This window comes from Hemiscyllium ocellatum, chromosome 47 (genome assembly GCF_020745735.1).
Source record: "Hemiscyllium ocellatum isolate sHemOce1 chromosome 47, sHemOce1.pat.X.cur, whole genome shotgun sequence".
NCBI classification, from domain to species: Eukaryota; Metazoa; Chordata; class Chondrichthyes; order Orectolobiformes; family Hemiscylliidae; genus Hemiscyllium; species Hemiscyllium ocellatum.
The window spans coordinates 21,800,896-21,872,984 of NC_083447.1; the positions used below are offsets into that span (position 1 = coordinate 21,800,896).

General features: G+C 42.5%; 1 protein-coding gene across 1 annotated transcript; it reads right to left on the reverse strand.

Moving 5' to 3' along the window:
- Nucleotides 1-5,898: 5,898 nt before the first annotated feature.
- LOC132836653 (complement C1s subcomponent-like) lies at nucleotides 5,899-47,989 on the reverse strand. The gene is made up of 11 exons (XM_060856038.1): nucleotides 47,979-47,989; nucleotides 46,660-46,876; nucleotides 39,909-40,083; nucleotides 33,484-33,603; nucleotides 30,956-31,152; nucleotides 23,330-23,477; nucleotides 21,198-21,310; nucleotides 16,211-16,298; nucleotides 14,563-14,682; nucleotides 7,753-7,830; nucleotides 5,899-6,677 (listed from the first exon to the last, which is right to left on the reverse strand). The coding sequence occupies exons 1-11, from the start codon at nucleotides 47,987-47,989 to the stop codon at nucleotides 5,899-5,901; spliced, it is 2,046 nt and encodes a 681-aa protein (XP_060712021.1).
- Between the last annotated feature and the right edge of the window lie 24,100 nt (nucleotides 47,990-72,089).

Here is a 72,089-nt window from a genome sequence, read left to right on the forward strand (position 1 = left end):
GCATTGTTAGCCACAAACAGTCTCCACTAACAGCAATTCATCCTCCTAGCCAGGATTGTTATCCACTCCTTTGTCTGTCCAACAGTTTTTCTCTCTCTTTGGGCACTATCCCCATGTATTGTTTACTCCTTATCCCTCTACCCACCCTACCTCCTGCATAAAAACCAACATTTTCCAAGCTACCATCAGTTCTGAGGAAGGGTCATTGGATTCAAAACATTAACTGTGATTTCTCTTCAAATAAGTTGCCAGACGTGCTGAGCTTTTCCAGCAATTTCTATTTTTATTTACAGGTCCCACCTGTCCTGGAAGTAATCCCAATCATCTAGATATCTGAAGCCACCCTTCCTACACAAGCTCTTTAGCCCCTGCATTCAATTATGTTATCTTCCTACTTTTGGCCTCACTCGCACTGGCACAGGAAGTATATGGTCAGCACGGTGGCACAGTGGTTAGCACTGCAGCCTCACAATGCCAGAGACCCGGATTCATTTCCCACCTCAGGTGACTCTCTGTGTGGAATTTGCACATTCTTTCTGTGTCTGCGTGGGTTTCCTTCGGGTACTCCAGTTTCCTCCCACAATCCAAAAATGTGCAGGTTAGGTGAATTGGCTATGGTAAATTGCCCGTAGTGTTAGGTGAAGGGGTAAATGTGGGGGAATGGGTCTGAGTGGGTTGCGCTTCGGCGGGTCGGTGTGGATTTGTTGGGCCGAAGGGTCTGTTTCCACACTGTAATAAAACCTAAATCTAAAAGTAATCCTGAGATTACAACCCTGGAGGTCTACTTTTCAACTTCTTACTCAACTCCCTAAATTCCATTTGCAGGACATCATCTCTGTTTCTGCCATGTTGTTAGTATCAATATGGACAACGATCTCTGGCTTCCTACCATCTCCTTTCAGAATATTACGTGCCCACTCTGAAACATCTATGACCCTGGAATCAGGAAGGGAGAAGGTTGTGGGAAGAAACTATTTGTGTCTCTGGGTGCTTCTGTCCCGTGGCATACCACAGCGATTAGTACTGGATCTCTTATTGTTTGTGATATAGATATTGAAGAAAATAGGGCAGCAGAGTAAGCAATGCAGTGTTCTGGCTCCTGAGCCCTGGAGCTTGAACACTCCATCCATTCTTCCCTCTTATTACCTTCTTTCTCATTTTTAAAAAAACTTTTAACTGATGGTGGAGTAATGCTCTTGAGCCCAAGGCTCATTCGGTCTGTCTGCTTTTCTTTTTGTTTCCTTTTTTTTCTCTTTACTTATGTGTCTTTTTTAATCTTTCACTCACCTCTTGGAGGTGGCAAGTGATCTCCACATGAGTCCAGTGTGGAATCGAGTGAGGCGCTTACTTTTCTGGGGCAAGCGCAGGAACTGGCATTGGAATCAGCAGCTGTTTTATTGGTGGAGACAACATCAGTGAGGTGGGCCCAGTGGCGAGAGATGGCGCCTGAGGATTGGCAACATTTTTATTGGTTGGGTCTGGTGCTGATGGTGGGAAAGCAGTTGCAGATTGGCCATCATGTTTACATTGATGAGGTGGGCCCAGTAGCAAGACATGAGATTCCAACATTTGTGGGTCCGTGCATGTAACAGTAAGGCGGTGGTGCAGGAGAATTGGCCCAGCAGTGAAAGATGGTGCCTGGAGAGTGGCAACCTCAACATCGGTTGGGTCCGGTGAGGGTAGCTGTGAGGTGGTGGGGTAACGATAGCGATGCAGGCGTTATTGACAATGAGCAGACTGAGGATAGATGCAAGCTCAGAGCAACAGAAGGACCATGGGATGCTTGTTTACAGATCCCTGAAGGCATCAGGTCATGTTAATAGGGTCATTAAGAAGACAGAGCGGCACGGTGGCACAGTGGTTAGCGCTGCTGCTTCACAGCGCCAGGGACCCGGGTTCATTTCCCGCCTCAGGCGACTGACTGTGTGGAGTTTGCACATTCTCCCCGTGTCTGCGTGGGTTTCCTCCGGGTGCTCCGGTTTCCTCCCACAGTCCAAAGATGTGCAGGGCAGGTGAATTGGCCATGCTAAATTGCCCGTAGTGTTAGGTAAGGGGCAAATGTAGGGGTATGGGTGGGTTTCGCTTCGGTGGGTCAGTGTGGACTTGTTGGGCCGAAGGGCCTGTTTCCACACTGTAAGTAATCTAATCTAATCTAATAATCCAACAGAGGTTGGTTGTGGAAGGTTGCCTTTCGGACCGAACATCTGTGACCAGTGGGCTTCCACATGGATTGGTGCTGTCATTTATAGAAATGTTTGAATGAAAACATAGGAAATATAGTTAGTAAGTTTGCAAATGACACCAAAATTGGAGGTGTAGTGAATGGCAAAGAAGATTACCTCAAAGTACAACGGGATCTTGCTCAGATGGGCCAATAGGCTGAGGAGTGGCAGATGGGGTTTAATTTAGAAAAATGTGAGGTGCTGCATTGTGGAAAAGCAAATCTTAGCAGGGCTTAGACACTTAATGGTAAGGTCCTAGGAAATATTGCTGAACAAAAAGACCTTCAAGTGCAGGTTTATAGTTCCTTGAAAGTAGAGTCACAGGTATATAGTACCATGAAGAAGGCGTTTGGTATGCTTTCCTTTTATTGGTCAGAACATTGAGTATAGGTGTTCGGAGGTCATGTTGTAGCTGTACAGGATGTTGGTTAGGCTACTTTTAGAATATTGCATGCAGTTCTGGTCTCCTTCTTATTGGAAGGATGTTGTGAAACTTGAAAGCGTTCAGAAAACATTTACAAGGATGTTGCCAGGGTTGGAGGATTTGAGCTATAGGGAGAGGCTGAATAGGCTGGGCTGTTTTCCCTGGAGCATCAGAGGCCGAGGGTTGACCTTCTAGAGGTTTATAAAATCATGAGGCTCATGGATAGGATAAATAGACCAAGTCTTTGCCCTGGACTGTGGGAGTCCAGAACCAGAGGACATACATTTAGGGTGAGAGGGGAAAGATATAAAAGGGACCTAAGGGGCAACTTTTTCATGCAGAGGGCAGAATGATCTTCAAGAGGCACTGACGGAGGTTGATACAATTGCAGCATTTAAAAGGCATCCAGATGGGTGTATGAATAGGAAGGATTTAGAAGGTTGTGGGCCAAGTGCTGGCAAATGGGACAAGATTGGGTTGGGATATCTGGTCAGCATGGATGCATTGGACCAAAGGTTCTGTTACCATGCACTATCTCTCTATGATTCTATATGGGAAACTTGCCTTTCAGTCAGGGCATAGATTATCAGAGGAAGGAGGTTACGTTGGAGTTGTATAAAACTTACCCTCAGACACAGCTGGAATGCTCTATGCAGTTCTAGTCACGATAGGAAGGAAGTAATTGCACTTGGGGCTGCAGAAGAGATTCACCAGGTTGTGGCCTGGAAAGGAGCAGTTCAATTAGTTAAAATGGGTTGTTTTATTTGGAGCAGAGAAGGCTGAGAGAGAACCTGACTCAGTTGAATCAAACTATGAGCGACATGGACAGGGTGGATAGTTAGCAGCTGTTCCCCTTTGTTGAAGGGTGAGTAACAAGGAGACATAGCTTTAAGGTAAAGGACAAGAAGTTTGGAGAGGATTTGAAGAAAAGATTTACCATCTGGTGTGGAAATGTGGAATGTACTATCTCGGAGGATAGTTGAGGAAGAAAACCTCACAATCTTTAAAGAATATTTGGATAACCACTTAAATTATCAGAATATTCAAGATTATGGACTAGCTGCAGAAAAATGGGACTCACATAAATTTAGAGTAGTTTTTGTTGGTGAGTCTTAATAGACTGAAGGACCTCTTCTGTCCTATATGATTCTATGATCACACCTTGGCCTAACTGTCTAATCCTCTTGCACTTTATGCTCCTTTCAGCATCTTGCCTTGTTCCACTCTCCTCCACTCTTTTTCTCACTCTTCGTTCTCTGCTGCTCTTACAGATACCTTTTACTATAAAGGTCCCTATTCTCTAATCTTCCCTAAATCTCTCACTCCATGTAAACCTCCCAATCCGTGTTGGTTCTCTTTGTCATCTCACACTACTCTCTGTGTTTCAATCACAGATAAAGGCATCTGTGCTCAAATATTCACGCCTTTCTCCATTCACAATTCCCTTCTGCACCTCAATAGTACTTTGTATATCTGTAACTGGAAACAAATATATAATTCATTTTCAACTGGTAGTACAGAACATGGATATTACTGAAAAAATATGTTTTGTTGAAAGTTTGCACCTTGCACCCATGAGGACAATTTGCAAGAAATAAAAAAAAATGGAAAACAGAATTTATACTCTACGCTGATTGTTTGGGAATAGGACTCGGGTGTAGAAGCATTGCCATGGAGAATGCAACAATTGATGTCATCTCTGCCACACCCATCCTGCCACTAACCTCAACGGCCTAGTATTTTATTTTTCTTCCTTGTCCTATTTCCAAACTCACATTTTCGTTGTGTCCTCATGCTCTGTTTGTTCAAATGAATTATTCTTATCCTCTTGCTCCTCTTCCCACTAAGTTGCTGATCAACCATCTTTTCCTCCTAGGTCACCAATTTTAGCTGTTGTAATAAATGGATTTCTCTCTTCCAGTGTTGCCAGTCTCTCCTTTAAATCTACCATCATCGTCTCTTTTCTTCAAAAAATCAATCCTTGAGCTCTCTGTTCATGCACATCCAATCTCACATTCTTCTCCAATGTTCTTCAGCATATTATGTCTTCCAAATCCATTACTGTATTTCTTGGAGCTCTGTTATTGAATTCATCCAATCGGGTTTGGTATGACACAGAAATTCTTCTTATCAAAGTCATAACTGACATCCTATGGTAAATATCCTATGGGGGGGTAAATTTTCCCTCCTGTGTTTCTCAATCATCTGCAGCTTTTGCTCCAGTCAATGACACTATCCCCCTCCAGTACCTCTCCTCTGTTGTCCAGTTGGGTGGGACTACTGTCACTTGGCTCCATTCTAAACTACTACTCATAGTTACCTACAACCTAAAAATCTTTCAGTCTCACTGGAACCAATGTCATCTGAGGCACAGTGTTAGTTTTCTCATGTATGCAGATACTCTCACCAACATCTCTCTTGACTGCTCCAATTTTGTAATTTTAAGACTACTTATCAAACATTCAGTTCTGGATGAGCAGAAATTTCATCACTTAGATGTTAATAAGATTCAATTTATTGTTTTTACTCACTTCTCTGTTCCTTGGGTACTGAATCTATCCCTGATAACAGTCCGAGATTGAGCTAGCCTTTTTACCTTTGATTCTGAGAAAAGTTTCTGACCTCAAATTCAGGACATTGCTAAGACACTCTTTTTCATTTTGAAAACCCATATTTTTCTCCCTAAATTTCTATTTCTCTCCACTTGCCTGCATGTGCATCTTTCTCTTTCTGTCTGTATATAACTGTGTATCTCTCATTCTCTGTTTTGCCTTCCAAATATATCTCTAGCTAGATGTGTTTGTATATCTTTGTGTGAATTTGTTTATCCATTTGTTCCACTATATCCTCCTCTCTATATATCTCTATCCCTCTCTTTATATCTCTACCCATTTCTCTGTCTTATTCTTTATGTCCCTCTCCCTATCTCATTTACTCTCTGTCTCTTAAACTTAAACAAATAAAACATGCACACACAAGAATGGGGTGTCATCATTTTAAATGGGAAGCAGAACTATTTCAATTCAATTAACTTCACATATGGAAAGTGAAAGAGAGAGAGATTTGAAGACAGAGATTGTGTGAGAAAGAGACTGAGAAATAGGAAGAAGGGTATGACCTCCACAAAACAACTTGTTTCACAGAAGGAGAAAAAGAGGAACACAAAGAGACAGAAAGGGAAATGGCGAGAAAGAGGGAAATATGCAAATTCACCATTACACTTTATTGTGATTGATGGCACAATGGATTAATTCAGTTCTCCTCACTGCTTTCATATTTCTTTATGGTTGTGTCAATCCAGTCCAGGTACTTCTCCACATGAGTATACACCCCATTAATGCCACAATTCTTGGGTCCAAAAGACACAATGCCCCTGGTCACATAACGATTCAGGTCCCGGGCCTCCTTGAACACAAAGGGTCCCCCACTGTCACCCTGGCAGGAGTCCACACCACTTTTTCCAGCACAGATCATGTTGGAGGTGAAATTTGGCTTTGGTTCCTCATAGTTTGAATCCGTGCAGTGGTCCATGCTGGCAATAGGTATCTCAGCATACTGCAGGAAGACAGTCTTCTGATGTCTTTCTGTTCTTCCCCACCCTGAAATGTAGCCCAGTTTGCCATGCTGCAGTGATGAAGCCTTTTTTGGGTTAGGCAGGCACACAGGGGACAATTTTCCTCCAAGTTTGACCTTCTGCTTGAGTTTAATCAGGGCAATGTCATGATTAAAGTTGGGTTGTGCTCCTTTGACTTGTTTCTTATAGTCTGGGTGCATAATGACCTCTTCCACAGGGAGTTGGTTTTCTCGTGACCTATGTCTCATGTCAACAATCCCACCATGAATATTCACCTGATGCGAATTGTCAAAGAGATGAGCAGCCGTCAGCACCCAACCATCGGATATCAGGGCTCCACCCCCATATGTAGATCCACCAATGATCAAACGCAGCTGCCAGGGAAAATCGCCCAACTCAGCTGGTCTGCCACCGAAGATGCGCCCAGCTTTAGAGGAGAGTCGGCTCATTCCACAGACTGGGAAGAGATGAAAATCAGAACAGTTAATAAGTTCTCATAATCCTCTCAAATGTAAGACTTGCAAATATTAATTACCCAAAACCAAAGCCCTGACAGATGTTTGATTTGGGGACAGCAAACAGTCAGATGGTGTCAAATTAAGAGCTGCGCTACAATCCTCTCTATGTGTTGAATTAAAATGGAACCAAAGAATATCTACTGTAAAATAAAACAAAGAAACTGCAGTTGCAAGAGATTTGAAACAATGTCTACAGTTTTGCCCATTTTAAAAAGCCATCCCCATTTAATGGGATCTAATGACCAGGCAAAATCTCTGTTGAACTCTCTGGGAAGGAAGGAGCCCCGAAAGACTTGATAACCTGTTCTGAACTTATTGTTAAGATCCTAGCTGGAGAATGATGTCTCATCCTGGGTGCTATGTTCAAAAGGGTAGGAAACTGTCCGAGATGGTATGGAAACAGATTGAGCAGATTGGTGTCGAGTGTGGTGCTGGAAATGCATAGCAGGCCAAGCAGCATCCGAGGAGCAGGAAAATCGACGTTTTGTGAAAAATCCCTTCTTGATGAAGGGCTTTTGCCTGAAACATCAATTTTCCTGCTCCTCAGATGCTGCCTGACCTGCTGTGCTTTTCCAGCATCACACTCTTGACTCTAATCTCCAGCATCTGTAGTCCTCACTTTCACCTGGGCAGATTGGTGTCAAGGACAATAAACTTATAGTTACTGCTGAGAGATTGGATAAGCCAGAATTGTTCTCCCTCGAGCTGAGAAGGTAAAGGGGAGATTTCACTCTAGTGTTCAAGATTGTTGGATTTTGAAATCAAGAAAGTAATGTCTCTGTAGCAGGAGGCTTGGTAAATAGATGAGTAGATATATGATGTTGGCAAAAGAAGCTGTAGCAGGAAGAAATACTTTGTTGGGCAATGGGGAAAGGGCAGAAGGGAGTGCTTTTAATTTAAAATTTCTACATACAAACCAGTAGAGGCACGACAGGCTGACTGGTCTCCTTGTAGGTGGTATTACTTAATGATTTCATGTTGTCTTTCTCTTAATGTATTTTGTTAAATATTTACCTGGTTTACACTTGGGTATGGTCGTCTGATGACTCGTAACGTCCACCCATTCAGCATCAGCCGAGCATTCAAAGACAGCTGGTGGAGAGAAGAATGTAAAGGGAGAGGGCTATCTATTAGAGAGAAGGCTGCATAAAGTTACATCCTTTTTCCCAAAAGGGCTCATGGGGTCATTGCCCCTGGTCATTGTGAATGTTCTTGATTTTAATGCACATCATTCATATTCTGTAACTATCTTCTACTTATCCTATAGCAAGTTGCTGAAGAGGCAATGCTGTAGTTTTGACTGAGTTCTGTTGCTGCAGTTTGTGGGGACTCTCCAATTTTCTTAAATTGGCCTCATGAGCACTCACTGCCTTTAAGGGTGGCAGAGGTAGAAATTTTCATAACATTTAAGAAGTATTTAGATGTACATTTGCACACATACAACGCTATGGACCAATTGCTGGAAAATGGGATTAGAGTAGAATCATAGAACCCCAGCAGTGTGGAAGCCGGCCATTTAGCCCATTGAGTTCACACTGACTATCTGAAGAGCATCCCAACAAGACCCACACTATCGCTGTAACCCTGCATTTCCCATGGCTAATTCAGCTAGCCTGCACATCCCTGGACACAATGGACAATTTAGCATAGCCAATCCATCAAATAGATTGGTGGTTGTTTTTGACTGGTGTGGACACAACAGGTTGAAGGGCCATTTTCCATGCTGTAGATTTTTTTGGCTCTGTGATCCTGCATGTAGTGCGCTGTGGTGCTTAGCATAACTGATTTTTGCCAGCTCTTTCTGACAATTGCTCCTTTTTCAGACAATTTCATATGCCCCATCTTTGGAACTAATACTATCCCCAGTGTATTATGTTCTCTCCTCTTCTGTTCAGGTTTCCAACCCTTCCATTCTCATCTGAACTCTAACAACAACATGAGCAAACAGTTCCTTCAAACATTTAGGTCCCATTTGTGTTCCGGTGCACCTGGTCCCGTTTGTATTGGTTCCACCTTTCAGAGAGCCTATCCCAATGTCCAAAAAATCTGAATCCTTCCTCACTACAACATTTATTCAGTCCATTTATTCATCTGATCAATTTTCTGTAGTCAGCTTGTACAACCTCACACCTTTTCCTTACTAATGTCATTGGTACCAATATATATGATGACCATTGGTTGCTCACCCTTGCCCTTTAGAGTGCCCTGCAGCCTCTCCATGACATCTTTGACCTAGGTACCACACACCAACTTTGAATCTTTTTAACTGCCTCAGAATTGCCTGTTTTTCCCCTTACTAATCATCTATCACCATCACAAAATACTTATCAATACAACCCTGCCAAAAAAAATTTTTTTTGAGGATGTAACACTGAAGATGGAGAGGGAGATTCAGTAGATGTAGTGTACCTCAACTTTCAGAAAGCTTTTGATAAAGTCCCACATGGGAGGTTAGTGAGTAAAATTAGGGTGCATGGTATTGGGGGCAAAGTACTAGATTGGATTGAAAATTGGTTGGCTGATAGGAAACAAAGGGTAATGAGAAACGGCTCCATTTCGGAATGGCAGGCAGTGACCAGTGGGGTACTGCAGGGGTCTCTGCTGGGACCACAGCTTTTTACAATGTATGTTAATGATATAGAAGATGGTATCAGCAATAACATTAGCAAATTTGCTGATGATCCAAAGCTGGGTGGCAGGGTGAAATGTGATGAGGATGTTAGGAGATTACAGGGTGACCTGGACAAGTTAGGTGAGTGGGCAGATGCATGGCAGATGCAGTTTAATGTGGATAAATGTATGGTTATCCACTTTGGTGGCAAGAACAGGAAAGCAGATTACTACCTCAATGGAATCAATTTAGGTAAAGGGGCAGTACAGAGAGATCTGGCTGTCCTTGTACACCAGTCAATGAAGGCCAGCATGCAGGTACAGCAGATAGTGAAGAAGGCTAATAGCATGCTGGCCTTCATAACAAGGGGAATTGAATATAGAAGCAAAGAGGTTCTTCTGCAGCTGTACAGGGCCCTGGTGAAACCACACCTGGAGTACTGTGTGCAGTTCTGTTCTCCAAATTTGAGGAAAGACATTCTGGTTATTGAGGGAGTGCAGCGTAGGTTCACAAAGTCAATTCCTGGAATGGCGGGATTACCTTACACTGAAAGACTGAAGCAACTGGGCTTGTATACCCTTGAGTTTAGAAGACTGAGAGGGGATCTGATTGAGACATATAAGATTATGAAAGGATTGGACACTCTGGCAGCAGGAAACATGTTTCCGCTGATGGGTGAGTGCCGAACCAGAGGACACAGCTTAAAAATATGGGGTAGACCATTTAGGACAGAGATGTGGAGAAACTTCTTCACCCAGAGAGTGATGGCTGTGTGGAATGCTCTTCCCCAGAGGGCAGTGGAGGCCCAGTCTCTGGATTCATTTAAGAAAGAGTTGGATAGAGCCCTCAAAGATAGTGGAATCAAGGATTATGGAGATAAGGCAGGAAGAGGATACTAATTAGGAATGATCAGCCATGAGCATATTGAATGGCGGTGCAGGCTCGAAGGGCTGAATGGCCTACTCCTGCACCTAATTGTCTATTGTCAATTGTCTATTGTCTATTGTCTTCTTCCTCCTGTCTTACACAGCAATGCTACCTGTGGTTCCATGGAACTGGCTCTCACTGGTATCCCCTGAGATGACTGTGCTCCCATCCTCAACAGTATACAAAATGGTATAAATCTTAGAGAGGGAATTGGCCACAGGGTATCCTGCACTAGCTGCCTTCTTTTACTCTGCCTGGTTGTCACTTATCCTCCTTCTGCAGTCTTTACCTGATGTGATTTGAGTACTCACTGAGCGCACTGGAAAGATAATCTCAGTATTGTGAAAGCCCCACAATGAGCCCACCCATAGCTCCAGTTCTGAAATGGGGGTAATCAGCAGCTTCAAAGCGATCCTTCCCTCACACCTCAGTCACTTACCCTACTTTATTTTCCAAAAAAGTCGACTATTCTCCAGCAGGTCCATTTACATATTGGTTGAGAAAGCTTTCTTGAACACACTTAACAAATTCCAACACATTGAAGCCCTCAACACTATGGCAGTCTCAGTTTATGTTTGGAAAATCAGAATCCTCTACTATTGCAACTCTTCAAGGTTAATGGAAAGATTTGTAGCTCGGATGCTGGTTATTATGGTTGTGTGTATGTTTGTCAAGCTGGGAAGTTGATTTACAGATGTTTCATCCCCTGTCTAGGTGACACCTTCAGTGCTTTGGAGCCTCCTGAGAAGTGCTGCTGTACTGCATCTTCTGGAATTTATTTGGCTTTGTTCCCGCTGCATCCGGTTGCCGGTTCTAGTTGTTCATTATAGTGGCCGGTATATTGGGTCCAGGTCAATGTGCTTGTTGACGGACTCCATGGCTGAGTGCCGTGCTTCTAGAAATTCTCTGGCTGTCCTATGTTTAGCTTGTCCTGTGATTGTTGTGTTGTCCCAGTCGAATTTGTGGTCCCTGTCATCTGTGTGTGGGGCTAATAGGGACAGCTGGTCGTGACGTTTAATGGCTAGTTGGTGTTCGTGGATGCGGATTGTTAGTTGTCTGCCTGTTTGTCCTATATATGTTTTGTGTGGTCTTTGTATGGAATCTTGTAAATTACATTTGTCTTGCACATGATGGGTACAGGATCCTTTGTCCTGATCCTTTGTCTGAGCATGGGCTGTCAGTTTATGGGCTGTCATGAATCTGATGGTTGGAGAGGTCTGGCTGTCAGTTCCAAGACATTTTTTATGTAAGGTAGTGTGATTAGTGAGTTAGGTCATGGTACGTTCTTGTGATGTTGTTTGTTTGTTAGGCATCTGCCGATGAAGTTGCGGGGAGATCCGTTCGTGGCAAATAATCCATAGAAGTGTTCTTCACCTTCCCTTTGTAGGTCAGGAGTGCTACAGTGTGTTGCCGTCCATTTGAACAGGATGCTAATACAGCTTTTCTTGTGTGTGTTTGGCTGTTTGCTGTTGTAGTTCAGCACCTGGTCGATGTATGCAGCTTTCCTATACACTTTTGTGGTGCATTCACCATTCTGTGTTCTTTGGAACATCACATCCAGGACAGAGAGTTGGTTGTTGGTTTCCTCCTCTCTTGTAAATCTGATCCCTGTGAATATGGTGTCCACAATCTGGTGTGTGTTCTCGATTGCTGTTCTCTTAATGATGACAAATGTGTTATCTACATACCTGATCCTGAGTTTGGGTTGGATTTGTGGTAGGGCTGTTTGTTCCAATCTTTGCACCACTGCTTCTGCTATGAGTCCAGAAACGGGTGAGCCCACAGATAATACAACTCTATTATTCTTACAGCTATCTGTGATCTCCCTACAAAATTGCTTCTCAATTTCTTGCTGACCATTGGGGATCTTATAGTATAATCCCAGCAAAGTGATCACCTTTTTTTTTTCTCAGCTCCCTCTGTGTATCTTCACTGGAAGACCCTTCAGGGAATATCATCTCTAAATACTGCTGTGACATTTTCCGTAATCAAAAATGCCACTCCCCCTCCTCTCTTGCCGCCCCTTCTATCTTTCCTATATCATCGATACCCCTAAACTTTGAGCTTCTAGTCTTGTCCCTCCCTCAGTCATGTTTCTGCAATAGTATGATGTCCCAGTCCCACATTCCCATCCTCTTCACAGCAATGCTGACTCTGTGACTGTTGCTGACTGATGTCGGGCTTTTAGTGAGGGAGTTCTAGGACATGGATCCAGTGACAGTGAAGGACAAGTGATGGATTTCCAAGTCAGGATGATGAGTGTCTTGGAGGGGAATTGTAGGTGGTGACGTTTTCATGCAGTTGCTGTCCTTGTCCTTCCTGGTGGTTATGGGTTTGAAAGTTGCTGTTGAAAGATGATTATGAGCTGTTGTGGTTAATCCTGTAGATTGTACACACTGCTACCATGTGCAGTAGTGGTGGAGGAAGTTGATCTTTAAATTGATGGATGGGATGCATGTTTTCTCTGGGATGATGTTAAGCTTCTCTAGACAAGTGGAGTGTATTGTAACACACTTTGACTGGAACCTTTAGATAATGGATTCAATTTGTTCTCATCTTTGTGGGCAGGACAGACAGAGGCAACTTTCTACATTATTTGGTGTTGTAGTTCTAAGAGGACAGCACATCTTGAGGTGTGGCTAGGTCTGGAGAACAAATATTCAGTATTATTCGTGGAATGTTGTCAATGCTCGTGACCTTTGCAAGATCCAGTGCCTTCAGCCAGTTCTTGATATTATATGAGATGAAGCAATTTGTCTGAAGATTGGCACCTGTGATGACAGGCAGCTCAGGAGGGAGGCAATATGGATCACCTACTTGACACTTCTGGCTGAAGGTTGCTTAAATGCTTCAGTCTTGCCTTTTGCTCTAATGTACTGGGCTCCCCCACTATTGAATGTGGCAATATTGGAAGAATCTCTTTCCCTTCCAGTGAGTTATTTAATTGCCCACCACCATGCAAGGACTGCAGAGCTTTGATCCGTTCTGTTGAATGTGGGATTGCTTAACTCTGGCTATCACTGTATAGCATGAAAATAGGCCTGGCTTTAGCTTCACATTATTTTAGCTCACTTTCAGGTCTGCCTCATTCTGCTCCTGGCATGCCCTATTACATTCTTCATTGCAGCTGGGTCATTCGCCTGACCCTACGGTAATGGTAGAGAAGGAAATATGCTTCACTGTGAAATTATCAATTGTAGTTGGATACAATTCTACTGCTACTAAAGGCCCACTATCCATAAGGGACACCCAGTTCTGAGTTGCGAAATGTATTTGATTCTATCTTCGACTTGAATGTACCTTAATGACTCGACCTCAACAGCCTTCTGCAGTAAAGAGTTGTATAGATTCACTACCCTAGGAGAGGAAAAATTCCTCCTCATCTCGATCTTAAAAAGGCCTCCTACTCTAACTTTACTGGGGATCTGGAGCTTGTTGCTTGTAAAAAGGGTCATTCCAGAAATCCTGACATCAATATTAACTGCTCCACATAAGTCCATGAAAAATAGGACAGGAGTAGGCCATTTGGCCCCGAGATCCTGCTTAGCCATTCAATGAGATCTTTGCTAATCAGATACACCTCACATCCATTTTCCTGTTCATTCCCTGTAACCCTTGATTCCCCTGCTGATTAAGAATTTATCTTTCTCAGCCTTAAATATACACAAGGACTCTGTTCCCCACTGCTCTGTATGGCAAGAAGTTCAAAGACTCAATACTCTGTGAGAGAAAAAAAAATCCTCCTCACCTCAACCTTAAATTGATGCGTCTTAAATCTGAGACCATACCCTCTGGTCCTAGACCCTCCTGTGACTCTTCTCATCCTCTCAACATTTACTCTGTCAAGTCCCTTAAGAATCAGACATGTTTCAATGAGATCACCTCTCCTCCTTCTAAATTCCAATGAGCAGAGTCCCAAGTTGTTTAACCTTTGCTCACCAGGCATCACCTTCCTGAAACTTCTCTGAACTGCCTCCAATGAAATGATATCTTCCCTCAAATAAAGGAACAAAAACTGCTCTCTGTACTCCAGCTGTGATTTCACAAACGCGTTGTACACCTTGGAGTAAGACATTCCTACTCTTAAACTCTCAACCCTGTGAAATAAGGACCAACATTCATGAACCTTCCTGATTACCTGCTGCACCTGTATACTAGCTTTCTGTGTTTTGTGCACAAGCATTGATGTTTCATAAACTACAAGTAATGGAGTAAGTTCCAAGTCTGAAAATATGATTTAGACTGCGTGGGTGCTTGTTGGCTGCCATGAACATAATGGGTCTCACCGTTTCCTTCAAGTTTATAGTATGGTTCTTCACAGCTGTACGTATTCCAGTGTCTGTAAACTGTGGATGTGAAGTTCTCATGTCCATTTGTCAGTTTACTGGGAGGTCCGCAGTTCACAGCTGTGAATGGGAAACAGTCGAGCAATAAGCTGCAATCAATCATGAGACATCTATCAAGGTTCTTAATTTCAATAATAATATTTACATATTTATTTGTTTGTTCAATTTATCGTTTCACCATTTTTCCAGTCTATTTTAACCAACTCTGTGTTTGTACCTTTCTAACTGCCTTTACTTAAGTTTAAGAGACTTGTTTTAATAGGCATTTGGATGGGTATATGAATAGGAAGGGTTTGGAGGGATATGGGCCAGTTGCTGGCAGATGAGATTAGATTGGGTTGGGATGTCTGGTCAGCATGGACGGGTTGGACCAAAGGGTCTGTTTCCATGCTGTACATCTCTATGACTCTAAGGCACCAGGTTTCACAACCTCAAATGTAACATGAAATTCTAGCTCATCATGATCACTCTTTTTTTAGAAGGTCCTTCATTAGAAGATCATGAATTAATGCTGCTAATTCATTATTACTAACAGCCTGTTTCCTGGATTGTTCCACAACATATCATCAAATCTACCTTTGTCAATTTGTTCATGCCAAGCAGTGTAAAGGCTACCATATGCTGATGGTACTTTCCTTAAAAGCTGTCACTATTTCTTGATTTGTACAAGTCCAACAATGTAGCTACAGCTGGGATATCTATATGTGAAAAAGGAGGCACAGTGGTCATGCCATTGAATCTGGAGGCCAGGCTCTTGGGACGTGGATTCAAATCCCACCATGGTGGCTCATGTAAATAAAACTCAGTAAATGAATTTTGAATTGAAAGCTAGTCCCAATATTGGATAGTAGTAATAACAATTAAATTATAGTCAATTATGATTAAAACTTCTCCAGTTCACTCATGGCCTTTAGGGAAAGAAATCTCTTTACCTACCTGGTCTGGCCTGCATGTCTGTCCAGACCCACAGCAATGTGATTGACTCTTATCTGCCCTCTGAACTGGCTGAGAAGCTCCTCAGTTCATGAATTGGCAACAGATACTGGCTTTTTCAGCAACATTTGCATTCAACCTCACCTTTTCTTTCTCTTGTCTCTAAGCAAACTGATTCTCTGCTTTGATGTTTGGAACCACGGCCCACATTCTGCCATTCTCAAACAAAGAGCTAGTCCACCTCCTGTTCTGTTCTGACAAAACATCAAGTGCCCTTGTATTCAAGATACTTCATTAGTGCATAAATCAGAACAGCCTGCCACATAAGGAGATACTGTGACAAGCAGGCCATAACATCATTGAACATGGGAACATGTTTGAAATGCAGAATGACTGACTCCTGTTGTTATGTCTCTTCCTAAACAATTATTTGATCAAAAGGTTGATATTTTCTAACCAACTTGTTCAGATTACATATCTCTGGAACAGGTTGGGCCCTGAACTTGTGCCTCTTTGTCTTGAGGTAAGGATATTACAATGTACCAGAAGAGATCCACTTGGTCAACAAGATAAGATTGAAAGAAGCAATTAATGGAAGAACGATGATCAGAGAGACTCCCCAGCCGTTTAGGATACATTACATTACTTCACTTACGTCTGCAGGAATATGGGTCACTATTCCATGTCCCATCCTTCTGGCAATGCAGCATGGCGGAACTGATGTGCTCTTTTTGCTTTGAATCCTACAGGGAGCACAGTTAATGGAACAGAATTAAAGGAGTACCAAGGAATCCTTCTGCAAGTTCTCAGGAGTCAGCTAGCAGCTGTGGCTCCACCAGAGGGAGTCAGAGAGCAGGGTGACTGAACGACAGAGACAGACAAGCCTTAATAATGTGTGTAGAATCATGGGATCAACACAGCAGGGAATGGCGGAAAACTTTGAAATATTGTGAACTGTGAAGAGGATATCACAAGTATCAAGAGGATTTCGACAGGTTTATGGAAAAGGGGGACATGTGGCTGCAGAAATTTAATGCAGAGAATTGTGAAATGATTTAATGCAGACTAATGTTTGGTAGTTAAAATTGGGAGGGACTGCATAAGTTAAAGAGCAAGTCCAAACGTGAGGGTAGGAGCACAGGAACTTTAGAGTATATGTGCTCAAGTCAATGAATCTGGCAGCGCAGGTTGAGACAATGGTTAATTATGTATCCAGAACCCTGGGATTCATAAACAGGGGTCTAGAGTAAGAAAAACAACAAAGTGATGAGAAAAACCTCTATAAATCAATTATTCAACCTTAACTGGAGTGTTGTGACCACTTCTGGACACCGCACTTTAGGAAGGACGTGAAGGTATTCAAGATGAGTAGAAAATATATGTCCTCTTGTTCTTGGAATGAAGATTAAGAGACAATTAGATTGAGCTGTTCAAGATGTTGAGAGGTCCATACAGAGCCGATTGGGAGAAGCTATTGGCATTGTAGAAGGAGCAGGAACTAGAGGAATCTGGTTTTAAGGTGACTGGCAAAAGAATAACAGCAGCATGAGAAAAAACATTTTTCACACAGTGAGTGGTTTGATCTGGCAGTACTTCCTGACAGAATGGTAAAAACAGATTCAACTGAGGCTTTTAAAAGAGAATTAGATCATTATATAATGAGTAAAAGAAACTCTGGGCTACACAGGAAAAAGTGGCAATTGTAACTACCTGCTTTGCTCTTGTAGAGATTCAGATTGGACATGATAGACCAATTGCCCGCCTTCTGTTACACAAACCAATCTATGATTCAGTTAGATTATTAAGACCATCATGCAATGCTTTGGCTGTTTGATAGAAGTGTCCAATTAACTCCACTTCCCTGCTCATTTCACATAGCCTTGCACTTAGGTTAAATTCAATTATTTACCCAAGTTAGTTTGAAATACACAAATGTATCTGTTCCAACAGTTGACCTTGAATTCCAGATGAAAACCACTCACTGTTTAAAAGCATTAGTTATTCATATCACCCCTTGTTCTGTTGCCAATTAGCTTTAGTCTGTGTCTTCAGCCACTAGAAATAGTTTCTCCTTGATACACTCTCGTTAAACCCTTCATGATTTGGAAGACCTCTGTAATACTTCCCTGCTGCAAAAAGAACAGTTCTAGGTTTACCAGCCTATACATATTATTGAGGCCCTTCATCCCTGATGCAATTCTGGTAAATGTGGGTGGCACGGTGGCACAGCAGTTAGCACTGCTGCCTCACAGCACCTGAGACCCGGGTTCAATTCCCGCCTCAGTCGACTGACTGCGTGGAGTTTGCACGTTCTCCCCGTGTCTGCGTGGGTTTCCTCCGGGTGCTCCGGTTTCCTCCCACAGTCCAAAGATGTGCGGGTCAGGTGAATTGGTCATTCTAAATTGCCCGTAGTGTTAGGTAAGGGGTAAATGTAGGAGTATGGGTGGGTTGCGCTTCGGCGGGTCGGTACGGACTTGTTGGGCCGATTACTGTAAGTAATCTAATCTAAGAACCATGACTCCTTCCTAAAGTATGGAACCCAAAATTAAATACAACTCACACCTGTGAAGGCCCAAATGGCACCTTATAAAGGTTTATCATATTATCCTTGCTTTAGTACACAATCCTTCCTGAAGCAGGGCTCATGCCCGAAATGTTGATTCTCCTGCTCTTTGGATGCTGCCTGACCTGCTGCACTTTTCCAGCAACACATTTTCAGCTCTGATCTCCAGCACCTGCAGTCCTCACTTTCTCCTCCTTTGTACACAATCTCTGAGTTAATAAAGTCAAAGATCAGTCTAACTTTTTGACAATGTTTTCAACTTGACCACAACGTTTTGTGTGCATATATATCCCAAGTCTTTTGGTTCAAGTTCAGGAGACTGAGAAGCAGATTTAGATTATTTACAGTATAGAAACAGGCCCTTCGGCCCAACAAGTCCATACCGACCCACTGAAGCGCAACCTACCCTGTTCCCCTACATTTACCCTTCACCTAACACTATGGGCAATTTAGCATGGCCAATTCACCTAACCTGTATATTTTTGGACTGTGGGAGGAAACCGGAGCACCCGGAGGAAACCCACGCAGACATGTGGAAAATTAGCAAACTCCACACAGACAGTCGCCTGAGGCGGGAATTGAACCCAGGTCTCTGGTGCTTTGAAGCAGCAGTGCTAACCACTGTGCTGCCCACATATTTTGATTCTAATATGACTTGTGTTTAAAACTCATCTTATCCTCAAAATGTTAACTCAATGCCTCTCACCACAGATGCTGCCAGACCTGCTGAGTTTCTCAAGTACTTTAAAATGAAATAAAGACTGGAATTAAATGTCACCCTTCACCCTCTTTGGACAATCCAAAGTACTTTGGAATCATTGAATTGCATGCACTGTTCTATTGTTGGAAAGCAGCAGCTAAATTGCAAAGAGAATGCTCCCACAAAGAGAAATGAGATAATGGCCACTTCTTTTTTGTGAACTGAACTGGAGAATAAGCGGAACTGAGGGGAAAGAATCCCAGCTGTTCCCTAAAATACTGATCATGGCATCTTTGCGTCCTCTGAGAGAACTATTGGACCTCCATTTCATGTCTGAAATACAGTGCAGCACTCAATCAATATTACAGTGATGCTTTGGGTGAAATTCTTTCATTCAAATCCCTTATTTATGGTCCCATGTAATAGTAATATTAAACAAGTCACATCCCAGAGTGAACCCCACCTTGATAGTTCATAGGTTAAACTTTTGTGGTAGGTCACCATGGTGGACAGTAATTGAAATATTTTATGTAAGGTGTTCATTATGCAAAAGAAAGAGAACCAAATAAAATTGTATGTATACCAAGACAGTTAAAAACTTTTTTTTTCAGTTCTAACAATTTGAAGAGTTCTATACAAATGCTCCCAAATGAAACTTCACAAAGTAAAACTTGGGCAGCACAATGGCTCAGTGGTTATCACTGCTACCTCATAGTACTAGGGACCTTGGTTTGATTCTAGCCTCGCGCAACTGTCTATGTGGAGTTTGCATGTTCTCCCCATATCTGTGTGGGTTTCCTCCTACATTCCAAAGATATTCAGGTGAAGTAGATTGGCTATGTAAAATCACCCAGGGATATTGTTGTAAAGTTGGTATGGTAAAATGAGGGAAAGCATTGTCCCTTTAGACAATGGTGTTTTTTCAGTGCTTAGAAGTTAAGATGGATGTTTGAACAGCAATTAAAGTCCAGGTTTACAGATTGAAACATTTTGTATCAAATAGCCATGCAGCATTTTTACCAAGACGACAAGTCTTTTCAAATTTATCCAAATAATTTAAACTAAGCACTTTGATGTTGAAAGCCAATTAAATTTAAATCTGATGGTGTTGACAACCTTGAACCAATTTGGTTGTACAGAAATCAATACGTCCGCATGGGTATAAAGACAGGGACAATTGGACATACTGGAGAGAACCAACTGAAGAGATAAGAAATCTCCACACTCTTAGAAAAAGGCACCATTCTATTCATAAAGGTATCATGTCACGGTTCGATAATATTCCAGGCAAAAATATCAGAGAAAATGCCTAAGAAGCATTTCAGCCAGAGGAAGACAATGAAAGACGATACAGAAAGTTGAGAAGGATCTATTCTGTGTGAACTTTGAGAGACTAAGTTTTAATTTATTGTTTTCTTATTACTTGGATTTAGATAAGTGGGACCTAAGTTATTGGAACAGCATACAGTCTTATTTTATTCAGGAATAGGTAGTTAGAGAGGAACTGCTCAGTTTGTTAATTGTTCTGTTAGTTTGTTCAGTGTTGAAATTGTATACATAATTTATGTGTTAATTATAGAGTGGGTAAAGGATTCCATTTCATTTAATCACACTTTTATGAGGGTTGGGAATAAGAGGTAGGTTATACCATTTTCACACTTATTTTTAATGTGACTATGAAACAAGGTGAGTTCCTCTGGATGTTTTGGGTTTAATTATCAGAGGGGTGTTGATCTCCACTTTGTCACAAAGTGCAAGTGGGTTGACCATGGCAAATGCAGGATTATAGGATAGGGGGTTGGGTCTGGGTAGTATGTGCTTTGGAGATGTGGTCTTTATGGGCTAAATAGCCAATCCACAATGTAGGGATTATGTTATTCTTCCCTGATGCTATGAAAACACTTCAGGTAGGGTGATTGTTCCCTGACCATGATTCTCCTGCTAAGAGGAAACAGCTCTCTTTTCCAAACTAAACTCCTGATTCTTTGGAACTGAAGTCAAAAGCTAAACTAATGGCTTCAGGTTTGTATAAACACAACAGCATAAACAAATCATCCATTGACTAGCAGGTGTCTTGTCACACAATTGACAGAAGCCTGTTTGGGTATATTGTATTCAGGTCACTATTCCCAAATCTGATCTTCTAAAAAATAACCTGAACAGAACTGAAACCACACATCTGCCTCTATTTTAAATCAAAATCCCAAAGGGTGATAATTTGTGTAGTATATAACTTTAATAACACTCCAGAGTGGGAATTGTGCTCATAATTTTCTGAATCAGCATGAAAAGTTTATGCATTAAATTTCAAAACAGGGTTGACCAGAGTTAACAGAGTCCTCAATGTTCATTACTTGGTTTAAAGAGAATGCAACTTACGTAGAGCTCAAACCCAACATCACAGCTCAGTTGTACAATGTCCTTATAATCATACTCTGATTTATTCGGCTGAATAACATTATGCTCCAAGATGTAAGTGGGACATTGTTTGGCTGCAGACAAAACAAACAGGAAACCATATTAGATTTTAAACAAGCAATATTGTCTCAGAGAAATATCGCACAGAAATATGACATTCAACCTACCATGTCTTTGGTAACAATTTGAAAGAGCAATCTAGTTATTCCCTTTTCCTATAGGCTTGAAAATAATTTTCTATTTGAAGTATTTATCACTTCCCCTCTTGAAATTTCCTACTAAATCTTTCTCAACTGCCTTTTGAGGCAGCACATTCCAGATTATAACAACTCACTTCGTAAAAATGAGGCATTCTCAACTAATGCTCTGGGTCGTTCATTAATTATCTTGAATTAGTCTCTCATCACGGACCTACATTCTTTGAAACAAGCAGTTACTACTTTATCAAAGTGTGATATTACATCTTCTCTTTATATTTTAATGAACGTACAAGGTCACCAACAATATAGAAATTGATTTCACAACTGTACTCTGCTAACTACTGGGTCTTCTTCCTGCAGCAGCCATGGGACAGTGGCTATTACTCTCATTCAGAATTCATGATACTGAGGGTTCAAGTCCCATTCTAGAGACTGGAGCTTGGAATACAAGCTCACATTCCCAGTGTGGAAATACTGCATCATTGGAGGGTCAGGACAGAGGGAGTATTGCACTGTCAGAAGATCATAAGCTCCTTATTAAAGGAATACTGCACTGAGAGAGAATCAACACTGCGGGAGTTGTGAAAAAAAAAATCATTTGCAGGATGTGGGCTTTGCTGGCTAGGCCAGCATTTATTGCCCATACCTAATTGGCCAGGGAGGTAATAAAGAGTCAACAACAGTACTGCAGATGATGTAGGACTGCAGTTTCCTTCCTTAAAGGACATGAACAAATCAGACGTTTTTTTAGTCAACAATCAACAATGGTTTCATAATGATCATTAGAGGCTTAAATTGAATTCAAATTCCACCATCTTCCTTTGCTGGATTTGAACCCAGGTCTCCAGAAAATCACTTGAGTCTCTGAATCAAAAGTCTAGCACTACTCTGATTCAAACGTCAAAGCTATCACCTTCCACAGTACTACACTAGTAGAAAAATCAGTGTAAAAGGAATGCTGCCTTTCCAAAGGATAGGGAATGCTGTACAGTCACAGAATCACCACTGAAGGAATGACAGTCAGACAGTCAGTATTGAATGTCAGAGAGTCAATGCTGAGTGAATGACGCATTGTCAGAGAGTCAGTATTGTGAGAGTGCTGCATGATTGGAGGATCAGTACTGAGGGAAAGCTGCACTGTCAGAGGGACAGTATGGAGAGAGTGCTGCACTGTTGTAGAATCAGTACTAATTGAGTTCTGTGTCATTGAACAGTTAGTGTTGATGAATGCTGCACTGTAGGACAGTCAGTACTGAGGCAGCACTGCACTGAGGGAACATAGTATTGTTGAAAGGTCAGTATTTTGGGTGCATTGAACTGTTAGATATACCATATTTCAGAATCAAATTTAAAATGAGTCTCTACAGAGAAAGTAAAGAATTGTATAAAGGTACTGAAGAAAACTTTGAAAATGATTAGTTGGGATGCTATCTGAACTAAAGGATAAATAACGATTAGAAAAGTAAAAAGAAAAACAGGTTGGAATATTCTTCTCAAAAAGTTTGGGCATGGGGGCTGTGATCAGAATTAAACTTTAAAATTATAAGTTTCAATAGAGTAGACTTGGGAAAGATGTTTCCATTTTTGGGGGAAACTAAAATTAGGGGAAGTTAGTGTTAGACAGTCACACATAAATATATTCAGAAACATCTTCATCCCGAGAGTGGTGAGAATGCAGAACTCACTACCAGTGGGAGTAAGTTAAGGTGATTATAAGAAATGGTTTGAATGAACAAATTGGATACAGACTTGAAGGAGAAGGGGAGAGATTGACATGCTGATGGGGTGAGACATAGAGAGGGTGGGGGAATGTGTGTAGTGATGCACAACCACAGGCTACATGGCCTCCTGTACAGTAAAGTTTATGTTACTTTGGCAAATTCTACATTTTACCGGTTGATTTGTACATTATTTTCCACCCTTTCTTCTCTCCTTGATCATCGGTGCGGAAAGTTATCTCCACTTCATTTGACAGAAGTTCATGAATAACCGGAGCACTATCTCCACAGAAGGGGCCATATTCTTTTTCTCCAGATGTGATCTGGAATCAGGAAAATCTATATTAGTTGCAGAATCATGGATCAGTCTAATACTGAAGGAGGCCAGACAGCCAATCAAGATTGAACCGGCTCTCTCAGAGAGCATTCCTATTAATTTCACAAAAACTGTCCTCTCACCTTGCAATGTTTTTTTTCTCAGAATCTATCCAATTCAGTTTTAAACACCACAATTAATTCTGCTTCCACCACCTGTACAGAGAGTGCATTCCAAATCCCAGTCAGTTATTGCATAGAGAGAAGATTTTTCTTCCTTGGCCTTGTCCCTCAGGCTTCTTTATTTGAATTGAGTTATTGACCATTCATGTCATCCCTACTACCTGATGTGCAAGTTCATCACTGCCATCCTGACAGCAGTCTACTTACCACCAAGGTAGAAGTGAAGAAATTTATACCAGTACAAACCCACTCGAGATGAAATTCCCAGAAGCCTTATTCATTATAACTGGTAACTCAAGAGGGCGCTATCAAAATATCCTCAACATGTTTCCTGTCCCATGTAGGGGCCAGACATCCTACACAGCCATCAAAGATGCCTGCCACTCCATACCCTCTCCGTACTTCGAAAAATCAGATCACAATGCTGTGTTCTTTCACCCAGTTTAATAGCAGAAGTGGAAATGTGAGGTCCCAGCACAGAATTAGGACAGTGCTGCTCTGAGACAGCAGAAGACCTTCTGTGGGACTGCTTGGAATCAGTGGACTGATCCATATGCAAGAATTCTGCAGCCAACCAGACGAGTATGCCACCACCATCACAGACTTCATTAGCAAGTGCATAAAGCTGCATGCCAAAGAACACAATCTGTATGTTCTCCAACTGAAGACATGGATGAACCAGGAAATCCATTGCCAACTGGAGATCAGGTGTGCGGTGTTCAAGTCAGACAACTCAAACCTTTACAGGAAATCCAGATACAATCTCCACAAGGCCATTAGCGATGCGAAGAGGTAATACTGTACTACGTTAGAGACTCAAGCCCGCTGACTGCGGCAATGCCTACACGAAATGGAGTTACAGAGACGTACAGCACGGAAACAGACCTCTCTGTCCAATTCGTCCATGCCGATCAGATATCCCAACCTAATCTATTCCCACCTGCCAGCACTTGGCTCGTATCCTGCTAAACCCTTTCTTTTCATATACCCACGCCTTTTAAATGTTGCAATTCTACCAACGTCCAGCACTTCTTCTGGCAGCTCATTTCAGACATGCACTACCCTCTACATGAAAAAAATTGCCCCTTAGATCCCTTTTTATATCTTTCCCCTCTCACCCTAAACCTATGCCCTCTAGTTTTGGACTCCATTACCCCAGGGAAAATACTTTGTCTATTTATCCTATTCATGTCCCTCATGATTTTATAAACATCTATGAGGTCATCCCTCAGCCTCTGACTCTCCAGGGAAAACAGCCCCCATCTATTCAGCCCCTCCCTATTGCTCAAATCATCCAACTCTGGCAACATCCTTGTTAACCTTTTCTGAACCCTTTCAAGTTTCATAACATCTTTCTGAAAGGAAGGAGAGCAGAATTGCATGCAATATTCCAAAAGTGGCCTAACCAATGCCTTGTACAGCTGCAACATGACCTCCTAACTCCTGTACTCAATACTCTGACCAATAAAGGAAATCATACCAAATGCCTTCTTCACTATCCTATCTACCTGCGACTTTACTTTCCAAGAGCTATGAACCTGCACTCCAAGGTCTCTTTGTTCAGCAACGTTCCCTAGGGCCTGAGCATTAAGTGTATAAGTTCTGCTAAGATTTGCTTTCCCAAAATGCAGCACCTTGCATTTATTTTAGTTAAACTCCATCTGCCACTCCTCAGCCTATTGGCCCAACTGATCAAGATCCTATTGTAATCTGAGGTAATCTTCTTCGCTGTCCACTATACCTCCAATTTTGGTGTCATCTGGAAACTTACTAATTATACCTCCTACGTTCATATAAATGACAAAAAGTAGTGGATCCAGCACCGATCCTTGTGGCTCCATTGGTCATAGGCCTCCCGTCTGAAAAACAACACTCTATCACCACCCTCTGTCTTCTACCTTTGAGCCAGTTCTATATCCAAATGGCTAGTTCTCTTTGTATTCCATGAGGTCTAAACTTGTGCACCACTCTACCCTCATCAATCCTCTATGTTACTTTTTCAAAAAACTCAATCAAGTTCATGAGACATAATTTACCACGCACAAAGACCATCCCTAATCAGTCTTTGCTTTTCCACAGTCCTTGCCTGTAAATCTTATCTGTCAGGATTCCCTCCAACAACTTGCCCTCCACCGACGTCAGGCTCACCGCTCTATAGTTCCCTAACTTGTCCTTACCACTTTCTTAAATAATGGTACCACGTTAGCCAACCTCCAGTCTTCTGACACCTGACCTGTGACTATTGATGATACAAATATCTCAGCAAGAGGCCCAGCAATCACTTCCTTCGCTTCCCACAGAGTTCCAGGGTACACCTGATCAGCTCCTGTGGATTTATCTACCTTTCTGTGTTTCCAGACATCCAGTACTTCCTTCTCTGTAATATAGACATTTTTCAAGATGACACCATCTATTTCCCCACATTCTACAGATTACATGTCCTTCTCCACAATAAACACTGATGCAAAATACCTGTTTAGCGTGTCCCCCATTTCCTGTGGCTCCACACAAAGGCTGCCTTGCTGATCTTTGAGGGGCCGTATTCTCTCCCTAGTTACCCCTTTGTCCTTAATGTATTTACAAAATCCCTTTGGATTCTCCTTCACCCTACTTGCCAAAGCTATCTTATGTCCCCTTTTTGCCTTCCTGATTTCCCTCTTAAGTATACTCCTACTGCCTTTATACTCTTCTAAGGATTCACTCAATCTCTCCTGTCTTTACCTGACATATGCTTCTTTCTTTTTCTGAACCAAACCCTTAATTTCTTTAGTCATCCAGCATTCCTTGCACCTACCAGCCTTTCCTTTCAGCCTAACAGGAATATACTGTCTCTGAACTCTTGTTATCTCATTTCTGAACGCTTCCCATTTTCCAGCTGTCCCTTTACTTATGAACATTTGCACCCAACCAGCTTTTGAAAGTTCTTACCTAATACCATCAAAATTAGTCTTCCTCCAGTTTAGAACTTCAACTGTTAGATCTGGTCTATCCTTTTCCATCACTATTTTTAAACTAGTAGAATTATGATCATAGAGTCATAGAGATGTACAGCACAGAAACAGACCCGTTGGTTCAACTTGTCCATGCCGACCAGATATCCTAACCCAATCGAGTCCAACCTGCCAGCACCTGGCCCATATCCCTCCAAACCCTTCCTGTTCATATATCCAACCGGATGCCTTTTAAATGTTGCAATTGTACCAGCCTCCACCACTTCCTCTGGCAGCTCACTCCATACACATACTACCCTCTGCATGAAAAAGTTGCCCCTTAGAACTCTCTTATATTTTTCCCCTTTCACCCTAAAACTACACCCTCTAGTTCTGGACTCCCCCACCTCAGGTAAAAAAACCTGTCTATTTACTCTATACATTCCCCTCATGATTGGAGAGTTCCTCTGCACCAATCAACTTTACCACACCATGGCCAAGCACTTCAACTCTCACTCACACTCTGCCAAAGACATGCAGGTCCTGGATCTCCTCCATCACAATGCCCTGACCACCCGACACCAGGAGGAAGAACACTTTATCTTCCGCCTTTGGACCCTCAAACTGCACGGCATCAATGTGGATTTCACCAGTTTCCTCATTTCCCCTCTTCCCACATTATCCCAGTTCGAACCTTCCAACTTGGTAATGCTCTCATGACCTGTGTCACCTGTCCATCTTCCTTCCCACCTATCAGCTTCACCCTCCTCTCTGACCTATCAGCATTATCTTCCCCTGCCTCCCCCCTCCCAACCTCCATCTAACTATCATGCTCTCAGCTACCTTCTCCCCAACCCCACCCCCCACCCAACTTTCTCTCTACCCCCTCAGCTCATAAGCCTCATTCCTGACAAAAACCTTTTGCCCACAATGTTGATTCTCCTGCTCCTCGGATGCTGCCTGACCTTCTTGAGGGTGAATCCATGGAGAGTGACTGGCCCGGGTGGAGTCCCTATCCATGCACTCAGATCCTTTGCAGACCAGCTGGCAGAAGTACTCACTGACATCTTTAACCTCTCCTTGCTACAATCTGAAGTCCCAATTGCTTCAGGAAGACCACCATCCTCCCAGTACCAAGGAAAATATATGCAATGTGGCTCAATGACGATGGCCTGGTGGTTCTGACTTCCATAATATGGAGTGCTTTGAGAGGTTAGTCATGGCTCATATCAATGCTAGCCTCCCAGCCTGCCTTGATCGCTTGAAATGCTGACTGGCACAACAGGTCCACATCAGGCATCATTTCTTGAGCCCTACACTTATCCCTGGAACATGTGGATGATAAGGATACCTGTGGCAGGCTTCTATTTATCAACTACACCTTCACCTTAATCCCAATCAAACTGATCTCCAAACTCTGTGACCTAGGTCTCTGCATCACCTTCTGCAACCGGATCTTCAACTTCCTGACCCATAGACCACAATCATTGAAGGTAGACAACAGCACCTCTTCCATGATAATCCTTACCATCAACTCTCCACAAGGATGCAAATGTAGCCCCCTGCAGCACTCCCTGTTCACTCACAACAGTGTTGCCAAATTTTGTCTGAGCTCCATCTAAATGTTCACTGATGACAGCACTGTTGTAGGCCAGATATCAAAGATTAATGACTCAGAATACAGGAAGAATGCTTGGTGCAAAGATAACAATCTCTCCCTCAATGTTGATGAAACTAAAGAGCTTACTTCAGGAAGAAAGGAGGAGGACACACCCCTATCTACATCAAAGTAGTTGAGGTGGAGAAATTTGAGAACATTAAGTTCTTAGGAGTGGCAGTACCTAACAATCTGTCCTGGACCTGCCACGTAGAAATGACGGACAAGAAGGGACAATGCCTCTTCTTCCTCAGGAGACTAAGGAAATTCAGCATGTCCATAAGGACTCTCACCAACTTTCACAGATGCACCATAGAAATCTGGATGCATCCCGACTCGGTACAGTAACTGCTCTGTCCAGTATTGTAAGAAACGACAGAAAGTTGTGAACACAGCGCAGACCATCATGCAAGCCAACCTTCCATCTATGGAAACCGAAAGAACTGCAGATGCTGTAAATCACAAACCAAAACAGATGTTGGCGGAAACATTCAGCAGGTCTGGCAGCACCTGTGAAGATAAATCAGATTTACTGTTTCAGGTCCAGTGACCCTTCTGCAGAACTGAGGAAGGATCATTGGACCTGAAATGTTTACTCTGATTTATTTTCAGAAACTGCCAGACCTGCTGAGTTTTTCCAACATTTTCAGATTTTTCTCCCATTTATGGACTCCATTTACACATCTCGTTGCCACAGAAAGTTAGTTAACATTATCAAAGGCCCTTCCTAACCTGGTAATGCTTTCTTCTAAGCTCTTTCATCAGGCAGAAGCTTGAACATATGCACTAACAGGTTCAAGTACAACTTCTTCCCTGCCATTATTAGACCACTGAATGGACTCTCTAACTGCAAATAATGTTGATCTTGGTTTGCAGACCTCCTGTGCCGTTGTAACCTGAATGCTTTGCTCTGTGATCTGTATTACCTTGTTTGCTATGATATTCCTGTACTGCTTGCAAAACAAAGCTTTTCACTGTAATTAGGTACAAATGAATACAATAAATCAAATCAAATCAGATAAATCAAATTGAATCAAATCAAAGCCATTACGAACTATTTCTTCCTTTGTCTTCTATCTAAACCATTAATGAGGTTGAACATCTACATCACATCCCTTCTTGGTTTTCTTTACTTTAAAGGGAACCAACAACAGTTTCTTTAGGTCTTTCCTCAGAACTGTCATTCCAAATCCTGGACCTGCTGAAAAAGTTAGACTTTATATTAATTTGCCTTCAAACTCTGTCTGTTAGAGATAGAGTGATTGAAGGGCTGCTTCATGCCATGTTCTGTGATTCAAGAGAGAGCCAGTTAAGTAGGTGGCTTTAAAGGGGCTTAATTGTCTCCTCCTGTTCCTGTGTAGAAGGCTCAAGAGGAAATGAATGACCTTTCTCTTGCTCTATGATAGGTACAAGGAGCTTAATGTCACCCCCCCCCCTTCCATTTCAGTTCAACACATTTCAGATCGGGCTGGATGAGTCTCTTGTTTTTGTGAAAATTGGTGTTAAGAAGATATAGGGGTATTGTAACTTTAAGAGAGTTGAAAAGCTATCAAGGACTTAGAGAAGCACAGAGAGTCCAGAACATGGTAACAATAGAACATTTAGTCAAAATTGCCCAGAGAAGTGTTGCCAGGGTACACAAACAAATTCAAATTTGACCAATCAGTGTAAATTATGCCGCAAGTTACCAAAATCCAATCAAATTTGAAAAAAAAATGTTTTGACAACATTAAACCAATGAAATGATCCAATGTTTTGGGGTAGAAATATCAAAGATTTTGAACAGTCACCTAGAGCAGCAAAGAGCAGCTAGCACCAACAACTAGAGAGAGACTGTTTGCAGAAAGATCTGCTCTCTTAAAGTAACCTTTATCTACTAAAGACCTGGGAAGCAGATTCCTTAAGAAGAAGAAAAGAAGACAAAGGAAAATCTACAGAGGACACTCAGCAAAGCTGACTGGTTTTGAAATGTGATTTTTTTTTTGTAAATTGTAATTCTGATTTTTTATCTGACCAGTATTGTAGAGGGGTATGTAAAAGTTTAGAGAAAGGAGTTGTAAATAGTTGTTAGTTAATTATTCTCCATTAGACTTTAAAAATAAAGTTGTTAATTTTTACTATAAATAGTGACTTTTGAGATAGTTCTTTGCCTCTCAAATTTTAATAGATTACAGCACAGTGTGAATATTTTCCTTGTTGCTGGTATAAATTAGTAGAGGGGTTTATGCCGTGTTGTAACAGCCTCCTCATTATTCCAATATTGTGTATACATGTTATTGGTGATATGGAACCAAATACTATTAGAGAATATAGAATGCTCCTCTTGTACTACCCTAAGGGTGTGCTTCATTAATAGTGTTAATGAATTAACTGTGATGAGTCTCATCAAGAAGATTCACTTGTATTAACAATGAAATTGAGTTTACTGTACAATAGCACAAGTTACATGAGCAAGCTGGATATAATTACTCAGATGATCAGGAGCTGGGGAAGGTGTATCTGACCCCACTAGGATCTTGAGTTAGAGTTTGAATGCACCATAATGCAGCCTTCAAATTTAACCTTTCAAAACCATTACCAAATACTGTTCAAGAGACTGAACGGGCGTCCTCCTTTTGCGGTGTAATAAAATCAAGAGACTGAACAGGCCCAGTTCTGACTTTAGGAACTTGCTGTAGGGATTAAGGGACTTGCCATTTATAAAAGATAGCCATACCTTCAGGATATCGGACAAACAGCCAGTTGAAGGATCCCCTTCCACTTCGAAATCCTCTGCGAATTGCAGGATCACCTCAAATCCTGGGTCGATCTGGATTCTGTAATGGCACTCGGAATTCTCTGCATAAACTTCAGGATAATTTGGGCTGGTGATGATACCCTTGAATTTTGTGAACACTTCCCCACTGCAGTTCACTATTGTTGGAAAAGCACAGGATGGATATCAGACTGGCAGGATAACAACTCTAATCAGTGTTAATTCAAAAGTAGTGTTACATCAGATAGGGTTACATTTCTGTGACATGTTCTCTTACTCTATCAGATTGGCACATATACCCTAAATAGGGGTATATATCATAAATCTCTATTGGTATTCAGCAGATGTATTACAGGAGGTTATGTGGAATGTCAAAGGATATTGCCTTATATCTCTATTAGCCATTAAGAGGGTATTGTCAAAAAAACATTTGCCTCTGATGGAAAATCAAGGGTTATGTTATGTTGGAACATGTACCTCGCATTCTTTCTTTAATGGGATAATAATGGTTAACTCTTGTGCACAAATCAGGTATAGGCACCAGTTTCACCAATCAGGGACTCCTTCAAAAGAAGAATTGCTTAGGATAGACTAAGGAAGATATTGTCGCCCATTCTCCCCATGGAGGATCTCATGCAAGGTTAGATCTCATGGAATACAGGGAGAACTAGCCATTTGGATATAGGACTGGCTCAAAGGTAGAAGACAGAGGTGGTGATGGAGGGTTGTTTTTCAGACTGGAGGCCTGTGACAGTGCCACAAGGATTGGTGCTGGGTCCTCTAATTTTTGTAATTTGCATAAATGATTTGGATGTGAGCATAAGAGGTACAGTTAGTAAGGTTGCAGATGACACCAAAATTGGAGGTGTAGTGGACAGCGAAGAGGGTTACCCCAGGTTACAACAGGATCTTGACCAGATGGCCAATGGGCTGAGAAGTGGCAAATGGAGTTTAATTCAGATAAATGCGAGGTGCTGCATTTTTTGAAAGCAAATCTTAGCAGAACTTATACACTTAATTATAAGGTCCTAGGGAGTGTTGCTGAACAAAGACAACTTGGAGTGCAGGTTCATAGCTCCTTGAAAGTGGAGTCACAAGTAGATTGGATAGTGAAGAAGGCATTTGGTATGCTTTCCTTTATTGGTCAGAGTATTGAGTACAGGAGTTGGGAGGTCATGTTGCGGCTGTACAGGACATTGGTTAGGCCACTGTTGGAATATTACAAGCAATTCTGGTCTCCTTCCTATCGGAAAGATGTTGTGAAACTTGAAAGGGTTCAAAAAAGATTTACAAGGATGTTGCCAGGGTTGGAGGATTTGAGCTACAGGGAGAGGCTGAACAGGTTGGGGCTGTTTTCCTTGAAACGTCGGTGGCTGAGGAGTGACCTTATAGAGGTTTACAAAATTATGAGGGGCATGGATACGGTAAATCGGCAAAGCCTTTTCCCTGGTGTCTGGGGGTCCAGAACTAGAGGGCATAGGTTTACAGTGAGAGGGTAGAGATATAAAAGAGACCCAAGAGGCAACTTTTTCATGCAGAGAGTGGTACGTGTGTGGAATGAGCTGTCAGAGGAAGTGGTGGAGGCTGGTACAATTGCAACATTTAAGAGGCATTTGGATGGGTGTATGAATAGGAAGGGTTCATAGGGTTATGGGCCGGGTGCTGGCAGGTGGGATTAGACTGGGTTGGAATGTCTGGTCAGCATGGATGGGTTGGACTGAAGGGTCTGTTTCCATGCTGTACATCTCTGTGACTCTATGACTCAGGAAGTCCCAAGGCTCTTTATTTCTCATAAATGACATATTTGTTCTCCCCACTGCGCTGGGCCAATATTAAATCCTTTAAAAAAAACTCAATCAAAATAGAAATTGAGCTCCTGGTTTTTCACAGAGGATCTTGTTTTGCCCGATTTGGTAGTCTGGTCATCTTGCATTACAGAAGGGAACACAACTCAGTCCCAATTGGAAGTACTTCTGACAGTGCAGCACTTTTTCAGCACTACATTGGATTTCCCTGTCTAAATTGTTGTGCTTCAGTCTCTGGAGTGGGATCTAACTCACAACAAGCTTGAACTGAGAAAAGTGTGCACCTTAACATGAGTGAAGTTTGAATATTGCCTTTTTAGGAAGCAGTGAAATGTCGAGATCAAGAAAAGCCAGGAAGCAACAAAAAGGAAACCAACATGCAAAGATGTAGGTGAAGGGTGGAGCTTAGCTGATTGGCTCATTTAGTGCACTGGGATGCAGTCAGTGAATCAAAATAGATCCTTTCCTTTGATGTGGGTCACCATCGCCTGGCACTCACGATATCTGATGCCTGTTCATAATACTGCCATGAATTAGGAATCTCAAATGGAGGTGAAAATCTTTTTATTTAATCATTCAAAGGACGAGGGCATTGCTGGATAGGATCCTTCCCATGCTCTAATTCCAACTTTGTGGTGGTATGACACAATGAAATATTTAAGTGAAAGATATAAAACTTTTTACCCCCACAGATTCTTTGGTTTTCTTGCAAGAAGTAGCCTGGGCGGCAGGAGCAATGAAATCCTCCAATATAGTTGTTGCAATAATGGCTGCAAGGATCCTCTTCCTTACATTCATCGACATCTACAATGAAATAGAGACAGGTATATGTCACTTGTTAGTTTTATGGTTTCTCTCCTTGGGCTTTGGGCAGATGCAGACCAAAATTGCCAGGGACAATTGGGTGGGACAGGGAAGAGGAAAGAGACAGAGTCAAGAATTGAAATATAGGATTTTGTCAAGGGAATAGTGGCTGGGAGTTGGGCAATTTCCGAATTCTCAAACCCATTTCTATATAGAAGATTGCCCCTCTCCTTGGTATTCTTATCCTTGGGAGTTATGGTTGGTTGGACACTGTCACACATCTGCAGCAGTGCAGTAAATTATGCCAGCAGCTGAGTTTGGGCTGATATTTTGACAGCTGAAAATGTGTTGCTGGTCAAAGCACAGCAGGTCAGGCAGCATCCAAGGAACAGGAAATTCGACGTTTCGGGCCAGAGCCCTTCTTCAGGAATCTGGCCCGAAACGTCGAATTTCCTGTTCCTTGGATGCTGCCTGACCTGCTGTGCTTTGACCAGCAACACATTTTCAGCTGTGATCTCCAGCATCTGCAGACCTCACTTTTTACTCTGATATTTTGACACCCAGACTGGAATGAGCACTTTGCCATAACAGGAAATGCTAGACAGATTAGGCCAATGTCTTCTAAATAAAAACCAAAAGAACTGCAGATGCTGAAAATCAGACTTTAAAAAAACAAAAATTGCTGGAAAAGCTCTGCAGGTCTGGCAGCCTCTGTGGAAAGAAATTAGAGTTCATGTTTCACGTCCAGCGATCCTTCCTCAGAACTCCATTTGACTCACCCTGCTCTGAGATGGGGGCAACAAGTTAAGTTTATTTTATGGGGGGGAAGATGATGATGGGCACTGCAGGCTGCACATTGCTCGGAATGTCAATGATGCTGAAATTCCTATCCCAAATACTCAAGACAGTGGAAGGTACACATGGTGATGGTGTTGATGCACAAGGCATTATTGACAGCTGGCCAGATACTGATGCATTGGTGAAGTTGAAGGTTTGATTGGGCAGAGTTTGACAATTATAGTCGAGAATACTGGCCTCAGACCACACATGGTCTCACAGCATGCCAATGTGAGACTATTTCGATGTGAACCACTATCACTCAACACACATGGTGTTTGATGCTTGTTCACAATACTGCAGTGATGTTGCTCAGGCAGGAACAGAATTAGGAATCACAAATGGGGGTGAAGATCTCTTAATTAATCATATAAGGACGTGGCATTGCTGGATAGGACAGCATCAATTATGTTGGAGAAAGGTGAGATGCTCTCTCGTGCTGTTATATTCCAGTTGGTTTTGGACACAGTGCTCTTAGGAAGTCCGTTCCAGGATTTTCACCCAGTGACATTGAAGGAATGATGACGTAGTTCCAAATCAGGATATTGTGTGGCGGAAAGGAGAACTTTAAGGTGAAAGTGGCAGCCCTTGACATTAAGGCTCCATTCAACCAAATGTGGTATCAAGGAGCCTCAGCAGAACTGGAATCAATGGGTATCAGAGGGCAAACTCTCCACTGGTTGGAGTTATAGCTGGCACTTAGGAAGATGGTTGAGGTTGTTGGAGGTCAGTATTCACAGTTCCAGAACATCTCTGAAGGAGTTAGGATAGTGTCCTACCCCCAACCATCTTCAACTGTTTCATTAATAATTCCCTCCATCATAAGGTCAGAAGTGGGAATTTCACCAATGAATGCACAATGTCTAGCACCATTCTTTACTCCATCAATAGTGAATGTAGTCTGTACTCAAATGCAACAAGCTCTGGACAATCTTCAGTCTTGAGCTGAGAAGTGGCACATAACATCCATGCCACACAAATGCCAGGCAATGGCCATCTCTAATAAGAGACAATCTAATCACTACCCCTTGACATCTAATGGTGTTACCATTGGCCAAAAACTTAACTGGACCCACCACAGTGGTCACGAGAGTAGGTCAGAGTTTAGAAATACTGCAGTGAGTAACTCAACTCCTGACTCCCCAAAGTGTCCATAAGGCACAGGTCAGGGGTGTGATAGAATACTCCCCATCTCCAACAAAAGTCAAGAAGCTTTATCCATCCAGGCTAAAGCAACCTGCTTGATTGGCATTACATTCACAAGCATTCACTCCTCTACCAGCGACACTCAATAATAGCAGTTTATACTGTTGACAAGATGCATTGCAGAAATTCATCAAAGACCTTCAGACAGCATCTTCCAAATGCAAGACTACTTCCATTGAAAAGGACAAGGGCAGCAGATAAACAGGAACACCACCACCTGCAAGTTCCCCTCCAAGCCACTCACCATCCTCACTTGGAAATGCATCGCTGTTCCCTTGCTGTCACTGGGTCAAAATTCTGGTATTCCTTCCCTAAAGGCTTTATGTGCCAACATACAACATGTCAACTGCAGAGGCTCAAGAAGGTAGCTCACCACCGCCTTTGCATGGGCAAACAGGGATGGGCAATAAAATAGTGGCCAACCAGCGATGTCCAGGTCCCATGAGTGAATTAAAAAAAACTTACATAAATGGTGTTCACCTGCATCAGCTGCTCATGTTCTAGGTTTCAGATTTGAAAGCTGCTGTTCAAGGCCCCTTGATGAATTATTGCAGAGCATCTTGTAGATGCTGTACCATGTTGACATTGGACAAACAACTAAATATTTAAGATGGTAGATATCGTGCCAATAAAATGGACATCTTTTATAGAACATAGAATATAGAACAATACAGCACAGAATAGGCCCACGATGTTGTGCCGAACATTTGTCCTCGCTTAAGCATCTGTCCATGTACCTATCCAATTGCTGCTTAAAGGTCACCAATGATTCTGACTCTGCCACTCTCAAAGGCAGCGCATTCCATGCCCCCACCACTCTCTGGGTAAAGAACCTACCCCTGACATCCCCTCTATACCTTCCACCCATCACCTTAAAATTATGTCCCCTTGTAACATTCTGTTGTACCCGGGGAAAAAGTCTCTGACTGTCTACTCTATCTATTGCCCTGATCATCTTATAAAACTCTATCAAGTCACCCCTCATCCTTCGCCGTTCCAATGAGAAAAGGCCTAGCACTCTCAACCTATCCTCAAACCTATTCTCCATTCCAGGCAACAACCTGGTAAATCTCCTCTGCACCCTCTCCAAAGCTTCCACATCTTTCCTAAAGTGAGGCAACCAGAACTGCACACAGCACTCCAAATGTGCCGTACCAAGGTCCTGTAAAGCTGCAACATCATCTCACGACTCTTGAATTCAATTCCTCTGCTAATGAACGCTAATACACCATAGACCTTCTTACAAGCTCTATCCACCTGAGTGGCAACTTTCAAAGAGCTATGAACGTAGACCCCAAGATCCCTCTGCTCCTCCACCTTACTAAGAACCCTACCGTTAACCCTGTATTCCGCATTCTTATTCGTCCTTCCAAAATGGACAACCTCACACTTGACAGGGTTGAATTCCATCTGCCACACCTCAGCCTAGCTCTGCATCATATCTAAGTCCCTTTGCAGCTGACAACAGCCCTCCTCACTATCCACAACTCCACCTATCTTCGTATCATCTGCAAATTTACTGACCCACCCTTCGACTCCCTCTTCCAAGTCATTAATAAAAATTACAAACAGCAGAGGACCCAGAACTGATCCTTGCAGAACTCCACTTGTAACTGGGCTCCAGACTGAATATTTACCATCTACCACCACTCTCTGACTTCGACCGGTTAGCCAGTTCTCTATCCAACTGGCCAAATTTCCCACTATCCCATGCCTCCTGACTTTCCGCGTAAGCCTACTATGGGAAACCTTATCAAATGCCTTACTAAGATCCATGTACACTACATCCACTGCTCTACCCTCATCCACATGCTTGGTCACCTCCTTAAAGAATTCAATAAGACTAGTAAGGCAAGACCTACCCCTCACAAATCCATGCTGGCTGTCCCTAATCAAGCAGTGTCTTTCCACATACTCATAAATCCTATCCCTCAGTACCCTTTCCATTACTTTGCCTAACACCGAAGTAAGACTAACTGGCCTGTAATTCCCAGGGTTATCTCTACTCCCTTTTTTGAACAGGGGCACAACATTCGCCACTCTCCAGTCCCCTGGTACAACCCCCGTTGACAGTGAAGACGAAAAGATCATTGCCAACGGTACTGCAATTTCCTCTCTTGCTTCCCACATAATCCTAGGATATATCCCATCAGGCCCGGGAGACTTGTCTATCCTCAAGTTTTTCAAAATGCCCAATACATCTTTCTTCCTAACAAGTATCTCCTCTAGCTTACCAATCCATTTCATACTCTCCTCTTCAACAATATGGTCCCTCTCATTTGTAAATACTGAAGAAAAGTACTCATTCAAGACCTCTCCTATCTCTTCCAACTCAATACACAGTGTCCCACTACTGTCCTTGATTGGACCTACCCTCATTCTCGTCATTCTCATGTTTCTCACATACGCATAAAAGACCTTGGGGTTATCCTTGATCCTACCCGCCAAAGATTTTTCATGCCCGCTCTTAGCTCTCCTAATCCCTTTCTTCAGCTCCCTCCTGGCTATCCTGTATCCCTCCAACACTCTGTCTGAACCTTGTTTCCTCAACCTTATGTAAGCCTTCTTCTTCCTCCTTTTATCCTGCATAATATCAAGCTCCTTGCACATTGTTAGAGCTGAACTCATCCAGGTAAATGACGCCTACTCCATCACATTCCTGACTTGTGCTTTGTGGATTGTGGAAGGTTCGGGGTGTCAGGAGGTGAGTTATTCACCGAAGGATTCCAAACTCTTGCAGCCACTACATTTATATGCCAAGTCCAGTTCAGATTGTAGTCAATGGGTGTCCTGGGGATGGTGACAGTGGGTGATTCGGCAATGGTAATGTCATTGAATGCCAAGCGAGGATGGTTAAAATCTCTCTTGCAGGAGATGGACATGAACCTGGTGTGAGTTTACTTCGCCCTTGTCAGCTCAAGCCTGAATGTTGTTTAGGTCTTGATGCATTTTTTATTTAAATTCATTCTTTCGATGAGTGCATCACTTGTGGCACCTGCATTTATTGCCCTTGGGAAGGTAGTGGTAAGCAGCCTTCTTGAACACCTGACCCAATAATGGAAAGAATGTAATGATGAGGTGGCTGAAGATAGTTGGGCCTAGACCACTACATGAGGTAACCCCTGCAGAGATCTCCTTGAGTTGAGATGACCGAACACCAGCAACCACAACCATCATCCTATCTTTCAGATTGACTCCAACCACTGGACAGTTTCCACCCTGATTCTACTGATTCTAGATTCTGGATTAGTGGTGCTGGAAGAGCACAGCAATTCAGGCAGCATCCAAGGAGCAATGAAATAGATGTTTCAGCCAAAAGCCCTTCATCAGGAATAATTGAGGAAATGACCTGGGAGTTGCAGTGGGAGAGGGACTCCCTGAGATTCTTGTAGAGAGAGGAGGAAAACTTCTTCAAGGCAGGCATCCTTGCAAGAGGATTCACAGTAGGGTTAAAGTCAACGAGGTAAAAGCAATGACTGCAGATGCTGGAAACCAGATTCTGGATTAGTGGTGCTAGAAGAGCACAGCAGTTCAGGCAGCATCCCAGGAGCAGCGAAATCGACGTTTTGGGCAAAAGCCGATTCAGGTTTGCTCACGTGGTGAAATGTGGCCTTGATGTCAGGGACTCTTACTTTGAGGTCCCCAGATTACTATCTGGGTGTCTGGATTAACAGTCTGGTGTTAATACTACTGGCCATCACTTCTCTTGGAAAAATACAACAAAAGCATATACTTACACATAAAGAAAAAACACACACCTCGTGACACACTGACATATGGACACATGCAAACATAAATGCACACAGATATAGATTCATGGATATATGGTCAGAATAATGCACAATGTCAGTATACAACAAAAACACATACACTGTCACATACACATTAAACAATATAGACACATAAACATGGACCTACACACATAGATGTGTACACACAGATATACAAACAACTCCATCTACATTCTCACACACGCGCAGACTCATTCCCAGACTGGGATATATGAACAGATTCACACGCATACACAAAGTTCACATGACCACACACACACTCTCATACACACAGATTCAAAACCACATAAATGCACAGAGGCACATACACAAGACATACATCCTGTTTTAATGCACAGCGAAAGAGGAATAGAAGGATGGCATGAAATGAAGAGTAAGGAGGAGGTATTATGTTAGAACACACATCAGCACAAATTAGATGGCCCAAATGACCCTATGCTATTCTGTAATGAGTTTCTAATAACTTCATACCAATTGCTGTATAGTAGGCAACAAATCCAGTATAACGTTCTTCATTGGAGAAATCTGATTTAAAAGTGACTTTCATCCAATTTCCTGTGGTGTGGTATTCTTGGGGGAATTGGAAATCTCCCTCCTCTTTGCTACTTCCACAGATCGGAGGATGAAGTGCTTCATCACAAAAGATCTGGGAAAATGAAATGACACAATAAAATTAGCTTCATAATTTCAACTGTGAGACCCTCAAATACAGATCCAGAATCAATGGAAATTGTTGTATAGAAAAATGGGGAGATTGAGGTATAGACTGCAAGATAGATGGAAACATTGATAAGATAGATGTATAAAATATAAAAATAGCCAGACAATATATGATGGCTGTGAAGAAACATAAAGATAGACAATTAAATTGATGAACAGATAAAGACACATTATAGGTACATGAGACAGATGATGGAGGTGGATGATGGATAGACAGGCAGACAGATAAATCAAATAGGTTTAAATGGAAAATAATATTCAAAAGGATGAATTAAAGTACTTCATATAAAAGCATGCACCATTCACAAAAAAATTAATGATTTGAATGTGCAAACTGAGGTAAATGGTTATTATTTCATTGCCATTATAGAAACTTGGCACTGAATATACAAGAACATTCTCTATTTAGGGGTCTAGGACAAAACAAAAGGAAGTAGAGTAGCACCCCTAGTAAGGCAATATATCAGTGTGTTAGTAAGATAGGGTCTTTGATTAAAAGATCAAGATGTCGAATCAGTTTGCATGGACCTACAAGTCAGTGAGAGAAAGCAAACATTGCTGTGAATTGTTTATAGAATGCTAAACATAGTTCTAATATTGGACATGCTCTAAATTAGGAAATTACAGGTTAATTTAACCTGAGTATTAATGAGCAAAGTAAATCTGCATATAACAGTCAGCAGAAATGGATGACCCCCTGGAGTATGGTGAGATAGTTTTCTGGGACAATATGTTGAGCAACCAACTAGGGAATCTGTCTATTTTGGATTTGATGTTGTGTAATGGAAAAGGGTTAATTAATAATGTCACTGTAAAGGGACCTTTGAAAAATAATGATTATAACACAATAGAATTTTAAATGAAGTTTGAACATAGTTCTTTCTGAAGCTACAGCATTAAATCTGAGCAATGAAAATTCTGAGGCAACGAGGAGTAAGCTTGCTGAGGTGGATTGGTGAAAATACTTTAAATTATTTTATAATAGACAGACAATGGAAAATAGTTAAAGAAATACTGTCCTGTCTGTAACATCTTGAAATGGATAAAGGTGGATAAGTCCCCAGGTCAGGTGTGCCCGAGAACTCTGTGGGAAGTTAGAGAAATGATTGCTGGTCCTCTTGCTGAGATATTTGTATCATCGATAGTCACAGTTGAGGTGCCGGAAGACTGGAGATTGGCAAACGTGGTGCCACTGTTTAAGAAGTGCGGTAAAGACAAGTCAGGGAACTATAGATCAGTGAGCCTGACCTCGGTGGTGGGCAAATTGTTGGAGGGAATCCTGAGGGACAGGATGTACATGTATTTGGGAAGGAAAGGACTGATTTGGGGTAGTCAACATAGCATTGTGCATGGGAAATCATGTCTCACAAACTTGATAATTTTTTTGAAGATGTAACAAAGAAGATTGATGAGGGCAGAGCAGCAGATGTGATTTTTTTGGACTTCAGTAAGGCGTTCAACAAGGTTCTCCATGGGAGACTGATCAGCAAGGTTAGATCTCATGGAATACAGGGAGAACTAGCCATTTGGATACAGAACTGGCTCATAGGTGGAAGACAGAGGGTGGTGGTGGAAGGTTGTTTTTCAGACTGGAGGCCTATGACCAGTGAAGTGCCACAAGGACCGGTGCTCGGCCCTCTACTTTTTGTCATTTGCATAAATGATTTGGACGCGAGCATAAGAGGTACAGTTAGTAAGTTTGCAGACGACACCAAAATTGGAGGTGTAGTGGACAGCGAAGAGGGTTACCTCAGATTACAACAGGATCTGGAACAGATGGGCCAATGGGCTGAGAAGTGGCAGATGGAGTTTAATTCAGATAAATGCGAGGTGCTGCATTTTGGGAAAGCACATCTTAGCAGGACCTATGCATTTAATGGTAAGATCCTAGCGAGTGTTGCTGAACAAAGAGACCTTGGAGTGCAGGTTCATAGCTCCTTGAAAGTGGAGTCACAAGTAGATAGGATAGTGAAGAAGGCATTTGGTATGCTTTCCTTTATTGGCCAGAGTATTGAGTACAGGAGTTGGGAGGTCATGTTGCGGCTGTACAGGACATTGGTTAGGCCACTGTTGGAATATTGCATGCAATTCTGGTCTCCTTCCTATCGGAAAGATGTTGTGAAACTTGAAAGGGTTCAGAAAAGATATACAAGGATGTTGCCAGGGTTGGGGGATCTGAGCTACAGGGAGATGCTGAACAGGCTGGGGCTGTTTTCCCTGGAGCATTGGAGGCTGAGGGTGACCTTATAGAGGTTTACAAAATTATGAGGGGCATGGATAGGATAAATAGACAAAGTCTTTTCCCTGGGGTCTGGGGGTCCAGAACTAGAGGGCATAGGTTTAGGGTGATAGGGGAAAGATATAAAAGAGACCTAAGGGGCAACTTTTTCACGCAGAGGGTGGTATGTGTATGGAATGAGCTGCCAGAGGATGTGGTGGAGGCTGGTACAATTGCAACATTTAAGAAGCATTTGGATGGGTATATGAATAGGAAGGGTTTGGAGGGATATGGGCCGGATGCTGGCAGATGGGACTAGATTGGATTGGGATATCTGGTCGGCATGGACAGGTTGGACTGAAGGGTCTGTTTCCATGTTTATAAGAATATCAGAAATAGTGGCAGGCATGAGGATTGGGAGAAAATTAGGACTGAACAAAGGAGAACCAACAAACTGACAAGCAAAGGGAAAACAAAATGTAGATGCAAGCTAGCAAAGAACATAAATGCTGACCATAGAAACTCCTACTCATGAAAGGAAAAATATTAGAAGGGGCAAATGAAGGCCCTTGGATGTGGAGCTTAGAGAGTTTATAATGGAGAAGAGGAAATGCAGATAAACTAGTTATTTTGCATCTGTCTTCATGGACACAGAAAACCTCCCAGAAGTGAAGCAACCATGGGACTTGTGTAACTGAAAAGCTAAAAGACATTTAGTAAAGAGGTCATAGTGGATTAATTAAGGGTTTATAAGTCTTCTGGAGCAGTTGAGCTTAATACTTAAGAAAGCAGCAATCGAGATAATAGAGTCATTGGTGGTTACCATTCTTAATTCTAACAATTCTGGAAAGATTCCTGCTGACTAGAAAGTGGTAAATATAGCCCTAATATTTAAGAAGGAAGGGAGAGAGAGAGTGAGTGGAGAACAACACACCTGTTAGCTTGCCATCTGTGGTGGGAAATATATTAGGGTTATAAAATGTGTGATATCTGTACATTTGGAAAGAATGGCAAGATTGTGCAGAATGAAAATGGATTTATGAAAGAGAATCATATTTGACACACTTGGAGGTTTTGAGTATATATTTGTAACATAGGCATGTGTGTGTGGTGCAAAATGATTTCCTGAAGGCTTTTGATAGGTCTCACAGGAGATTAGTAAATAAAATTACAGAGTGTGGAATTAGGAAAATATACTCGAATGGATTGAGAATTACTTAATAGATAGAAAGCAGAGTTTAGGAATAAAAGGATCATTATTAGGATAGCAGGTTTTTGCAAATGGGATACTGTCAGGGTTACTGCACTGTCTACAGGTTTTTACGACCCTTATAGGAACGCTTTGAATGTGGAGATCAATTGTAATATTTCTAACTGTGCTAATGACATCAAGCTAGGTGTGAATGTAAATTGTGAGGTGGCTTCAAGAAGATTGGACAGCCTAATTGAATGGGTTAAAGCACGTCAGATGGAATATGTAAATACGTGTGAAGATTTTAGTTTATGAGTAATATGGGAAAGATGGAATATTTGTGAAAACGTAAGAGGTCGAGTAATGTGCATATCCAACAGGGTACAGCATTTCTTGTCCATGTGTTTCTAACAGCTGCCATGCAGCAGTGAGCAATTCGGAAGCTAACTTGTTTATTGTTGTTTGTTTCAAAGGGATTTGAGAACAGAAGTAAAGATGCCTTATTGCAGTTGTATACAGCCTTGGTGAGGCTGGAGCTGAAGTATTGTGTATTGCTTTGGTCTCCTTATTTACAGAAGAATATATTTGCTGTTAAGGAAACACAGTGGAGGTTTATCAGATTAACCCTTGGGATTACAGGATTGTTTTTTTAGGAGGAGACATTGAGGAAACTGGACGTATATTCTCCACAAGGTGAAAGTGACGCTGGAGATTAGAGTCGAAAAAAGCACAGCAGCATCTGAGGAGCAGGAGAATCGAAGTTTTGGACAAAAGCCCTTCGTCAGGTATTCTCTATAGTTTTGAAGAATGAGAGGTTGTCTCATTGAAAGTTACAAAATGATTTCAGGACGTAAGAGGATGAACATGGAGAGGATGTTTCTCCTTGATTGTAAGATCACAAATTAAACCATTTAGCCCATCGAGTCTGCTTTAGAGATGGAGACTCCAGAATTTATAGAATCCTTACAGTGTGGAAACAGGCCATTTGGCCCAACAAATCCATACTGACCCTCCAAAGAGTAACCCACCCAGACCATTCCTCTACCCTATTACTCGACATTTACCCCTTACTAACGCATCTAATCTACACATCACTGAACACTATGGGCAATTTAGCATGGGCAATTCACCTAACCTTCAAATCTTTGGACTGTGGGAGGAAACTCGAGCACCCAGAGGAAACTCATGCAGACACTGGGAGAACATGCAAATGTCACGCAGACAGTCACTTGAGGTTGGAATCAAACCCGGGTTCCTGGTGCTGTGAGGAAGCAGTGCTAACCACTGAGCCACTAAGGGAGGCATCATCCTAGAACCAAGGGTAGGCTACTTAACACTGAGATAGGAAGGAATTTATTCACTCATAGAGTGACAAATCTTTGGAATTCTCTACCCCAAAGGGCTGTGGAAGCTTAATCATTAAACAGATTCAAGACAGAAATCAATAGTTTTCTGGAAGCTAATCACATCAAAGGATGTGGAAATCGTCCAGCAATGTGTTTCAAAGGGATTTGATTATAAAAATAAGGAGTTCTAGTTAAACATACAGAAGGCACTAATCATACAACAGAAGGAATACTGTGAACATGGTGAATACCTGTGAATATAGGTTTGGTTTCCCATATCCAAGGAAAGATATACTGATTTTGGAAGGAGTCCAGAGAAGGTCCATTATTTTGATCCTGTGAAAGGGAGGATGTTCTTATGAGGAGATGTTGAGTAGTTTGGGCTTGTAAACATTGGAGTTAGAAGAATGAGAGATTACATTAATGCAGCACTTAAGTTTCATAGTGGATTTGATAGGGATGATGCAGAGAGGTTGCTCTCCTTGTAGGAAAGCCTTGGACTAGAGGGCACAATCTCAAAGGAAGATGTTACCCTTTTAAAACAATGATGAAGAGGATTTGTTTCTCTCAGAGAGTGATGAATTTGTGAAATTCTTTACCACAGAGAAGTCTTGAGGCTGGGTCATAAAGTATATTTAAGGCTGAGATAGACAGATTCCTAACCATTAATGGAATCGTTTGTTATTGTGATAAAAGTAAAGTAAATGTTCAATGGACTGAAAGGCCTTCTTCTGCTACCACGTCTGGTTCTAAAGTAGAATTGGGATGTTGATCAGCAATAATCTAGAGTGGATGGGGCAGGCTCAATGGCTGAATGGCCTACCCCAGTTCCCATGTTCCTAAAATAATAGATGTTCGTTACCAAGAATTTGGACTTGTAGCAATGATAAATATAAAGATAGGCAAGCAAGTTATCTTATTGTTAGGAGGAAAACCTGACACCTAAATTCATGTTCAGCACTCACCTTGGACTGTATTAACAATTTGGCAATTTGCGCTCTCTGTGGATAAGCTTGGGCCAAGTCCCGGGGTGGGGAGGAGAGAGAGTGTGAGCAGAGTCCCGGAGAGGGGAGCAGAGAGAGTGTGTTCCAAGCCCCGGAATGGGGAGCAGAGCGAGTGTAGACCAAGTCCTGGAGTGGGGAGCAGAAAGAGTGCAGGCTGGGTCCCGGAGTGGGCAGCAGAGAGAGTGCAGGCTGGGTCCTGGAGTGGGGAGCAGAGAGAGTGTGGGCCGGGTCCCGGAGTGGGGAGCAGAGAGAGTGTGGGCTGGGTCCCCAGAGTGAGGAGCTGAGAGAGTGTGGGCTGGGTCCTCTAGCAGAAAGTAGAGATTGTGCGAGCTGATTTCCGTAACTGCGAGCAGAGCAGGTGCAGGCTGCATCCCGGAGTTGGGAACAGAACAAGTCCTGGTCAAGTCCCGGAGCGGGTAGCAGAGAGAGTTGTGGACAGAGGCCAGCGCCTGGAGACAGAATGGCCTTGTTTTCTAAAGCCCAGCGGGCACAGACTCCTGTTGGAAAATGTGTATAACCTGAGTACTTTAAAGACACTTTTAATTCTTATACTGAACTCTTAAACTCGGTATTCCCATACTAGTCTTTTTTATGCTCTTTTAAATCTGCGACAACACTTAAAAGTATCTGTACCTAGGTGTTCTGTACCTAAAATGGCATCGAGCGGTGACATTACAAACTTTACACTGCATTGATTCATGTGCACTTGACAATAAAGGCTGTTCTCAGCTAAATGGGTTACCTGCACATAGTCATAGGCACAGTTGGCTGATGGCTCTATGTTGATGTGGCTGAAGTAGAGTTTGATGCCATAGCCCCTCGGAACTTGGATATCCCAGCTCTGCTGCTCATTGTCAGGGTAGCCTTGGGGGTAATTGAGAGATGTGAACTGGCCATGGAAACCATCCAGGGAAATGCTGCAGAAAACTGGGCGCATGAGAAGGAGTGACACAATTATCCTAAAGAACCAGAGGAGAAAGAAAGAGAGATATATACACACACAGAGTGATTGTGCTGAATGTTGAGGACACAAATATTCTTTCTTGTTGTCATTTGATGCTCTGTTCATAGTAAGCATATGTCTCCCTATTTCCTATACATATGCTCTATCAGTACTGAGGGAGTGCTGCACTGTCAGAGGGTCAGTACTGAAAAAGCTCTGCACTGTCAGTGTGTCAGTACTGAAGGGGTGCAGCACTTCAGTGAGTCAGTATTGAAGGAATTCTGCATTGTTGGAGTGCCCTACTGAGAGAGTGCTGCACAATCACCGTGGGTGGCACGGTGGCACAGTGGTTAGCACTGCTGCCTAACAGCACCTGAGACCCGGGTTCAATTCCCGACTCAGGCGACAGACTGTGTTGAGTTTGCACGTTCTCCCCGTGTCTGTGTGGGTTTCCTCCGGGTGCTCTGGTTTCCTCCCACAGTCCAAAGATGTGCAGGTCAGATGAATTGGCCATGCTAAATTGCCCGTAGTGTTAGGTAAGGGGTAAATGTAGGGGTATGGGTGGGTTGCGCTTCGGCGGGTCGGTGTGGACTTGTTGGGCCGAAGGGCCTGTATCCATACTGTAAGTAATCTATTCTAATCTAATAAGTGAGTCATTACTGAGAGACTGCTGCACTGTCAGTGAGTCAGTACTGAAGGAGTGTCCTACTGAGGAAGTGCTGCATTGTCAGATGTGCTAGCTTTTAGCTGAAGCAATAAACTGACACCAGATCTGTTCTTCATCCAGACATAAAAAATCTCATGACAATATTTGAGGCATAGAAGGGAATCCGACACAGTACCTGAGGCCAATATTTAAAACACAAGTATGATCATGAGAAAATACGGATTACCTGGTCAGATTACTAATTGTGGAATCTTGCTATATGCAAATTACCTACCACATTTTCCACATAGCAACAGTGATTAAACATATTTTAAAAAGTGAATCTGCATAGCTGTTGGTTCAGTTAGGCACATGATAGAAACTCAAATTTTTTAAATGCTATCTTTTATCTTTACTTTTGCTCTCTCCCTTTTTCTTTCTTTCTCTTTTTCCCTCTTTCATTCTTACTCACCACATTTCCATTGGCATTTTAAAACACACAGTAGTGCAGGTATTTCAGCAAGCGTCTCTTCCTCACAGTGAAACAACATGAATTGATTTGCTTGCGTAGGTTCAAAATGGACTCTTGTTCTCTGGGATCTAAGGTTGTTTGGCAGTCTCCTCACGTACTGTGTAGAGACACACATTGGTATCCCACAGCTATTGAGCCAAGCTTCGCTCATCTGGCCCAGCTCTGAAAGACTGAGACAATATGAACAATTCTGATTGGAGCTTCATCCATTTTACAATGTTGTGTTGGGATAATTAAAATTTCAAGTTCTATAAGTGGGCCGCTAGTGTCTTCCTGAATTTATTTCAGAGTGGTGCTCTGAAATCTCTTGCTTCCAAATAAACCTGTTGGACTACAATCTGGTGTTGTGTTATTTTTAAATTTATTTTAGGGCTGACTTAAGGCAGGAATGTGATTAAAAATTAACTGAGTTATCCCCAATCCCATCAGGACTGTAAACAGCATTCATTTTTGAGTAAACATTCCAAACCCCATCGTGACCAATTCCAGGAATAAAATGCAGTCAAAGTATTGATCAGAAATGAATAATTGAACAAACAAAAACATAAACTGGTGAGAGGTCACCTGATAGATGGACAGACATGTACACAGACTGAGATACACCATATAAACTCAGGTAAAAGTTGATATAAAAGTTAACTACATTAATTCCAGGCTGAGCAAAAGCACAGATTTTCATACACCTCATGGAGATGTAAACTCTGACTTCACAGGGATGAAATGTGTTGAGACATGTGTAATTGTACAAATGTGTATTTATCAGTAATCACCATAATTCATTAATTTAAAGATGCAAATTCTAAAGTGTAAAAATTGATATTTAGGTAGAAACTTCAGATTTCCCTCTGCAAATTTTTGCAGCAATTTCTCAGTCAACTAAGAAGACCAATGTGTATCACATGATCTAACACAGGGCCTTTGTGAAAGAACAGCAAATATGCAGCTCAGTGTAAAATAGGAAGTGATTACAGGCTGGAGAAAGATATCCAATCAACCTAACAAAAAAGCTACCTAGGGGCAAATGAATCCATAGAGGAAGAGCAAGCAAGTGGCTTCACCTGGGATGAAAGTAACAGGATGAGTGAATGGGTGTTGGTTATATTGTCTGTCAACCACAGAACTCTGTAACTCACTCTCAGAGATATGAAGGAAGATGACATTCCAGAATGCAAGGCCTGTACCAGTGGTGCACAAGATTTATGTAAGGTATTCTGTCAGAAAACAAAAAAATTCACAAAGTCTGCCACATCAACTCAATGATGCAATCATCAATTCTATTGGTTTCTCATTCAACATCAAAAGATGAATGTATAGTGATTGGCCAGCATTGAAAATATGGATGAGCATCAATATGCCAGAAAACAAGGTTTGTACAAAGATTTGCAAAAAATTCCTTTAATGAAGATTGGGGAGATACATGGCTCCCAATGGTTCTCTTCTGGCAGATTGAAATGCAAAGCCTCTGAGAGAGAGAGAAATGAATGAGAGCAGAAGTGTTGATAATGGAATGGATGAGACTGGTGTCTCTATCTATCAAGGAATCCTCCTTGGGGAAGAGAAGTCACATTGGAAGCATTGGTGTGGAAGGTTCCAGAATCAGGACAGGCCATTTAGGATAAGGACAAAGAGAGATTTCACCCAAAGAGGGGTGAGCCTATGGAATTCTCTGCTGTAGAAAGCAATTTAGGCCAAAACATTGCATGTTTTCAAGAAGGTACAATTAGGTATAATTGTTAGGGCCAAAGAAATGAAATGTACTGTGTTGGATGATCAGCCATGGTCATATTGAATGATAGAGCAAGTTCGAAGGGCCAGATGTCCTACTCCGGCTCCTATTTCCAATGCTTCTATGTTTCTCAAACAGATGTGATGAAAATTGAGAAACTGGGAGAATGATTTGGAGTCCTTATAGGAAGCTGAATGTGAACTGTGTTGTCTGTGTCATTGCTCTCCATCAAGCTTCTCTCTATCTCTCTCCACTATTGGCTGTGACATGGCTCACATCCTGTTCATGTATCAATCATTCTTACATTTCTCCATCTCACTGCCTGCCTATTTATCTTGGGTCTGGTAGTTTCAGTAGAGAGAGCAGCAGGGTTAATGTTTGAGGTGGTGACCTGTTACTGGAAAATCATTAACCTGAAACATTGGGTTGGACTTCATGAACCACCCACAGGCAAGAAAGCAGGCAAGAGACCCTTGAAAGAATATAATGTTTCACTTCGCTTAATGGCCTCAACCATTTAACAGGCCACTGGAGACATCTGAAAGCAACAGTTGGACCATGTGTTCTGCTGATCAGTGACTCATTTCCTAGTTTCCAGTGCCAATTGGAGACTCCTCTGCCAACTTTTCCTCAATATATCCCCTTGCAATGTCTAACACTCCAAAACAGTAAACACCCAACTCCCACCCGCATCCCCCCCCTCATCCCCAACTAAACTGAAGGGCTTGAGAGTAACCTAGGAGATGTTAGAGGAAATAAAACCAGCTCCATTACCTATGAAACTGAGTGCCTCCCCCCACCCCCACCTCCCCAATGGCTCACCACAAACTCCCAATTCCTTGCACAGCTGCCCCCACTCCCCCTCCCAAACTCCTGATCTGGTCCCACCCCCAGCCCTCAACAACAAACTTTGGGCTGATCTCACACACCCAACCATCTCACCCCTATCCCTCTCCCCAACCATTCACTCATTCTTCCACTAGCCACACAACACTTGCCCAATCACCTGGACATCTACCATCAATAGAAGACACTCAATTGACCTCTCCCATTGATAGCTGACCACCCTCAAAATTTAACCCACCCTATCCCTCAGCTCACCTGGCACTCTGCACCCCTCTCCTACATCCCACCCTGTAACTGCTCACATTCCCACTCCACCTTACACAACTCTCAGTAGCTGGAACTTTTGAAATTCAACTGACTGGAATACAAGAAAGGGATATTCTGAATTCTGTGATTGCTCTTTTCAAGGTTGCCTCCATAGATTACTGGGCCTGTTGCAATGGATCCTATAAAGAACATTGGCTGGTAAATGACCAGTCATGACTGCCATGAATAATTGTCACCTTGGCTTTCACATTGTGGCATCATTGACAAGGTGAGGGCAAACCTTTCCCTTTGCATTGTCCTCCTGAATTCAAATTCAACATTTCTTTAATTCATTTGTTGCATGCACCTTCAAATATTTAGCCTTTCTAATGAATATGGATAACATTCCTGTACTGTTAACCCTGTTTTTCTTTCTTCACCAGAGCTGCCTAACCTGTTATAGGCAAATGGATTGAAAACAAATATAATAAGTATTTCTGCGGGGTTAGATATTGTAGTTAGAGTGAGCCATTTACATAAACATGATTGGAAGGAGATATTGAGAAGTATGATGGGGACTAGTGATATCGCCACACAGCTTCACATCAGGACTATTCCATTTTCCCAGTTTCTCAATTTCCAACATGCTTGCTCAGATGAGGAAACCATCTGCAGCAGTGTTTCCAAATATTTTCTTTTTTTTTCCAACTTCCATTCCAATAGGTGGCACAGTGGCACACAGTGCCAGGGTCCTGGGTTCAATTCCAGCCTTGGACGATTGTCTGTGTAGAGTTTGCACGTTCTCTTCTGCATGGGTTTCCTCTGGGTGCTCCGGTTTCATTCTACAATCCAAAGGTGTGCAGGTTAGGTGAATTGGCTGTGCTAAATTGCCAATAGTGTTCAGGGATGTTTAGGTTAGGTGCATTAGTCAGGGGTAAAATGTAGGGGAATGGATCTGCGTGGGTTACTCTTTTCAGGATTGGTGTGGACTTGTTGGGCCGAGGGGCCTGTTTCCATACTGCAGGGATTATGTGATAAACTGCACCTCAGCTGGCAGAGCCCTCAATGGTGTCTATTCAAATGCCAGCACTGTTACTTTATTGGTCTCCTGGAACCACAATAATGTTCCCATTCTGCTCACCTTAAAGGTAGGTGCTGCTACTGGGCAAATGAGATGGTTGCCTCAGGTGGAAGACTTTGGTGGGGTGAGGGTTGGATGGAAAGAGACCTGTATTCTAAATAATTCAGCATCAGCCCCATATTTGGTCATTAGCAGCGTCGTCTCACTGTGCCATCCCGAGGATCAGCAACTCCTTTTACGCCAGATTAAATGACACGAAGCTCACAGGCAGAACAGTCACTCATACATTTCCATCCTCTATCATGGATGTCTTAGGCAATATTAAACGGGAGAGGCTGGACCATGCATTTTCTCTGGATGAGCTGACTAAGACTCTTGAGTCCTTTGAAAAGAATAACCCTTCCAGAAGGGATGGCTTACTGGACGACTTGTATTTTGCTCTGTGGAATTTGTTTTGGCCAGGACCTGCTGGAGGGGTACGACAGTATGCTTCTGGCAGGTGCGAATCCATAAGGAAATGTATCTCATCTACAAGTGAAAAGGGGGAGAGCGGGGAAATCAGAAATTGGTGACTGATTTCACTGCTGACTGCATATTACAAAATCCTGATTCAGGTCATCACTAACCAGATCAGGTCTGCTGTAGGATCAGAGCTTCACCCTGACCAAACTGGCGCTGTACAGGACAGGATGATCTCTGAGACCCTCAGGAATATGATCTCCTATGTGCGGGGATGAGGTAGTGGTGGTGATGCTGGTGGTTCTGTCTGCCTCATCAGTCTAGACCAGGAGAGGGCCGTTGGCAAGATATTACACACCTCCATGAGAGACATGCACTCCAAACTAGATTTCGGAGAGGGAATCTGTATTTGGATCTGACTGCTCCACGCCAACATTGTTAGCACAGTCCCAATCAATGGGTGGGAATCCGAAAGTTTTCTGACCAGATCTGGAGTCAGGCAGGGATGCCCATTCTCCCTTGGCTTGTCTGTGTGTTGTATAAAGCCCTTTGCTGAGCCCATCTGAAAGGATGTGAGCCTAGGAGGGGTGACTATTCCATGCAGCAAGGGCCTGCAGGTCAAAGCCTCCCTGTATATGGATGATGTCACCATTTTCTGATCAGATCCATTGTCCGTGAACAGACTCCTGAGCCCCTGCTGACCAGTTCGAACCAGCCTTGGAGCTAAGATATATCGAGGTAAGAGTGAGGCCATGTTCTTTGGGACCTGGTCTGATCCTTCCTTTCTCCCCTTCAAGGTCAGGATAGGTTACCTGAAGGGTGCTGGGACTATGTTTCGGTGGGGCTAGGGTGTGCATAAAAACTTGGAGGGGGCACATCACTAAGCTGAGGTTCTTGGGAGCTGTACTCCCACTCCATTGCCTGGTCATCAGGTTTGAGGCATTCTCTCCATTGATGTACATGGCACAGGTCTGGCCTAGTCCCCAAACCTGTGCCATTACAGTCACTGGGGCAACCTTCCACTTAGTTTGAGATATAAAGTGGACCGTGTCCGCAGGGACACCAAGTACAAAGCTCTGATTAAGGCGGGGAGAGGGAGAAAGAAATGTACCCAGCACTGCCCTCATCCTGATGGCCGAGGAGAAAGTGAGGACTGCAGATGCTGGAAATTAGACACAAAACATGTGGTGCTGGGAAAACACAGCCAGTTAGGAAACAGGAGCAGGAGAGTCAACGTTCCGAGCAGTATCTCTTCATCAGGTATGAGGGGGAGTGGGGCTGGTGGAAAAATACCTGGGAATATGATAGGTAGATGAAGGTCAGGATGATAGTGATAGGTCAGAACAGATAGGTGGGAAGAGAGATGGGCACATAGGACAGATCAAGAGGGCAGTGCCAAGTTGGAAGGTTCGATCAGGAATAAGGTGGGGATAGGAGAAATGAGGAAACTGGTGAAATCAACATTGATCCCATGTGGACAACCGGAAGCGGCAGATTCAAACCACTATAAATGCCGGAGGAATCAGCACAGAAGCGCTTCACAGGAGGCTCCCAAGCACTGAGGATGTCACCTAGAAAGGGGACGAAATGTTTGCAACAAAAACTCCCAGCTCGGTGAACAGAACCACAACAACCAGCACCCGAACTACAAATCTTCTCCCAAACTTTGATTATAAGCTGGTGTTGTGTGATTTCTAACTTTGTCCACCCCAACATAACACTGGCACCTCCAAGTCATGCAAATCTTCTTTCATTACTTCCATAAATAACTGTGACTGGAGATTAACTAGCTGAGTTTTAATTCACAGCCCTGTTCATTCCTTAGGTGTGTTCATACAGCAGAGAATTTGAGTTCTCAATATAGAAGCAACTATCTATTAATTCGCATTGCGTGCAAAGTTGGAAGTTGGCATTTCTCCAGTACAAACATTACCTGTGCCTTGAAGGCTCACTGAGGCTGGCAAATACCCTCACACTAGCCCTGCTCATCATCCACGCCACCAGCCTCTACATTCAATGGATCATGCCTCACCATATATCAGCCACCACCAGCTGTGTCACCATCAACACATCTCCCCTCATCTTCTCCTTGTGTCTTCTTTATTACACAAACCTGCTAACTGCATGAAGAGGATCAGTCACTCAATTAGATGTGTTCTTTTATTTGAAGAAATGAAACTATGTGCAACATCTGGGAGGTTGGTCTGATCTGATCTCTAGGACTCCACTAACCATCGGTCCCATTTGAGAATATCCATCACAATCTGATACACAGTAGTTTTAGATTCACCATTTTGTACTGCTTTGCTTGCATGAGAGACTTGCCAAATGTTTTAGAGACTGAGGCCTGAATTTTCACATAGGTAAGCTCCCCAGTCACATGATCATGCCTGAATTCAGAGTCCCACCATTAAACCCAGTCTTTGCTGCTTTTGTGGGAAGTTGGGAGTGTAGAGGGTGGAATAGGGATGTGTTCTAAACTGTGCAATCATTTTTCCTGAAGGAAACCACTCATATAAATCATCAGCAGCCTCTAGTCATGTGATTTGGGAGGAATAGTCTGAATCTTAAAGTGTGCAACTTAAACATGGTAGGAACAGATCTAAAGTTGAGAATTCATTTGGAGAGACAGCGTAACTTTTGAAGTCAAAAGGATATGGTCCCAGGACACTTTGGAAGTGATACATTCCCTTTGGAAGAGGTCAGGTGTCTCTTGGGATTGTTAATGCTGCTAACGAACGTGTTTAAAATTGCACGTCAAAGAATGGTCAAAGCTTTTGAGATGTCAATAAACCATTTAAACTGTCAAACCTCATTGGAAATGTTAACACTATCTCGGGATTTATCCCTGTTGCAGATTGAAAAAACAATTTTTGCCATATCACTCAATTGACAGAAGCCCGAGAATTTACATTACTGGATTAGTGCGGCACGAGAGTTATTCTCAATATAGTGAAATTGCAAAGTAGATACTGATCACTTAATTTTATAGAACTTTATTTTATCTCATCTTTCATCATTCCTGAGGTCAGCCCATGATGGATATTAGTGAGTTGACATTCATGGTCGGGCAAATGGTTGAGCCAGTAAGTTGGGATAGAGACTACAAAGGACCATGGAAAATAGGCAGATATGAATAGATTGGAAATTCAGGGTGCGAAAGCACTCTTCCATGATATAAAGTGAGGTTGGAGAGTGGTCTAAAATAGCATGACAGAGAAAGTCTTGATTGTGGAAATACAGTTTATCTTTGGTCATGATACAGCAGAGTGATGCCTACTGTAGTTGAAAAGCCAGTGGAAAATCAGACAACTGAACTGTTACAGAAAGTATGTCCGGGTGTTTTTTCCTGACTGTATAGTAACAAAGCCATAGTTTGCAACAGGAGGAGGAATCAAAGAGGAAATGTAAGGAAGTTGAAGTTCAATTATCAGAAGGCATCTTTGATCAAATGATTGAGACAAAACAAGAACAGGTGGAGGACAAAGATATGTTTAGTTCAACAAAGCTAGCTGAATTACAACAGAAAATGAAAAACTAAAGTAGTTGCATCAAAAAGCGTACATTGAAGAAGAATCTGAGTGTATCCCAAAATGTTACTGCATTAAAAATGACATCGTGATGATGGAATGGAGACCATCACATATTCAGGCAAGTGAGAAATGGGCAGAAAAGATCATCAAGTTATATTACTGGTGGGTTACAGAAAGGAGGTGTTGTGGGTAGCACATGTATTGCCAGTAGACGGTCATTTGGGAGTAAGAAAAATGAAGGCAAAATACAAAAATATCTTTTTTGGCCTGGAATGCGTAGAGATGTGGTTGAAGTTTGCTGAATAAATCATACACACTGGTGGTGACAGCATTGGCGGTCAGTCGGCCCAGCGTGGACTTGTGGGCGGTTGGCAAGTATACCCAGTGTGGACTCATTGGGGCTGGTGGGTAGGCTCAGCGAGAACTCATGACAGTTGGCGAGTAGGCTCAGCGAGAATTCATGACTGTTCGCGAGTAGGTCCAACGTGGATTTGAGTCAGTAGACATCTCTGCAAGATGGAGGCAGAGTAGGTTCAAGTCTGTCCACACTTCTTCCTTTTCATTTTCTTCTTTTCTCATTTACTTTTTCTTTTTCCAGTTTTACTAATTTTTTTTAGTTTTCTTTCTATTAACTTCTGGAGAATGGCAGTAACACTGTCAGGTTTCATTGAATTTGGCAGTCGGCAAGATGTGCAGTGCAAGGCAGTGACCGACGGCCTGACCCGGGACTCTTGGTGAGTTCCCGATGCCTGGTACGCAGACTGAAGGTGAGACCAAGAATTGGCACATGGACCAAAGGCAACGCTGAGGCCCAGCGCATGTGCTGAAGATGAGGCCCCCAGCACAAAGACCAAAAATGAGTCTGAGGCCCAGTGTACAAACCAAAGGTGAGGCTGAAGCCCAACGCACAGACTGAAGGTGAGGCGGAGGCCCAATGTACAGACCAAACGTGAGGCAGAGGCCCAACGTACAGACCGAACCTGAGGCGGAGGTCCAACGTACAGACCAAACATTATGCAAAGGCCCATCGTACAGACCAAATGTGAAGTGGAGACCCAATGTACAGACCAAATGTGAAGTGGAGACCCAATGTACAGACCAAACATGAGCCTGAGGTCCAGCGTGGACTGAAGGTGATGCTGAGGCTCAGTGCAGACTGAAGGCAAGGCTAAGTCCCAGTACATGGACTAAGATCAAGGCTAAGGCCTAGTGAATGCACCGAAGGTGAGGCCAAAGTCCAGTACATGGACAGAAGGTGAGGCCAAGGCCCAGAGAATGCACTGAAGATCAGGCCCAGCACCAGCGCATGGACCAAAAGTGAGGCCCAGCCCCAGCACATGGACTGAAGGTGAGGCCCAGCCCCAATGAAAAGACTGAAGGTGAGCCTGAGGCTCAGAGCCTGGACTGAAGGCCAAGCCCAGCCCCAGCAGGGACCGAAAGTGATGCTGAGCCCCAGCACATGGACCGAAGGTCAGACCCAGCCCCAAGGCACGGCATGGACTGCGCCTCGATTGGAGTTTAGATTAGATTAGATTACCTACAGTGTGGAAACAGGCCCTTTGGCCCGACAAGTCCACACCGACCCGCCGAAGCGCAACCCACCCATACCCCTACATATACCCCTTACCTAACACTATGGGCAATTTAGCATGGCCAATTCACCTGACCCGCACATCTTTGTGACTGTGGGAGGAAACCGGAGCACCCGGAGGAAACCCACGCAGACACGGGGAGAACGTGCAAACTCCACACAGGAGGAGTCCAACACGACGTTGGCAAGTCCCCCACGTATCTGCAGCAACATTGAGAGTGGGGAGATTATGCCAGCATGGGGAAAGTATACCAAAGCAGAGAAGATCGAGTAGGATGGAGGTCCCACAATAGCTAAGCACTTAAGAAAGACTTAATACTAAGAAGGACAGTAATGTTTAACCTTTAGCTTTATTTCTTTATATTTTCACACTATACCAAGAGAGACTGTAATACTTAACATTTAACTTAGTTCCCTTTTTCTTTCTACCATGTCCTTAAGGTTTTGTGCCTATATACCTAAGCTGGGACTGTGTGTGGTGACATTGAAAACTTTTCTCTGTACCCCTGTACTTTTGTACATAAGTATATGTGACAATAAAGGCTAAATCAAATCAAAATATGTCAGGTAATTGGAAAAGCCAAGGTAGTGATAAAACTAGCACCATTCCTGCTTTTGAGAAATCTTTTACATAGGGCCCCTACCTAAATAGAAAATTGGGAATCAGTATTGGTTGACCAATATAGATGTGTCTACTAGGTTTCCAGAGGTTATTCCATTATGCAGTATCACAGTTTAAAGGATTATCGAAGAGTTAGTCAATTTTTTTACTGGATATGGACTACCCACAGAAATACAATTGGATCGAGGTTCAAATTTTACATCAAAATTGTGCAAGGAATTTATGGATAGTTTGAGAATAAAACAATTCAAATCCACTGTGTACCACTCAGAATCTCTGTGAGAATTGGAACAATGGTGTCAAACTTTAAATACCATGTTAAGGACTTATTGTTAAGACTATCCAGAGGATTTAGATAAAGGAATTCCATTTGTACTTTTTGCAATTATGGATGTACCAAATGAACCACCAAATTCAGCCAATTTAAATTAGATTTTAGGCATGAGATGAGAGGATCATTGAAATTACTTCAGGAAAATTTGGTGAGTCAGAGTTCAGAGACCACATATTTGGACTGTGTGTCAAATTTTAGGGAAAGATTAAATACAGTGGATGAGTTGGCTAGACAGCATTTAAAAGTATCACAGCATGTGATATAACAGGAAATAGATATCACATCAAAAATTCACAATTTTTCTTGTTGGGATAACGTTATTTCAAGTGGCACGTGCACCTTTAAAAGCAAGATTTATTGGACCATATCAAATTGAAAGGAAATTGGTAGAGGTGAATTATTTGATAAGAAGACCAAACAGAAACAAATCTCACAGAGCTTGTCATGTAAACATGCTCCAAAGGTATTTTGATAGAGAAGGAAAGCTAAAGGAGAATATGTTACAAGTTACAACACAGTACAAAAAGCCAGGGTCAGATGCTTCTGAATTGGGCATTCCTCAAATTAAATTGAACAATGAGGAAGTTCTCAAAAATTGGGATAAACTATTGAGTTATCTTCCAGAGGAAAATCAAAATGGCCTAAAACAGTTACTACAATCACTTGGGAGCTATGTTAAGGGTAAGCTGAGAACTTCTATTCTGACTTCACATGATGAAAGTATAAGAAATGCTGTTCTAGTTATGCAACATCCTTATAGACATAATCCTCTGAAGTTGGCACAGGTTCAGAAAGAGATCAAAGGCATGCTCAGAGATGAGATCAACAAAGTGGCTTGTAGAAACTGGAGCTCACCCATAGTAATGGTGCCAAAACCAAATGTTAGCCAATGTGTGGACTGTCACATTGTCAATGCAGTTACAAAATATGACTCAAATCTTATTCCATGTGTGGAAAACTGCATTGAGAGGACAAGCAACTTATCTTCCTCAGTCAGACTTACTCAGAGGATTCTGGCAGGTACCATTATCTGAAAGAACTAAGGAAATTTCAGGTTTTGTGACACTAAATGGACTGTACCAATTTAAAGTCATGCCATTTGGCATGAAAAATGTCCCACCAATTTCAAAGACTCATGAATGAATTCATTTTTTTATTATCCAGTTGTGTGGTGTATATAGGTAATCTGGTGATTTTTACTCACACATGGAAGAAACATTTGGAGCATCTATCAGGATTAATCAATCGACTTCACAAGGCAGGCTGGTGATAAACCTGGCTAACAGTGAGTTCGCAAAAGCCCAAGTCACGGTCCTGGGCCGTGTGATTGGATGTGGACAGATGTGAAAAAAGGGCTGCAGTATTGAGTGCTTCCATGCTCAAATTAATGTGTATATGTTGTAGTGTACTAACAGCAAATTCATGGAATCATAGAATCCCTACAGTGTGGAAGCAGTAATTCTGCCCAAGGACTCCTTATCAATCCTTTGAAGAGCATCCTACCCAATCCTACATTCCTACTCTATCCCCATAACACCATATTTCCCATGTCTAATCTACCTAGCCAGCACATCCCTGGACATTATGCACAATTTAACATGGCCACTCCACAAAACCTGAAAATCTTTGGACTACGGGGGAAAACAGGAGCACCCAGAAGAAGCCATCTGTGTATATTGATATTTTGTTTCTCTTTTTCTTTTAAGGGAGGAGGTGTTACGAGATGTGCCTTTAAGAAAATTTGTGCTGTCAGAAGTGTTCTAAACTTGGAGATGAGCTGTCTGCTCTGAGTCCAGCCAGCTTTGCGTTTTCTTTTAAACTGGAACATTAGAAGCAGCATGAAGGGTCAAGCTCCCACAGAACCAGGATTTTAGTTCAAGCTTTAAGTAGTTGCTGGGGTCTTGAAGCTAGATGTGGAAGGTATTGTTTCTCTCTCTCTATTCCAGATAAAAGCTGGGTTTCTCTTCCTACTGTTAGATTTGTATGTGGAACAATCTATTTTCCTGAATTTGCTTTTGGCATGTGTTTATGGGATATTATTATATTGGAACACTTAATGTTTGTTGTTGAGATAACTGGACAAAGGCAGGTATCCTGTCACCAAGTCACCCTTTATTTACTTATGCACAGTACACTGGGTATGACCAGCCAGCTCAGAGTCAGGCTCCTGAAGTGAGGAGATTCTAAATCCCCTGTTTTTTTTTATCCAAGTGGCCAGTGCAGTGCATTCACCCGGTTATATTTTTATAAACTCTAAATCTCCTGGGTTTTATTTTTCTTATTTTACTCCCCACACTACTGCCTAACTGCAGTAGTTGTTTATATTTTCCCCAGCACCCACGTTGTGTGTGTACAGGTGTGAGACTCAGTGAAAGACAACAGGTGTACAAGTCTTTATTCAATTTCCACCACCAGGAAGAAAGGAAACAGTCAAGTGGCAAGTGATAAGCAGTGCCTTTCTCAGAGATATCCCTGTGTATTTTATTTTATTTTCTCTTTTTCTTTTTTCTCTTTCCGTTCCCTCAGAGCCAACTCTCAGACAATCTTGTTTTTTGTTTCTTTCCCCCCCCCACACTACCACCTAACTGCGGTAGTGCTTATTTTCTCTCCGCACCCATATTATGTGTGTGCCGGTGTGAGACTCAGTGAAAGACACAAGGTGTATGAAGCTTTATTCAATTTCCAAGATCCCCTGTTTATTATTTTTAATTATGCAATTCACATAACTGAATTGAAAATCTCTTCCTTCTGATAACTGCCAGAAACTCAGATCAAAGTTTGAGTGTGAAATCACTCCACAGAGGCTGGTATCCTATCACCAAGTCACCCTTTATTTACACGTGGATAGTCCTTGATACTGATCCAGCTTCCTCAGAGGCAGCTCTCAGAGAAGACTGGATGTCTGACACTCCTGTTTTTTTTCTTTTTCAGAAGGCTAATAGCATGTTGGCCTTCATAACAAGAGGGATTGAGTATAGAAGCAAAGAAGGTCTTCTGCAGCTGTACAGAGCCCTGGTGAGACCACACCTGGAGTACTGTGTGCAGTTCTGGTCTCCAAATTTGAGGAAAGACATTCTGGCTATTGAGGGAGTGCAGCGTAGGTTCACGAGGTCAATTCCTGGAATGGCGGGATTACATTACACTGAAAGACTGGAGCGACTAGGCTTGTATACCCTTGAGTTCAGAAGACTGAGAGGGGATCTGATTGAGACATATAAGATTATTAAAGGATTGGACACTCTGGAGGCAGGAAACATATTTCTGCTGATGGGTGAGTGCTGAACACAGCTTAAAAATACGGGGTAGACCATTTAGGACAGAAATGAGAAGAAACTTCTTCACCCAGAGAGTGGTGGCTGTGTGGAATGCTCTGCCCCAGAGGGCAGTGGAGGCCCAGTCTCTGGATTAATTTAAGAAAGAGTTGGATAGAGCTCTCAAGGATTGTGGAATCAAGGGTTATGGAGATAAGGCAGGAACAGAATACTGATTAAGGATGATCAGCCATGATCATATTGAATGGTGGTGCAGGCTTGAAGGGCTGAATGGCCTACTCCTGCACCGATTGTCTATTGTCTATTCCTGTGTTTTTTTTTCCTTACCCCCACACTACTGCCTAATTGTGTAGTGATTATTTTTTCTCCTGCACCCATGTTGTGTGTGTGTGTGCAGTGTGAGACACAGTGGAAAACACAAGGTGCATGAATTTTCATTCAATTTCCACGATCCCTGTTTTTTAAATTTGTTTTCTTTATTTATTTACTTATTCTTTTTTTAAAATTTGTTTTCTTTATTTATTTACTTATTCTTTTTTTTAAACACCCACAACACTATCCCCTACCTGCGGTAGTGCTTATTTCTCCCCCCTCCCCTCCCCACCCCGCACCCATGTTTTGTGTGTGTGCAGGTGTGAGACACAATGAAAAACACAAGGTGCACAAATCTTTATTCAATTTCCATGATCCTCTGTTTATTTTTTTTCTTTTCTTTACTTTTCCTTTTTTCTTTTTTTTTCTTTTTCTAAACCCCCACAACACTACCATCTACCTGCGGTAGTGTTTATTTTTTCTCTCCCATGTTGTGTGTGTGCAGGTGTGAGACACAATGAAAGACACAAGATGCTCAAAATCTTTATACAATTTCCATGATCCCCTGTTTTTTTTATATAAAGTGCACAAATCTTTATTTAATTTCCACCACCAGGAAGAAAGGAAAACACCCGAGTGGCCTGTGACAAGCAATGCCCTTCACATCAAAGGGCAATGCTATGTGATCAAAACAGTGAAGGGGAGGGCAGGGACTAAATCAAAATAGAGTTGGAGGGGGAAATGATGCACTCCACTCCCTGCGGCGCCCACCTCTCCCTGAACAACTCCAGGGTGTTGGTGGACACCGCATGCTCCTTCTCCAAGAACACCCGGGCCCTAACGTAACCGCGGAAGAGGGGGCAGGAAGTCGGCCCTAATGACCCCCTCCACAGCCCGCTGCCTGGACCTGTTTATGGCCAGTTTGGTCAGGCCCAGGAGCAGACCCACGAGGAGGTCTTCAGACCAGCCCTCCCTCCTCCGTACCGGGTGCCTGAAGATTAGGATCCCCTGTTTATATTGTCAGCCACGGCTTTCCTGATTAGTTTAGGTTGACAACCCTAATCAAGGATCTCATAGTCAACAAGATCCACCTGGTTCTAATCACTCCAGCAGTTAAATAATCTATGATTGTTTTGTTTGTATTTAACTATAGTGTAAAAGTGAGTAGTTGAATCAATCAAATTGCATCCAGAATGCATGTCTTACATTTGGCTTTAAATAAAAGAAAATGCTGGAGTCTTGGTTATCTTCTTAACATATTTTGAGGGGTTTGGTCTGGTCCATAACTAACTGGGGGCTCTTGTCGGGATCCAAATCTCTTTTTCCATGTCATATTCAGGATTATTAGACTGGAAGACGGTGAGTGATATGTATTGGTATTCTCTTTTCATATCTTGCATTCTCTTGGTTTAAATAGGCTGTGTCTTGTATAGTAATGGTTCTTTCAGTCACTAAAGGTGTTCTGGGGGCAGAACAAATCACTTCATGGGTTTGACAGAGAGTGAGTAAGGCAAAATGTTTGAAATTAGCGGAGAAACAGAAGTTGGTGTTGCCTTTGTGTGAAAAAGGGAGGTAAGTGCAGCAATAGCTTGATGTGTACAATTGCCAGACATGCCATCTGAATCTTTGGAAATGATGAAAATTCAATTGCAATTTATGATTCTGTAAGTTTTCCAATAGAGCTGTGTTTCCAATTCTTTTTGTGTCCTTTGTTGTGTTTGTATTATAATTATGGTGTAAAAATAAAGTGTGTGTTGTGTCAAACCTGGTAGTTTGTCCAATTGAATTGTTATGGACCGGACCAAATCCCATCAGAATATACAAGAAGATAGCCTAGAGCCTAACACTTTCTTATTTTAAAGGTAAGTGTAAGACGTTCCAGATGAAATTAAATTGACCAAACTACTCCACATTAAGCAAAACATACTTTCTTCACAACATATTAAAACACAACAAAAGAAAAAGTAAAGAAAATAATTGACTTAACTGTAACAATATCAAAATGTTTAACAAATTGCTGCACTACTAATTAACTGTTCCAATACATGCCTCAATCACGCCCTGAGCAAAGGCAAATTCAGAAAAACAGATTGTTTCACATGCACAAACAAAAACAGAAATTGCTGGGAAAGCTTAAAAGTTGGCATTTCAACTCAACTGGCATCCTTCATTGATTCCAACTCAAATTTCATCTTTTATGCTTTGAATCCACCCAGGATCATCAGTGAGCTTTCCCAGCAATTTCCATTTTTGTTTCTGATTTACAGCATCCGCAGTTCTTTCAGTTTTTATTTAGTATTTGTTTCACATGATTCCAGCAGCAAGAAAACATGGAGAGAAAACTCAGAGAGTGTAGCAGGGTGAGATCTACTACAGGTTCCAAATCCCAGCAACAACTGCTGCTACTGAAAATCTAAAAAAACCTAAAAATCCTGGATCTGTGGGAGCCAGCCAAACCCATTCAGGCTGCTTTTATTATTTCAACTTTAAAAACAAACCACAAGGCCGTATTTTACAAGCTTCATTAAACAGCTAGGCACCTCTGCCTTAAAACCTCTCTTCAAAAAAAAGCCAAGACAAAAGACATAGTATCATCACAGAATTACATCCAGACAACAATGCCTTACACTTTCCTTTAAAAAATAAGAAAAAGCTGGTGCCTAGGCCATCTTCTTCATTTATTTTTTGGTGGTTTGGTCTGGTCCACAATGCATGACTTGACTACTTTTATAATCTACCAATGAAGTCAAGCATGTCATATGCCTTCTTGACCACCTTAACTACTATGTTATCACTTTCAGCAAACTGTGGACCTGTTTACGAGATCCCTCTGCAGTTGATGTTACGTAGTGTTCTGCCATTTACTGTATAGTTCCCTCCTGTATTAGATCTTTCAAAATTCTTGCGTTTGTCCAGATTAAACTTCTTCTGCCATTTCTCCTCCCAAATCTCCATATCCTGTTGTATCGTCTAGCAACCCTCCTCACTATCCGCAACTTCCCCAATCTTTGTATTATCCACAAATGTACTCATCTGGCTACCTACAATCTCCTCCACATCATTGATATATATTACAAACAATAATGGTCCCAGCAATGATCTCTGCAGAACACCACATTTTTTAGATCAGATTAGATTACTTACAGTGTGGAAAGAGGCCCTTCGGCCCATCAAGTCCATACCGACCCTCCAACACGTGTCACAGATGCCACTCAGAACAGTATGCCACTCAATAGATATCTACCTAAAGACCACCATCCCTTCCACCCATGCCACCTTTGAACGGCCTCCAGACTGCATTCCTGTGGGAGAAATCCATGTCGGTTCAACTGAGTAAGTATGAATTGTCATTCCCAATGCAATTCTTACCACTGGCTACAATGTCTCCTTCCTCTTCAGTGTTGCAGGTACAACCAGACTCTTTGTGATGCCTGCAGGGAAATGTTTGACTCCCCCAGATACTATGTCCTTGACCTCTGAGAATAAGAGTACTGAGGCCTCAAAGGAAGCATTGGCAAAACCACCTTTCTTTTTAAAATTCATTCACAGGAAGAGGGCTTCACTGATGGGGACAGCATTTGTCTTCCATTCCTAATTGTTTAGAGGGCAGTTAAGAGTCAATGACATTTCTGTCGATCTGGAGCCCAATGTAGGCCAGACCAAGTGTGGATGAAAGTTTCCACCTGTGAAGGGCATTAGTGAATCAGATGGATTTTTCCAGAAAATGGATTCATGGCCGTCATTAAACACTTAATTCCAGATTTTTAAAATTCAAATTCCACCATCTGCCATGGCTGGATTCAAACTCCAGTCCCTAAAACATTACCTGCCAATTGTCAGAAAAACCCAACTGGTTCACTCGTCATTTAGGGAAAGAAACTGCCATCTTTACTTGGTCTGGCATGTGTTGCCAGACTGGGCAATTAGGGATGGTAACAAACGCTGGCCTAGCCAGTGACGCCCACACTCCTTGAATGAATTAATAAACAGGAAGGAGAGAGGGCAGTGCCAGGAGGCATCCAGCGATGGAGTTAACCACATCCAGGTCTCTTTCCACACTGGACAATGGTGGTCGAACCCTCCATGTCCACCTCCACCCTGCTCGCTCCCTTCTGACCTTAGCGATCCACACAGAAGAGGGTCTACTCAATTCTAAGAAGACCTTTGGCATGTCCGGCCCATCAAACTGCTTCCGGGGTCTCCCTACAAAACCTCCAGGGTCAACAGGCTCAACAACTGAGCAGGCTCCATCCATCCCAGTTGTAGAACCTGGAAATCATAGCAACACAGTGGGAAGCATAACGGAAAGAAAACCTACTGAGTGCATTTTGGGTGACATTTAAGTGACTCACAGGTTCTGCATTATTTCATTTGAAAGATTTACCTGGTTTCTTTGCGTAGATCCAAAGTTCATTGTTACACCATCAGGCATCACGAGATGGCCCGGAGGGAGACTCAATAGACAGGGGTCTGTGTTGACAGTCTACTGCACCATCTGAAAGCGGTGGGGATAATGTGTCTATCTGTCACGGGGCCATGGCAACACCCTTGGCCCGCTTTGTGCAACATGCCTACTGTTCAATTCTTACTGTTTGCAACAATGCAGCACTCAATCAGTTGTTTTGCATTGATTTATTTGGTTGATTTAAGCATTGTTGTCATGTCTACTCGACTACAGAAGTAGAGCGTAGAAATGTACATTGACTCATGGCACCATCTTTTCATAGAATCCCTACAGTGTGGAAATAGGCCCTTCTGCCCAACAGGTCCACACCGACCCTCAGAAGAGTAACTCACCCATTCCCTTACCCTATTGCTCTACATTTACCCCTGACTAATGCACATAACCTACACATGCCCTGAATACTATGGCCAATTTTAGTATGACCAATTCACCTAAACTGCACATCTTTGGAATGTGGGACAAACCGGAGCACCCGGAGGAAACCCAAATAAAGTGCAAACTCCACATAGACAAGGCTGGAATCGAACCCGTAACCCTGGCGCTGTGAGGCGGCAGTGGTAACCACTGAGCCACCATACTGCCCAAAGGGACAAAGGTGTCTAGGTACAAAACATAAGTTCAAGTAGTAAGGTAAAACATATTCTCTTTCCTAATATGAAGGGGAAAAATAAGGAATAAAGAATTTTATAAGTGCACTCCCTGCAAGGGTTCAGTCTCCTGGCTCACTCTCCGGGAAAGACTGGGGTTCCTGTTCTTGACGCTGCAGATACTGGGGCACTGACACTTCAGGCTCACTCTAACCACGTTGGGTTTAGGGCAACAGCTGCTCGCTCCATCCCTCCCGACCAGACATCCAGCCAGCACTGCTCAAGACCCAAGGTGGTTGCTGTGTTGACCTTGATACATTACTGCATGCTCGCCAGAACTCCAGAAGACAAGTAAGAAAAGATGAGAAGGAGAGGCCTGGAGAGGATGGGCCTACAGAGACAGTGTCGCCATTTTGAATAACTTCTTGCTCTCCCCTCTGCACTGCTGGGTCCCATTCACTACTGGTGCTACTGGGCCCTCTCTCCGGACCTGTGCCACATATAACAATACTGAGAGTACCTCACACCTGATGACCAGGTTTTTCCCGCGATGGAGAGCGACCATTGCTCCCATCTGCCTAGTTTCTGTCTCAGCTTTCTGATCCGCTCCTCCCAGGTCTTGGAGCACGCCACAGCCCCCCCGAACCAAATACCCAGCACCTTCAGGTGGTCAGTCGTGACGGTGAAGGGGATAGAGGATTGGTCGGCCCAGTTCCCGAAGAGCATGGCCTCGCTCTTGCCTCCAAGGCGCGGTGGGAAAAGACCACTGTATAACATCAGCCTGTCTAAAGAAGAACAGGGGGCCCACGCAGTCATTTGGGCTCTGCCGGTGCCTCAGCTAAAAATGTAATCGTACCAACCTCTAAATAGGAATGATTACTCTGTTTTGGTATGCAAAGAAATGGAATGTTTACGTGAGAATGGCATGTCCAATTGTATAGATCATCAAAGTATTTATGAATAAAGTATATTTTTGAAATAAAAAAAATTGGCTTGTACTCCCTTGTTTGAAATGAGTGGACTGTGGCCCATCCCCTTAACCGAGCGGACTGAACAACCCCACTGAGACATGTCCAAATGACTAGCTGGTGGCTATATGTGTCTGCATGCACACACCCCCTGCTGTCACATGTGCATATGTGAGATTGGTATCATATGTTGCCACACTGCAACATGGCACCCCTCCATTGAGGACTAGTGACCAGCAAGGCAAGCTGTGACTTGTATCAATGCAGAAATTTGAACATTAAGCCAGGGCAAACATATGCATGTTGCATTACGGTGGTCACACTGTCTACATCTACCTTTCCCACTGAGGTGTTTGTAGCTGGACTAGTGGGGGTGCAGATAGGGAGGCAGTAACCTAGTAGTATTGTTGCTGGAGTTAATCCAGTGATGTAGGGAATATGTTGACCTTCAAATCTTGCCATCACAGATGGTGGAATTTTAATTTTAAAAAAAACTGGAATATAGAGTCTTATGGTGACTATTTTCTGACATTGGTACTTTTCAGAAAACCCCATGTGGTTCACTAATGCCCTTCAGGGAGGAAAATTATGTCCTTACCTGGTCTGACATTAGATGAGTGTTGTTAAGTGAGCAGCCCTGAGGTGCATCCTGGTCCAAGCCTGTTGTTATGTGTAAAGTATTTCGCTGTCACCTTTCAAAGTTACTGTCATAAATGGAAGTGTCATAGCATCCAAGGCTGTGGACCTAGTGTGAGAAAATGGAACTAATTTAGATCATCATGTATTTTTCGAGGTACAGACGCAATGAACTGAATGGCCTCTTCTGTGCTGTATGATTCTTTGATTCAAAGGTAGATGTGCCCTACAATTTAAGTCTAGGCTACCAGGACCCACTGCTAGTATGTTGAAAAGTTGTCAGGATATAGGTGAGATGTTGCCGATTGTTAGTGGAGAAAGGGTGCATGGTACCTGTGGCTATGCCCTGTGTTGTGATTTGGTTGCAACATTGGGTTATTCAGAGCAAATGGAGAGTTGAATCATCCCAGGTACAATGTCCTGCTTTCCAAGTTAGATTTTCACAATGTCGAGTTTGCTTGAGGAGTGACCCAAGATAGAAAGCTGACATTAACGAGGTGCATTGAACTGTCAACAAGGCATATTCCAAATTTCATTCCCCATCAAATGGCAATAACATTATCTGGTGAGAACCCTACCTTACCAAAAGCATCAATCTTGGAATGAGTTGATCCCAATGTCAAGATGGGCCTCAATGGACTTCCCATCTGATTCTGCCACACACCTCGCCATAGCCCACATCACTCAGACCTGCACGCCCTTTGTAAAGCCTGTAATGGTGATTGAGTTTTATGACTATTAACCTCATTTAACTCTGACTACAAGGAAGCCCCTCACTACTCATTGCACAAGGAATGTTTTAAAGAGGTATTCTCAAATGTGAAACTTTCAAAGGATGTGACAAATCAAAGCAAATTGTTTTAAATCATTAGATCTCCACTAACGTTGATGTAAATGCTGTGGCCCACAGCTCATGTAGCCACTTTCCACTCTAATATGCTAACTATCCATGATTCCAGGTCATGGACAATCTGCAGGAAGTTTGTCCCTGCCTCATTAAGAAATGCATTGAGTTTTTTTATCACAGCCATAACAACTTTGTCTTTTTTTTGTATTATGCCTTTTTTTCACTGTGAGGGAAAAGCTTTAAATAAACTATTTTGCATTGCTGTTAAATACCTGTTAATTTCATATAGCTTAACTTTCTTAACAAAGCATTCGAAACACTGCCTTTTTAAAAATGTTTACGAAAGTTTCCAATAGTTTTTAAAAATAACATTGAATTTGAAATGTATTTTCACAATTATTTTGTAAATATGTTTATTCAGTTAAATACTGCTGAAAGTTCTCACCCTTGTCTGTACTGGTTTACCTGGTTTACCGAGTTCCATTTTCACGTACTGTGGAATTCATAATCTGTGTTTCAAACAAGCTGTTCCCAGGACTATAGCTAACTGGCTGTTAACCCACCCAAAAGACAATAAATTTAGTTTCTGCTTTTCATTTTTAGAAGCTTACCACCACTAAGGTTAAACTGGTCTGTATATACAGAACTTATCCTTTTTTGAAATTTGCCATTCCTCTGACACCACCATGTGTTTAAAGAAGACTGGAAAATTATGGGCGATGTCTCCACAATTTCCATTCTCACTTCCTGGTCTGCTGTCTTGTCAACTTTATGTGTCTGACTTCTCAATTTTAGACCTTTTCAGTGTTTGAATTACTTTTTCTTTCACCGTGCTCTTTAATGAGCATTCATGTTATTAACACACAGCTCTGACTACTTCAGTTCCACTCTGACTGTCCTCAGTCCTGCTTTGACTGAAGTGTCACTCTGACTGTCCTCAGTCCCACTTTGACTGTCCTCAGTTCCACTTTGACAGTCCTCAGTCCCACTCTGACTGACCTCAATTCCATTCTGACTGAACCCGCTCCTCAGGTATTACCCAATTGCTTCTGTTGCTGTTCACTTCCAAGTTTGCTGTGCTATGGTATGCTGCCATTGCTGTATGTGAGAAGAGATTAAACATTGAAACTTAGAAAATATGAATAGGATTAGACAATTCAGCCCTTTAAGTCTGCTCTGCCATTCAATATAATTGTGGCTGATCATGCAACACAGAACTCTGTCCCTACTTTCTTCCCATCGAGGGCCAAAGGGTTTGTACTGTGCTATAATGTTCTATGTTCTGTACAATTTGATCCTTTTAGCCAAAGAACTACATTTAATTTTACATTCAATATTTAGCCTCAAGTGCTTTATGTGGCAGCTAATTACAGGTTCACCACTCTCTGGGTGAAGACATTCCCCCTCATCTCAGTTCAAAGTGACTGACTGAAGTGTCACTCTGACTGTCCTCAGTCGCAGTCTGATTGTCCTCTGACTTTTATCCTTAAACTGTCATCCCTGGTTCTGAACTCCCTGGTCATTGGAAACATCCATTCATTTTGGAATTTTATGGGGATCTCATTGAAAGATATAAAATTCTGACAGAACTGGATAGACTGGAAGTGGGGCTGATGATTTCCCTGGCAATGTGTTCCAGAACAATGGGTCACAGTCTGACGATTGAGTCTGAGCTGAGGAGAAATCTCTTCTCTCAGCGCGTGGTGAACCTGAGGATTCTCTACTACAGAAGGCTGTGGATGCCTCAGTCCTCAAATATACCTGAGAAAGAAGCCAATTTCTAAAGGCTAGAAGTCGAGGAGAATGGGGAGAAAGCAGGAGTACGATATTGAAATAAATGTGAAAAAGTACAATCATGTTGATTTGAGGAGCAGGAGTGATGGCCAAATGGTATCCTCCTATTCCTATTTTCTATCACCAGCATCTCAGCATTATGCCAATTCAATTTGCCTCAAGTGATATCAAGAAATCACTGAAAGCATTGGATTATGCAAAGTCTGCGCCATGGGGCAGAGTTGTTAACACTGCAGCCTCTCAACACCATGGAACCCAGCTTCGATTCCACTCTTGGGTGACTGTTTGTGTGGAGTTTACACACTCTCCTCATGTGTAAATGGGTTTCCCCTGGGTACTCCTCCCACAGTCCAAAGTTGTGCAGGCTAGATGGATTAGCCACTTGGAAGTGGAGGGGGTGGGTCTGGGCAAGATGGTCTTAGGAGGATCGGTGAGACTGAATGGACTGAATGGCCTGCTGCCAAACTGCAGGGATTCCATTGAATACATTCTGGCAAAGTTCAGAAGACATGTTCCAGAACTTGTTGCACCACTAGCTGAACTGTTCCAGTGTGGTTACAACACTGGCATTTACCCTGCTATGTAGAACTGTGCTCAGGTTGGTCCTGTTCACAAAATGTAAGACCCATCCAAGCTGATCATCTCTCCAGTCGACACTTAATCATGAGCAAAATGATAGTAAGTGTCATTGACAATGCTATCTGTTCACTGATATTAGCTTTGGGTTCCATC

What these genes read in the sequence shown, in the direction of transcription:
- LOC132836653 (XM_060856038.1), bottom strand. An exon ending in ATGTTGGGTTTGAGCTCTAC is followed by an intron (nt 16,299 to 21,197) that starts GTAAGTTGCATT and finishes TGCTCCCTGTAG; the next exon opens with GATTCAAAGCAAAAAGAGCA. An exon ending in TGACCCATATTCCTGCAGAC is followed by an intron (nt 14,683 to 16,210) that starts GTAAGTGAAGTA and finishes TCCCATTCACAG; the next exon opens with CTGTGAACTGCGGACCTCCC.